Below are 70,631 nucleotides of genomic sequence, written 5' to 3' on the forward strand. Positions count from 1 at the left end.
AGACACAACTGAGCGACTTTCAATCAATCAGTTACCATCACGGCATGTGAAACCTTAGTTTCCCAAACAGGGATGGAACCCATACCTCCTGCATTGGAAATGAAAGTGAAAGTTGCTCAGTCATGTCTCTTTGCAAGCCCATGGACTGACTATACAGTCTATGGAATTCTCCAGTCCAGAATACTGGAGTGGGTAGCCTTTCCCTTCTCCAGGGGATCTTCTCAACCCAGGGATTGAACCCAGGTCTCCCACATTGAAGGCAGATTCTTCACCAGCTGAGCCACAGGGAAGCCCCTGCATTGGAAGGGCGGAGTCTTAACCACTGGACCCCAGGGAAATCCCAGGGGTTTGCATCCTAATGGGAAAAGAAGGGGGTGGGGACCAGGGAAGGAACAGATGATAACAAGTAGGAAATAAATGAATATGAGTGGTGCCAGGCCAATGTAAACAGGGTCCAGGTCGTGCAGGACATCGAATGCTGGGGGAAGTGAGTGCTGGGGGAAGTGAAGAGAAAGTTCTAATGCAGGGTGTGAGCTTGGTTTCAGGTTTCTAAAACACCACTCTAGTTTCTCAGTGGAAAATGGATTGCAGAGGACAAGAATAGAAGCAGGAAGACCAGCTAGATAATTACTGCAGAGGTCCCAATGAGAGGGACCGATGAGAGGTGACTTGGTTTAGGAAGGAGGCAGTGAAGGACGAGAGAAGTTTGGTCTGCCCTGTGGAGGCAAAGCCCACAGGATTGCTGGTGGATTAAGTGCAGGAGGGGGAGTTGAGAAGAGGGGTAAAAAAAAATCCAGGATTTACAAATATGTTAATAATTCTCATTTCAGACCACTGGTCCCATCGTTCCCAATGTATCCTCTTCAAATCTTCCCAGACCAGAGATCGAACTCACATCCCCTGCATTGGCAGATGGATTCTTAGCCACTGTTGTTTTAAGCCACAGTTTGTTATAGTTTGTCACAGCAGCCCTAGGAGGAGAAGCTGAGGGCTTCCGTTTGCCCAGCAGTTGAGGGCCTATTACCGAGTCCAAGCTCCTCACCATGTGATAGGCCGATAGATACGAGACGAGGTGTTGGGACTAGGAAGGGGCTTTGTTAGGAGCCAACTGACAGAGAAGATGGCAGGCTAACACCTCAAAATAACCATCTTGTCTGGGCCTGAATGCCAGGTTCTTTTATGGATCAGAGATGGGGAGAGGTGAAGAAACAAAAAGACCATTTAATTCTTGTAAATAGCTCTTAGAGGGGCAAGCCTCAGGCAGGGGGATGTGTTAGTTTCCCTTCCCTACAACATTTCACTGGTGGGCAGGGTCCCCCTGTCTCCCTGAGGCAGGCCATTATGTATGCCTACAGTATCAAAAGTGGCGAGATAAGGGATAAAGTCGCAGAAGCAGATCCAGTATGAATTCAAAGTTAACACTTCCTGGTTAGCAGTCCCTCATACAATCTGCTCTCCCCTCAGGGAGCACCATGGTCCAAAGGAACCGACACATTTAGGGTGTGGAATGGGCCTCCCTTGTGGCTCAGCTGGTAAAGAATCCGCCTGCAATGAGGGAGACCTGGGTTCGATCCCTGGGTTGGGAAGATCCCCTGGAGAAGGGAAAGGCTACCCACGCCAGTATTCTGGCCTGGAGAATTCCATGGACTATATAGTCCATGAGGTCGCAAAGAGTCAGAAATAACTGAGCAACTTTCACTTTTGGGGCTTCCCTTCAATACTTTCACCACCTAATGTGATGAACTGACTCGTTGGAAAAGACCCTGATGCTGAGAAAGATTGAAGGCAAAAGAAGGGGAAGACAGGGGATGAGATGGTTGGATGGCATCACCAACTCAATGGACATGAGTTTGAGCAAGCTCCAGGAGCTGGTGATGGACAGGGAAGCCTGGTGTGCTGCAGTCCATAGGGTTGCCAAGAGTCAGACACAACTGAGCAACTGAACTGAACTGAAGATGTGGAACTGTGTAGACTTGGTTTTAATGACAGCTTACTGTCTGTATTTACTTAAGAAACGTTTTAACTTCTCCAAGCCCTATTTCATCTAGAAAAACAAAAGGAGGAGGGGATAATGCCATCTAATTGAAAACCCTGCTGAAGCCCTTGATGTCGGTCTAATTGGTGATTTGGGAACATAAACATTAGTTTTAAGATATTATGATAAATTAGCAAACAAATCCACTTTTAATTGTAAAGGTAATTAGATTTTTGCTGTATCTTATATATTTAACTTGGAGACTATGGTAGACAGCCTCTAAGATGCCTTCAGTGATTTTTCACTTCTATTACTATAATCCTCCCTCTTCAGTGTGGGCTGAACTTATTGACTTGCTTCTGACAAATAAAAAAAAAACAGTAGGGGCTTCCCTGATGACTCAGTGGTAAAGAATCTGCCTGCCAATGCAGGAGACATGGGTTTGATCCCTGGTCTGGGAAGATCCCACGTGCCTCAGAGCAGCTAAGTCCATGTGCCGCAACTATTGAGCCTAGGAGCTTAGAGCCAAGAGCCGAGGAGCTTCAACTACTGAGCCTACATGCCATGTCTATTGAGGCCCAAACACTCTAGAGCCCGTGCTCTGAAAAAAGAGCAGCCACCACCATGAGAAGCCCATACTCTACAGCCAGAGAGTAGCCCCCACTTGCCACAATTAAAGGAAAGCCCACCAGCAACGAAGACCCAGCAAAGCCAAAAATAAATAAGTAAATAAAATTATTTATTAATTTTAATACATTATAAATAAAATAAGTAAATAAAAAAGTAAAACAGTAACAGTGATAAGCTACCTCTTCCAAGATTAGGCTATAAAGGACTGTGGCCTTCATCTTGAGGCTCTTTCTCTCTTGTCTCTCCTCACTCCCTGTGGAGGAAGTCAGTTGCCATGCTGTGAAAGCACCATGTGCAGGGTCAATCGTGGGACAGAGGCTTGACAGCAACCACATATAATCAGATTCCCTTCTGCCAGGAGAGCCTTCAGATGAGACCCTAGCCTTAGCATAAGACACCTCAAGCCAGAGGCATCCAGTTAAGCCAGAATCCTGACCCACAGAAACTGTGAGCTAATAAATATGTGTTTTAATCATAATTCAAAAAGGTACGTGCACCCCAATATTCATTGCCGCACTGTTTATAATAGCCAGGACACAGAGGCAGCCTAAATGTCCATCAACAGAGGGATGGATACAGAAGATGTGGTACACACACAACAGAACATTATAGCCATAAAAATGATGAAATAACACCACCCGCAGCAACATGGATGGACCTGGAGACTGTCACACTGAGGGAAACAAGTCAGACAGAGAAAGACAAATATCATATGACATGACTTACATGTGGAATCTTAACAATAAGGAGGGTGGCAAGGGAATTTATCTAAAAAGCAGAAATAGAGTTATATAAGTTTGTAGAGGTTCCCAGAGGGTAAGAGGGGGAGGGATAAATTGGGATGTTGGGATAGACATATACACACTGCTGCTGCTGCTGCTGCTGCTGCTAAGTTGCTTCAGTCATGCCCGACTCTGTGCGACCCCATAGACGGCAGGCCACCGCGCTCCCCCGTCCCTGGGATTCTCCAGGCAAGAACACTGGAGTGGGTTGCCATTTCCTTCTCCAGTGCATGAAAGTGGAAAGTGAAAGGGAAGTCGCTCAGTTGTGTCTGACTCTTAGAGACCCCATGGACTGCAGCCTACCAGGCTCCTCTGTCCATGGGATTTTCCAGGCAAGAGTACTGGAGTGGGTTGATACACACTACTATATATTAAATAGATAACTAATAAGGACCTGCTATATAGCACAGGGAACTCCATGTCGTACGCTGCAATGGCTTATTTGGGAAAAGAGTCTTAAAAAGAAGGGATATATGTATATGTATGAGCTTCCCCTGGTGGCTCAGATGAAAGATCCAGGTTCGATCCCCCATCCCATTACTCTTGCCTGGAGAATCCCATGGACAGAGGACTCTGACAGGCTATTTGTAACAAATTTACCCCCAGTGTCATGACTTAAAACACATATTTATTTATTTAAAGTTTTTATTAGAGTATAGTTGACTTACAGTGTTGTGTTAGCTTTGGGTGTACAGCAAAATGAAGCGTTTATACATATACATGTATCCTTAGTCACTCAGTCACGTCCAGCTCCTTGTGATCCCATGGACTGAAGCAAGCCAGGCTTCCCTGTCCCGCCACAACTGCTGAAGCCGGTTTGCCCTACAGCCCGCAAGCTGCAACAAGAGAAACGACCACAATGAGGAGCCCGTGTACTGCAACCAGAGTCGCCCACACTCTCCACAAATAGAGAAAGCCCACACACAGCAACGAAGACCCAGCGCAGCCAGAAACAGAACAAATAAATTTTTAAAAAGACAAGGAAACATATTTTTTAAAAGAGTAAATATTACTTTATATGACTAAAGATGTGATTGAGTTAAGGATTTTGAGAGGAAGGGCTTATCTGGGCTATCCAGGTGGGTCCTAAATTCATTGACAAGTGTCCTTAAAAAAGTGAGAGGGAGGGAAATTCCACTGGCAGACAAGGAGGAAGCAGAAATTGGAGTGAGGCAGCCACAAGTGAAAGAATGCCAGGAGGCTCCAAAAGCTGGAAGAGGGAAAGCATTCGTTTTCCCATACAGCCTCTGGAGGTAGTGCAGCCCTGCCAACACTTCGATTTCATACTTCTGGCCTCCAAAACTATAGGAGAATAAACTTCTACAGATGATTATCATACACAGATTATTACGCGAAGTGAAGTAAGTCAGAAAGAAAAAGACAAATACCATATGATATCACTTATATGTGGAATCTAAAATATGACACAAATTAACTTATCTGTGACACAGAAATACACTCACAGAGAGCAGACTTGTGGTTGCCAAGGGAAAGAGGGTTGGACTGGGAGTTTGGGATTAGCAGGTACAAACTATTTTATGTAGAATAGATAAATAAGTCCTACTGTATAGCACAGGGAGCTATATTCAGTATAATGGGATAAACCACAATGGAAAAGAATATGAAAAGGAATATACTTATGCATATATTACATATATATATATATATATAGTTGTTGTTTAGTTGCTAAGTCATGCCTGATTCTTTTGCAGCCCCATGGACTTGCAAATTCCCTGGACAGAGGAGCCTGGGGGGCAATAGTCCATGAGAGAGCAAAGAGTTGGACACAACTAAACACACACACACACACTTCCCTGATAGCTCAGCTGGTAAAGAATCCACCTGCAGTGCAGGAGACCCCAGTTCAATTCCTGTGTTGGGAAACTTCCCTGGAGAAGGGATAGGCTACTCACTCCAGTATTCTTGGGCTTCCCTGGTGGCTCAGATGGTAAAGAATCTGCCTGCAACATGGGAGACCCAGGTTCAGTTCCTGGGTTGGGAAGATCCCCTGGAGAAGGAAATGGCAACCCACTCCAGTTTTCTTTTCTTGTCTGAAGAATTCCACTGACAGAGGAGCCTGGAAAACTGCAGTCTATGGGGTCGCAAAGAGTCAGACACAACTGAGCAACTAACACACACACAAAGACTGCAGCCTGCCATGTTCCATGGGATTTCCCAGGCAAGAATCTCCCTCTACATACACACACAGAGGAAAGTCCACGTGAGCCCACAATGAGGACACAGCTGCCAGCAAGACAGAAGCAAACTCTTGTCAGACACCAAATCTCTTAGCACCTTGTCCTTGGGCTTCCCAGCCCCCAGAACTTGGAGAAATAAATTTCTCTTGTTTCAATGACCCCATCCAGGGAATTTCCCGGTAGTCCAGTAGTTAGGACTCTGTGTCTCCGTGGCAGGGGGCCCAGGTTTGATCCCAGGTCAGGTAACTAAGATCCCACAAGCCAAAAAAAAGGAAAAAACAAATACAATTTAAATGATGGAGTCTATGGTATTTTGTTACAGCAGTCCACACAAGCTAAGACCCTGTGGTTGACTGAGAATGGCCATAAACTCTTACACTACCCCCCTTTGCATCTATGCTCTTGTAATGTGACATGGTCCTCCCATCAAGAATTGGCTTGAATCCACCCTTTGGCTGTGACTTGCTTTGGTGAAGAAGATATTACCAATCATGACACAAGCAGAAGTTTGAAAGGTACTCATTCACAGGACTTTCCTCTTTTGCTGATATTTGGCAACCCAGCTAGCTTGCTTCCTTCAAGAATGAGAGGCCATCGGAGCAGAAGTGAACCAAACCAGCTGAGGAACCTCCCTTTAGACCAACAGGCCTGCCGACTGACCCGCCGGTTAACCATATACACGTGAGCAAACCATGCAGAGATCAGATTAGAAGGACCCACAAACTCATGAGTCAAATAAATGACTATGTTTTAAACCATTACAATTTGGAGATCTCATCCAGTAATAGTAACTGATACACTCCTAAGGTCACCTCCATTCTATAATTAATGTGGAATCCACAGTGGGTCAGGCTTTGAGTTCAGGGAGAGGATACTATCATGGACCACTTCCTGATTTTTTCCTCTTCTCCAGGGGGAAAAATAGATCTTCAGAGTCTTGCTTCAGATGGACCTATCACCAAGAGGACCTTTGTTCTGCTCTGCCATCCCTGTCTGGATAACCTCGGCCACACCCCCTCTCTCCTGGTCTTGGTTCCCTCACCTGTACAACTACGACAGTGGATTTAACAAGAGGCTTCCCAGGTGGTGCTAGTGGTAAAGGACCCGCCTGCCGATGCAGGTGAGACACGAGTTCAATCCCTGGGTTGGGAAAATCCCCTGGAGGAGAGCACTGCCACCCACTCCAGTATTCTTGCCTGGAAGATCCCATGGACAGAGAAGCCTGGCAGGCTGCAGTCCATAGCATCACACAGAGTCAGACACGACTGACACAACTTAGCAAGCATGCACATGATTTAACAAGTGGTTCTCAAACACTGATTTAAGACAAAGTTCATATTTGGATGCAGTAATATAAGAATGAGACATTTTAAAGTTCCTGTGCAATCTAGAATTATTTTATTAAAAAGACTGCTCTTTATTTTCAGATTATATCCTCTTTTCTGATTCTTGTTTTTAACTTGTCATTTAAGAAATGATGGACTTCCCAGGTGCCACAGTGGTAAGAAATCTGCCTGCAGTGCAGGAGATGCGGCTTCGATCCCTGGGTCAGGAAGATCCCCTGGAGGAGGAAATGGCAACATACTCCAGTATTCTTGCCTGGAAAATTCTATGGACAGAGGAGTTTGGCAGGCCACAGTCCATGGTGTTGCAAAGAATCAGGCACAACTGAGCACACAGATCTTTAAGAAATGATAAGGTATTGGGTGGGGGAAGGATATAAGTGAACTGAGATTTGAAAAATGTTGATAGCTGTTGAAGTTGGGTGATCTTTGTATATCCTTGAATATTTCCATCAAAAACATGTTAGTAAACAATGTTGAAGGTAAGTTATAATGGTGTTTGTATGTACATCCATGAGTGTGTTTTAACTCTAAACTGGATGGAAATGTAGTTCTAAAAATAAAATAGGAAGGAAGAAGGGCAGGAGAAGAATTGTGGAAATTAGATACAAGCAGACAGAGAGAGGGCTTCCCTGGTAGCTCAGCTGGTAAAGAACCCTCCTGCAATGTAGGAGACCCTGGTCCAGTTCCTGGATCTGGAAGATCCCCTGGAAAAGGGTTAGGCTACCCACTCCAGGATTCTTGGGCTTCCCTGGTGGCTCAGACAGTAAAGAATTCACCTGCAATGCGGGACACCCGGGTTCCATCCCTGGGTTGGGAAGATCCCCTGGAGGAGGGCATGGTAACCCACTGCAGTATTCTTGCCTGGAGAATCCCCATGGATAAAGGAGCCTGGCAAGCTACAGCCCATGGGCTTACAAAGAGTTGGACATGACTGAGCGACGAAGCACAGCACAGCACAGCACAGACAGAGAGAGCTTCCCTGCTCTCAGAAATGCCTTTCATAAACAGCAATACAACCTCTTCCACATCTCTCCACAACGTCCCCACCACCACCACCACCAGACTCCTTCCTTCCTCCCCTGGGTCCTAGAAGGGAAGCTTTTTCACCCTGACTTCTGAGTGAGCAAAAGCCATATTGATACCAAGTCCAAGCTTAAATACAAGGAGGTGTTGACTCAAGTAGTTCAACTTTATTCAGAAAGCCAGATGACCAAGAAGATGGCAGACTAACGTCTCAAAATAACCATCTTATGATGTCTGGATGCCAGGTTCTTTTACAGAACAGAGGTGGGGGAGGTGAAGAAATAAAGCAAAAAGGCCATCAATCTAGCAAATAGCTCCTAGAATGGCAAGCCTCAGGCAGGGAATTGTTAATGTCTTTCTTCCTGTAGCCACACACAGGTGACAGGGTTCTAAACAAAGGCACTTTGGTTTAACTTTCACAGGGCTCCCCAGGCAGGCTACTGTGTATAAAGAGTATTCTTTTAGTAAACAAAAGCAAGAGGAAGCAAAGGTTCAAGTAACAGATCCAAACTGGAGTCATAATGGGCTCTTCCATGTAACAATATCAGGGCTCTCAGTTTCCTAGGAGGTCCAAGGAGAATGTGGCTGTGAACAGGCTGAGGGAGGGGAAGGTGGTGTGCCCTTGGCTAGCCACCCACCTATTGAGCAAAGCAGGTGGATTGATTGCCCAGTGGCCCTGGCCACATGCCCCTCGTAGAGAAGGACAAGGACTCGCTATGCTATCACTACCCACTGCCCCCATACCTGTGATGGAGCAGCAGAGGCTGTCAGCTTCCAGACCACATCCCGTTGGCCTTTACCATTTCAGTGACTGACAACCAGACTTCCTTGAGAAGTGGAATATTTCCTGCCATATCAGTAAACAAGGATGCCATAGTCATCAGAGTTACAGCCCTCCAACGAGAGCCTGTGAGCCCCAAGGTAACACAGGAAAGAGAAGAATACCTGCTATCTAGCAGCCACCAGACTACAGCCACTCCCCATGGTCAGCCGGAAGGAAAGGAAGCTCAGAATGTGAAAACAGGATGGTGGCCCCAGAAAACTGAGGTGCCTATGAAAGAAATTATTTCAGTGAGCCCAAACTCTTGCATCTTCCCATATATAGAAGAGCACTAAATTCCTTCTACTTGGGATATCTGGTTTTCTTTAATTAACAATAATCTTTTGGTTTTCAGACTACCTGCCCTTCGTTGCAAAACTTCTCTACAACCTGGCTCCTCCCTTCACCTCCTCGGAGAAGTTCTCTCAAAGTTACTTGGGATGCTGCCTCCTGGGCTTGAAAAATTCCCACTGAATAAAAAACTTTTAGGTTGTGAATATTTTTTAAGTCGACATCCTAATGCCGAACACCTGCCTCTCTTTTTGCCAATGGTCTTCCCTGGTCACTAGATTCTGCTCTGCCCAAGTATATCAGGCTGGAAGTGCAGGAGAATTAACCACTGTACAACAGCCCTCAATCCATGGCTGCCCAGGTTCAAGTAAAAATCCTCCAGCTCCTCCAGCCAGGATGAGGGGTGTGCTCCATCCTGTCTCCCTCAGCTCCCCAGTGAGCTCCAGCTCCAGTTGTCCACAGGGGCATCTGGCTTGATGATGCGTCCTTTATCGTTTCCCTTTCACTTCCCTTTCCTTCCCTTCCCTATGCCTCTTCCCCACTGCCCTGCTGGGTGTCTTGGTATCACTTCCTGAATAAACCACTTGCACTCAAACCTTCGTCTTAGGATCAACATGCTTACTTAGGTGTGTGCATGCATGCTACATCCCAATCCCCAGAACCCGTGAATATGTTGCTGTAACTGTAACCAGGAAGGGTTAATTTTGAATTTACACTGGATCTGCTTATCTTGCCTTATCTTGCCACTTTTGTAGGCATACATAATGGCCTGCCTTTGATGCTTTAGAACTGTGATATTGGAGGAGACTCTTGAGAGTCCTTTGGACAGCAAGGAGATCAAACCAGTCAATCCTAAAGGAAATCAATCCTGAATATTCTTAGGAAGGATTGATGCTGAAGCTGAAGCTCCAATACTTTGGCCACCTGATGCAAAGAGCTGACTCATTAGAAAAGACCCTGATACTGGGAAAGATTGAAGGCAGGAGGAGAAGGGGACAAGAGAGGATGAAATGGTTGGATGGCATCACCGAATTGATGGATAAGAGTTTGAGCAAGCTTCAGGAGATGATGAAGGTCAGGGAAGCCTGGCGTTCTGCAGTCCAAGGGGTCACAAAGAGTCCAATGAGTCTGAGCAACTGAACAACAAGTAATGGCCTGCCTCAGGGAGATGACCACTTGTGAAGGACTGTGACGTTCTTGAACTCTGTCCCCCTCGTCTTCAGCTTACCTGAGCAGCCCAGAAATTCACATTTGGGGAGGCCTGAATCACAGATAGATGTGACATCTTTGTTTGTTGATATGACAAGAGATATTCCATTCCACACCCATGAAATGACTGTAAGGAAGTGAAACTAACACATCCCCCTACCTGAGGCTTGCCATTCTAGGAGAAATTTGCAGGAATTAAATGGTCTTTTTACTTTGTTTCCTCCCCTCCCCCCATCTCTGATCCATAAAAGAATCTGACATCCAGGCCCTGACAAGGTGGTCATTTTGAAGCACTAGCCTGCCACCTTCTCTGTCAGCCGGCTCCCGAATAAAGTCCCTTCCGGGTCCAACGCCTCGTCTCAGATTCACTGATTTATTGTGTGACCAGCAGAGCAAGTTTGGACTCGATAACATAACTGGAAGTGGGCTTCAGCTGCTTGACACTCAGAAGTTTATAAAGAGGCAAACCTGGTAGAAAGGAAAGTTTGCTTTACTTTGGATACAGGCAACCAGGGGTGGGAAGGGGGCAGACTTCTGCCCAAAGGCCAACTCCCCTCCTACCCACAACCAGTGGACATCAGCTCTTACAGGCAGAGCGAGGGAGCTAAATGCAGAAACAGCACAGTCAGCTCTGCCAGTCACGTTGAAACTGGTTATCGGTGGTATGACCAGGGTCATCTTGATTGATTGTTTCAAGTACAGTTAATTTTCAGTTCTGGGGTCAGTTTGTTCCCATGTCTTTGAGGCCAGTTCTCAGAATTTGAGGCAGTTCATGTCATGGCTACAATCTGGTCATGATTAACTTCTTCCACCTGATGGAGGTTTCAGTATCTACAAGACAGCTCACAGGATATGGCTCAGAATATTATCTGTAGCCCTTGAGAAGGAACTAAAGGTCCTTGATTAAACTATTTTTAGTTTTGGATGATTTTCCTTTGTTTCTTCATTTTCTCACTTCTCTGCTTAAATTTATTCTTTGGCTAAAGTTTTTCCACAGACGAAAGGCAGGCAGAGTACATGAAGGGGTTGGGAGGGAGGGCCACAGGGTCCTGCTCCGTTTCATGGCAAAAGAGAATTTTGCCAGTCTGGAGATGGGGAGATTATCCCTGATGAACTGTGTGGGCTCAGTGTAATCATAAGGGTCCTTATAAGAAGGTGGCATTTGAGTCAGAGAAGATGTTGTCATGGAAACAGGGGTCAGAGCAATGCAAGTGATGGAGAGGGGCCACAAGCAAGGGAATGTGGCAGCTTGGAGAAGATGGAAGAGGCAAGGAAACAGATTCTCCTCTAGACCTCCAAAAAGCATGCAGCTCTGCTGACACCTTGATTTAAGCCCAGTGAGACCCACTGTGGACTTCTGACCTCCAGATAATAAATTTGTGTTGCTCTAAGCCTCTAAGTTTGAGCAGTTTGTTGCAGCACAATAGGAAACACACAGTAATCAATCAGCCACTCTTGCCCTTATAACCCAAGCATCATGAGGGAATCCTTCCCAACATGCACTAATCAATAGGAACCGGTACCCAAGGTATTACCCAGGTGTCACCCCTGTGCCATGTACATCTGCTCTCTGGACCCAGAACCTTTGGACACATCAGAAGAACCCTCTCCCTTGGGAGGGTCCAACCCTCACTTGCCTGTGTCCCTAGGGTCCACCACATCACCCAGTCAGGGGCCCCACTTCCCTGACTCTCTGTGCACAAGGGGCTTCCTGGAAAAATGACAGAGAAAGAATCAGTTATGATGGAGGGGGAGTGGGGAAGAGGGTGAGCTGCCTGGGAAGCTCCTGGACTCATGATGCAGCCATCGGGTGTGAGATGCTGCCACATTTGTCTCAGGGACACTCTAACACAGCCTAAGAGACAAGCCACTAAACAGTCTACGTCTTTACTAGCAAGTAATGTGGGGACTTCCCTGGAGGTCCAATGGCTAAGACTCTGCACTCCCAGGGCAAGGGGCTTGGGTTCGATCCCTGGTCAGGGAACTAGATTTCACATGCTGCAACTAAAGATCTTGCATGCCACAACTAAGTCCCAGCACAGTTAAATAAATTAAAAAATAATAATAATAATAAATAGTTTTTAAAGACTCAAAGCCTTTTTTAATTTATTTATTTTAATTGGAAGCTAATTACTTTACAATATTGTAGTGGTTTTTGCCACACATTGACATGAATCAGCCATGGGTGTACATGTGTTCCCCATCCTGTATCCCGCTCCCACCTCCCTCCTATCCCATGGGAAACAAACACCCTGATGCCTTCTCTACCCCTGACCCATGCCCAGGTGGGGATTGGGGACGAAGAAGGGCTCAGGGATGCCTGCTGCATTATAACTCGTCGGTGTTGGGGAACTGTTAGACGATAACTTCTATTTTCCCCCAGTTGATTGACCAAGCCCCTGGTTGCCTTTCATCCTTTTCTCCCAAAGGCTGACGCTGTGCGAACGGAGGGCGGCGGTCAGACTGGCTTTCCTGAGCGGGCAGAAGCAGCATTCCCGCCTCGGTTCCCTCTCTCGGCCACATGGCGTCGCTGTGGAGCCAGCCCGGGGCGGTTCCGAATGCGGGCGGGGCTGCGGGCTCGGAGCTCAGGCTGGAGCAAAGCGCCCTCCCGAGCGAGCGCCCCAACGTAGGCTGCAAGGTTGCCGTTCTCCCCGCTGAGTCTCTGCGATTCCACAAGCAGGTGCTCTCCGGGGCCCCAAGGCCGGCCGAGGGTCAGCTGCGGTCTCTGTAAATCCTCAGACTCCGCCCCCTTTCCTTGGGCGAGGTGCCCCCATCCTCTCCAAGAGAGGTGCCTGCCTCCAGGATGGCTGACCCCAGGAGGCCCCAGTGGTCCAGGGGGCCCAGGCCGATTGGGAGACTTCCTGCCACCTCTGTCTGGAAAAGATGCACACGCATTGACCAAAAACTGGAGGGTGCCCAGACATCTGCTGGGGAAGTACAAACTTAGAGACAAGATCTGCCAACCCAGAAAAACCCCTCCGAAAAAGTGGGAGGGAAAGAAGTTTTGTATGGAATGAGCATTGGACCAGAACCTGCTACACATCACAGGCGATTCACTAAGAGGTTACAAAGAACTCTCACCCCTTCATACTGGTTCAGATCAGTCGCTCCTTCGTGTCCGAATCTTTGCGACCCCATGAAAGGCAGCACGCCAGGCTTCCTGTCCATCACCAACTCCCAGAGCTTGCTCAAACTCATGTCCATCGAATCGGTGATGCCATCCAACCATCCTTTCACATAGCCAGGCATATAACCACCCTCACACTCATCTTCTCAAGATCAACCACAGCTAAGCCTCCAGCAGGAGGTCTGGACAGCACCATTGTCATGTTCCTGCTACATTCGCCTGGCAATTACAGTGGCCACCTGTGTTTGCTATTAATAATTGCATTTATGCAGAGGAAAACTGCTTGCTCCTGTCTTGAGGACAGGAGGTAGGCTTGCAACCTGGAGCCAGGCAAGTTAGAATCTGCTCTCCCACAGAAAGTGGAAGCTGGCTGTGCTGAGTTCCTGGACAACTCCATTTCCAAAAGAGGGCATCCCTGGTGGCTCAGCTGCTAAAGAAACTGCCTGCAATGCAGGAGACCCTGGTTTGATTCCTGTGTTGGGAAGATCCCCTGGAGAAGGGATGGGCTACCCACTCCAGTATTCTTTGGCTTCCTTGATGGCTCAGATGGTAGAGACTTTGAAAGGAGACTTGGGTTCCATCCCTGGGTCAGAAAGATCCCCTAGAGAAGGAAATGGCAACCCACTTCAGGCTCCTTGCCTTGCCTGGGGAACTCCATGGACAGAGGAGCCTGGCCATGGGCTACAGTCCTTGAGGTCTCAAAGAGTAGTGACTAACACTTTCACTTTCCACTTCCCTGAAGAAACATTCCTGGGATGGTAAACTGGCAAGGGGCTTATTTAGCTTTTGAAAAGATTTACATACATTTCAAAGAGGCAGAGCTTACAATTATAAGGTTTCTAAACTGAATGTTCTAAGAAAAGGGAGGGGAAGTCTTTTCCCTTTTTTCCCTTCAGGGAGAATTAAGCTCTTTCTTATTTTTAATTTGTGTTTGCCCTTACACAGTCACAGCAAACATTCGCTACCCCTCAAACCACTTCCTCTGCCCAGCCCTGCCTCAGACCCTGCAAACCAGCCAACATGGACATACCGGCAGGACATATGCACACATGGGCACACGTCTGCACAAGCACCAGGCACACACACATGCACGCACACATTACACGTGTGCACAAACGTGTATGCACACGTGCTCTCACCCACTCTCTGCTTAGCCTTTGCTTTCTGGACCATCTTCCTTTCCAGGTTAACCCTCCAGGTTGAGCTGACTCAACTCAGCAAAAATTAAGACCAGGTCTGGCTGGTTCTGATGGGGTGGGAGGAGCAGGGAGTGAGGCTGAGTCCAGGCAGGACCAGGGACCTGAGCCGATCTGGCTTCTTTGCCATGAACTTTAATTTTTTTTTTTTTTTTTTTTACTGAAATATAATTCTTCCTTGGTGGCTCAGATGGCAAAGAATCTGCCTGCAATGTGGGAGACCTGGGTTCAATCCCTGGGTTGGGAAGATCTCCTGGAGAAGGAAATGGCAACCCACTCCAGTATTCTTGCTTGGAGAATTCCATGGACAGAGGAGCCTGGTGGTCTATAGTCCCTGGGGTGGCAAGAAGTTGGACACAACTGACCAACTAAAACTTTCACGTTCATAGTTGATTTACAAGATTGTGCCAATTTCTGGTCTATGGCAATCTGACTCGGTTATACATGCATTTATGTTGTTTTTTATATTCTTTTCCATCATGGTCTGTCACAGGATGTTGAATATAGTTCCCTGTGTCACACGTTAAGACCGTGTTGTTTACCCATTCTGAATGTAATAGCCTGCATCAACCAACCCCAAACTCCCAGTCCATGCCTTTCCCATGACCACAACAAGTCTGTTCTCTATCTTTGCCATGATTTTTTTTTTTTTTTTTTTTTGCCACACAGCACATGGTATCTTAGTTCTCTGACCAGGGATCAAACCCGAGGCCCCTGTATTGGAAGGGCGAGTCTTGCTTAACCCTCTAGACTGCCAAGGAAGTCCCTGCCATGAACTGCTTTGTGAATCCAGTCCCCTGCTGCCCTGCTGAACCCTGGTCACTGTTGGCTTGTTTTTTAACTCGGCAAAAACAGTTTCTTTTTAAACCAATTTTTGGTAGGAATTTTCAAACTCACAGAAAAGCCGGAAGAATAGAGCAATAAACCCATACACTCACCACTTGGATTCAAAAATCGCTGACATTATGTTGTGTGTTATATGACATGGTTTGACTGAACCCTTTGAAAGCAAGCCTCAGACATCACGACACGTCACTCCAAGATCATTCAATGTACATCTCCTAAACATCTGACTTTTTAAAGCCTGAAATTGAAATGGATCTGTTACCTGAAAGAAACTGGTAAAGCTCTATTTAGTTGAAATGCTTTCAAGGAGAGAGAAGAGAGGTGCAACAGAGCTGGCGCTAGGATGGTGGTGGGGGAAAAATTAAGCTGGTCCCTGCTTGTATTGTACAGAGTTACATGAAAAAACCGGTCACGTGAAGAAGATAAGACCATTTCAGACAGTGGCAGGTGCTATAAAGAGAAAAATAAAACAGGATAGAGGTGATGGCAAGGCAACATCAGGGTGGTAAGAAGTCAGGCTCTCAGGAAGAAAAAGTGGCTTTTGAGCTGAGACCCTAAGTAGCAACACCAGACAGCGGGGAAAATGGAGTCCAAGGCAGAGTAAAGAGCAAGGCCAAGGGCCTGGGAGCACAAAGGAGCAGGGGGTGACAGTGTGGGGAGAAGAAGGTATGGAAAGTACCGAGAGACGAGAAGTCAGGGCCCAGGTCTCTCAGCCAAGGGGAGCAATTTGGAGAGAATTGTAAGCAGGAGAATGACTTGCTTGGACTTACAGTTTTAGATACTCTGGCTGTTCAGGTGAAAAATACTTGAGGGGAGAGCTAAGGGTGAAGCCCAGAAGCCATCGAGGAGGCTGTTTGCAATCCTCCAGCCAAGGGAGAATGGTGGCTTGGACCAGATGGTACCCAGAGGCAGGCGTTATTGCCCCCATTCTAAAATGGGGAAACTGAGGCTCAGAGAAGTTTAAGTGACTTGACCAGGGTCAAGCTTTCTTTACGTGGCAGGTCCAGAATTTTTTTTTGGGGGGGGGCAGGGGAGGAGGAGGGGATGGAGGGTACTTTTAAAACTGTGGTAAAATATACATAACATAAAACTTACCATTTTAACCATTTTTAAATGTGCACTTCAGTGGCATTAAGTACGTTCACAATGTTATATGACCATCACTATTCATTTCAAGAACGTTTTATCTCAAACAGAAGCTCTGTGTCCATTCAACAATAGCTCCCCTGTCCCCCTACTCCAGCCCCTGGTAGCCCATAATAGAGGTCTTCTTTCTGTCTCTACGAATTTTCTCCTCTAAGTACTTCCTATAAGTGGAAACATTTGTGTTCTTTTGTGTCTGGCTTATTTCACTTGTTGTCGTTGTTGTTCAGTTCCTAAGTTGTGTCCAACTCTTTGTGACCCCATGGACTGCAGCACGCCACTCTCCTCTGTCCTCCACTATCTCTTGGAGTTTGCTCAAATTCGTGTGCTTTGAGTCAGTGATGCTATCTAACCATCCCATCTTCTGCCACCCCCTTCTCATTTTACCTTCAACCTTTCCCAGCATCTGAGTTTTTTCCAATGAGTCGGCTCTTCGCATCAGGTGGCCAAAGTTTTTGAGCTTCACCTTCAGCACCAGTCCTTCCAATGAATATTCAGGACTTATTTCCTTTAGGATTGACTGGTTGGATCTCCTTGCAGTCCAAGGGACTCTCAAGAGTCTTCTCCAGCACCACAATTCGAAAGCATCAATTCTTGGGTGCCCAGCCTTCTTTATGGTCCAGCTCTCACATCCGTACATGACTATTGGAAAAACCATAGCTTTGACTATACAGACCTTTGTCTGCAAAGAGATGTCTCTGCTTTTTAATATGCTGTCTAGGTTTGTCATAGCTTTCCTTCCAAGGAGCAAGCATCTTTTAATTTCATGGCTGCAGTCACCATCTTCAGTGATTTTGGAGCCCAAGAAAATAAAATCGGTCACTGCTTCTACTTTTTCTCCTTCTATTTGCCATGAAGTGATGGGACTGGATGCCATGATCTTAGTTTTTGAATGCTGAGTTTCAAGCCACCTTTTGTACTTTCCTCTCACTTAGTGCAACTTTTTTTCTTTTTGACCATACCACTGGGCTTGTAGGACCTTAGTTCCCCCATCAAGAATGGAACTTGCACCTTCGGCAGAGAAAGCAGGAGTTCTAACCACATGACCACCAGGAAATAGTCCCAGTACAATGTTTTCAAAGTTCACTTTGTAACATGTATCAGAATTTCCTCCTTTTTAAGGTTGAGTGATATTCTATCTGGTGTGTACATCACACTGTGTTTAACCATTCATCTGTGGGTGGAGGGCCAGGATTTCTATCAAGGTGTCTGATTCCAACTCCATTGTGGTCTGCGCTTAGTTCAGCGCAATGCCACCAGCGGACACCAGAGGGCGCACACAGAGCCTCCCAGGCGGGGGCGCTGCGCGGGCACTTGGCTGTTGCTGGGGGGTGGAAAAGCGGGTTGGATGGAGCTCCGCTTCTTGCAGGCACATCCCACACCCAGAAGAATGCGGAGGAGAGGGAAGCTGGCTGCGGGGAAAGCGATTCAACTATAGGACCGGCCTCAGATGGAGGACAGAGAGGAGGTCGGGGTGGGAGGTGTCGCCCCTGCCATCCTTCATCCAACCTGCAAAAGGAGACAGACGCCGGCCACGTGCAGCTTCCCAGCCAGCCGCCCTCCAGCAGGAACCACCGACAGAGGAGCCCAGTGAGGCAGGCGGGGCTCTGAGTCCGGAGAGGCTCGGGCTCCCAGTCCTGCTCTTCTCTAGGGGCCCAGTGGGCACCAGCCTGTGGCTTGCACGGTGTACAGATGAGAAAACTGAACCTGAGTCACTGCTTGTCCAGAGCCAGTGGAGGTGGAGAGGTCTGAACCCCTGCTGCCAGGTGGGCCTTCTCTCTCCAGGCTCAATGCCCTGGCCCTTCAACTACCTCTCAGTGTGGTTTGAGGCCTCATTCCCATTTGATCTTGTTGAGGTTGGCTGACCACCATGGCCTCCCTCTTTCTGAGCATTAGGCCTCTAATAATACCACCCAAGTTTCCCTGGGCTGATCTAGGCAGCCAGCTCACGTTAAATTTCCATTGGCTTAAACCCCTCAACTTTTCTCCCATGTGCTGTTGGTTGCTAAGCCTTTTCTCCTCCACTCCCCCACCCCACCCCCCACCCTTCACTGCGTCCATGTGCAGCTGGGTCTTTGGATCTGAGTCCAAGAACTGACATTTATCCCCCGTCAGATTTCATCTTGCTCATTCATCTGACAAACATTTGTTCGGTGCCCACGCCATCCCAGGCACTGAGGATACAGCACAGAAAGACAGATCCCCTGTCCTTGAGGAGCTCACACTATCATTAATCACAGCAGCTGCCACCAGCTCTCAGGGGCCTGCTGCGTGCCAGGCCCTGGGCTAGGGGGTGCACGTAGCTGGTCTCACTGACCCTCAGAGCAATGCAGGTAGCATTGTCCCATTTTGCAGATGGGGAAACCGAGTTCAAAAAGGTTTTTGTGACTTGTCTGAAGTGGCATACCTGGAAAGCAGCAGGCTCGGCATTCAGTCCTCCAGTCATTTAGATTCTGGTTCTGTCCTCCTTTGTAGATACCCTCTCTCCCAGCTTTAGGTTCTCTGCAGACCTGATAAACCTCTCTAAGTTTCATCCACAACAGTGATGAAACTAGACTAGGTCAGAGCCTTGGGGTGAGCCACCAATGTCCCTCTACTCCAGAGGGACAGCCATCCATGATTCTGCACCCTGTGGGCTCAGCAGATATAAATGAACTCAGCTGGAAGCCCCCTGACCCTTCTCCTCCCTCCACCCCCAGCCCTGGGTTCACTCCTCTGTCCAAGCAGCTGTGTACCTGGCTGTTGGCGTCTTTGCCATCAAACCAATCCTCGATGTCAAATCTCCTACAAGCAGGAGCCCCGCTGTGTCTAGCCCTTGTCTGCATCCTGGTAAAGCTCTGTTTGCCCATGTCCATCCCCAAGAGGGAGACCTGAAGCCCAAGACCAGGAGAGGGCAGTTAAGCTGGGGTTTCTCAGGCTCTGAGCAGCCCCTCTTGCCTCTGTGGTTTCTCTTCTCCCGCACCGTCTGCTCCAGGAGGCTCAGACCATCTTTTTTTTTTTGCTCAGCTCTTCTGCCAAATTGAGGGAGACCAACTGCAGAGCAGGCCTGTGTGAGGTTTGTGGGCAGGAAAGAAGGTGGGCAGAATAAAGTACTTCTCCATGGGGGAGGGGAGGTTTGAGATGGGCTCCAAGCTCCCAGCAGGACCAGGGGGCACCACGCCCTGTGACAAGGTTTATTTGGGCTTCCCACATCACAGTACTGCAGGCACCCACCCTCCTCAGTAGCCCGGATGGTAGGAAACATCATTGTGCCCATTTTGTAGACGATGAGACTGAGGCCCAGCAAGAGGGATCCAGGCCTGCACATGACCTCTGCTAAGACTGCTTCCCGAAAAGAGATCGGGGACTCATGGACAGAATGCATCTTCTGAACCAGAACTCAGTGAGCTCCTACGGTAAGCCCAGTCAGCAGAAAATATGTCTGAGTCAGGCTCTGCCCTCCTGGCCTCACGTTCGGGGTCAGGAGAGATAAATAATAAGCCAGCCCATGACTCAGCCAGTGATAAATGCTACAAAGAGCATAAAGCCAGGCAGAGCCAGGTGTCAGTAGAGTTAAGGATGCTACTTCAGGCAACATGGTCCTGGAAGGCCTCTTGAGGAGGTGACACTTGAGGAACTAAGGAGGAGCTAGCCTTGGGGACAGTGAGTATAAACTTGCTGAAGGAGGGCCTTTCCTGGCAGTCCAGTGGTTAGGAGTCTTGCGTTTCCCCTGCTGGAGCCACCGATTATAACCCCTGGTCAGGAAAAATGTTCCTGCATGGTGCAGCCAAAAACAAACGATGCTGAAGGAGAATGAGTGCAGTATGGCACCCAACCCACCCACGATGGCTGATTACAAAGAGGGAACCACATGGCTCTGACATGAGGCTCGGCTGGCAAGCCAGTGGTCTGTTGTCCTCAGGGTGCCTGAACCCTGGCATGGGCTCCATGGATGCCTCCACTCTCCCTCCAGAGGTCTGTGAGCCCTGCCCCCGGAATGTGGATCTGTGATGCTCTGTGTCATCTTCATTTCCTCTCATCTTCAACACCTTTGTGTACAAGACCCAGCCCAAAGCTGGCTCTAGGTAAACGTTTGTCAAGTGAACAAACTCCAGAAGGCCCTGCTCACCCAATCCCGAGGACCAGCAAGGAGGAGGTGCGAGGACAAACCCAAGGAAATCCTACCTTCTTCTCCAAGGCATCACTTGATGGGGTTTGTGGCTGCTATGGGTGGTAGAAGCAGAAAAGACAAAGGGATTCCAGAAGGTGGGAGGAGGGGTCGCCTACACAATTGGAAATTTTCGCACAGAAGTCCAGATTTCAAGCTATTTTTAAAATATCTGAGGATCTGGCAACCCCGAGCCTGCATATCCCCATGGCAACGCCAGCTGGTGCTGAGCGGCCCTGGTGACTGGACATGCGCTCTGCACTTCGCCGAAGACCGGAGCTCAGGGCTGCCGACATCTAGCCCACCCCACTCGTTCACATCACTGCCCTCGTGGGCATCTGAGTCGGCCAAACCTGGTCTAAGAGATTTGATGAGCAGAAAATCGTTCAAGGGACATGGGGACCGTAGCATCTGTCTCGTCAGCCTGCAGTTACAGCGAGTCAGACCGAGGTCCCCTCCCTCAAATTCTTACGGCTGTTGTCGGGTCTGCGGGGCTTCTCATGTCCACACAAATCGGTTCGCTGTGCCGGGTTCTGGGTTCAAGTGGCGGGAAGGTTCCAAAACTCCGCAGTTCGGTCAAGGCGAGAGAAGCAGTTTACGAGGTCCACCAGCAGGGGGCGACTCTCCTTGCTGTGCCTTTAGAGCTGCGGTGTCGAGGGCAGAGAGGGCAAGGGAGTCCCTCCGGATCTCGCCTGGGCCACCGGAACTCCAGCTGCTGGAAAACAACCCCTCAGTCCTCCTGGGTCCCGGAATGATCCTGTGTCCTCGCCATTTCTCACTTGGGTGACAGCTGAGGCCCAGCCTGCCTGGTATCGTGGGCTCAGCAGTGACTGGGGGGGCCCGGTTAGACTCCAGGTGCCCAAGGACAGCCTCAAAAGGTCCACCCGGCTGAAACCCTTCCAGCCTGCGACCAACGGCCAAAGGGCACGCCTCTGTCCTCCCTTCTCCCAGCAACCTCCTCTTCCTCCTGGGATTCCTCAGCCTTGCTGATCCCTCAGGGGTGACCCTCAAATTAAGTACTATGTGCTTGGTATTATGTTCAGGGTCTTATACACATTATTTAAAATCCCAACAGTCTTCCTCCAATTAAAAACAAACCCAACAATCGTATAAGTTATGTCGTCGAGCCGTCATTGTTGTTCGGGCACTAAGTCACGTCCAACTCTTTGTGACCCCGTGAACTGCAGCATGCCAGGCCTCCCGTCCCTCACTATCTCCCAGAGTTTGCCCAAGTTCATGTCCATGAAATCGGTGATGCTATCCAACCATCTCATCTCTTAATGTAGGTATTAATCCCCATTTTACAGGTGGGGAAACTGAGGCTTAAACGGGAACTATCACCGGCCCAAGGCCAAACAACTAGCAAGTGGTAGAGTCAAGACTCAGATTCAGGCCTTTGGGACTCCTCTTCCCTGGAATGCTTTCTTCCTGTGAAGGAAATTTTAGAATCAGGCGGGGGGAGTGGTTGGTTAAGCTTTGAGGGCAAAGGATGAGCCCTTGTTCAGGCCCAGCCTGAAACCACTCCATTCAGGCCACTGTTCTGTTGGAGCCACCCAAGGACAGGGGCAGAACCTGGAGTCCCAAACAGGGATGAAGGCTCAGGGCTCCAGCGTGGCCACCATGAAGGAACAACTCCTGGCCCTTGGGGATTTACTGAACCCCTCCCGATCTCCTACCTGGGGCCGTAGACGGAGCCACGGGACTGGGCCCCACACATGCTGTAGCTTCTGCCTTGAACCCATGAGAAGGTGGTGAACAGGCAGCAGCCAGGCACAGAGACACCAGGAAGGCTCGAGTGACCAGCCCAGCTTCAGTGGAACCTTGATAGGGGGCGAGAGACCCAGATTCTGTACAAGGTGAGCTTGGGCACCGCTGAGCACGACTCAGTCAGCAAGCCCCAGCCTCGGGAGCTTCCTCTCCCACCCACAGAAAGAGAAGGGCTATCCAGGGATCACAAGCACCCCGGGGACTATCACGGTGATGTGACCACCACCCCCCTCCTGGGTAGGAAGAGAGTGTCCATCCACGCTGCTTCATCCGTCTGCCTCCCGTTTTCCCACCATGCCCTGAATTCACACCGCTGCGTCTGTAGCCCCCTCTCCAGTTCTGCCTGTGTAAACACCACCTTCTATGGGCCACACACCCCCATCCGATCCCTCGGTCATCTTCTCCCTCTCCTAAGACCACGGGAACTCTGTAGACCTCTCCTGTGGCACTGAGGTCAGCCTCCTTTGTGCTGTGATTGTTTCTGGGATGCTGTCTTCTCTGACAAGCCTACGGGAAGTTTCATCAGGCACGGTAGCTCTGAGTACAGGACCTCATACACACAAAGCCTAAGACACATTGGATGGATGGAAGGAAAGATTGATGGATGGATGGAAGGAGGGAAAGATCGATGGCTGGAAGAAAGAAAGGATGGATAGAGAGATGAACAAATGTGTGGGCAGGAGTTTGGATGGTCCACGGAAAGTTCAGTGTGGCCTCTGTAATTGGCCAGAACAACCAGATGCCCCTTCCAAGGAAGTAAGATTTCCCTGTCTCACTTGTCATAGCCCCTCCCGTGCCTCCACGAATTGAAGATTTAAAGACTGTGCTGTATGGAGCTGCAAGAGACCCTGGGAGTCAGATCTGTCTGCCTGCCCTCACCGAACTTCAGTCTCCCTTATATAAGATGAGGACGTGGAGCTAGATGAGTCCTTGTGCCTTTCCAGAGCAAAACATGTCAGCCGCTTTCCCTGAAAAGAAGAGGGAAACTGACTGAACCTAGTTCCGGTTTGAGACTCTGAAAAAGTTTAGACAAAGATGAATGGAAGAAACAGGAAAAAAAGAAAGAAGGGGGAAGGAAGACAGGGAGGAAGGAAAGAAGAAAATCGATTCCCATGCCCCAAATTAAAAATGCATTTTTTTAAAAATGCAGCTAATATGTAAAATTTCCCAAATGCATCATTTCTTTTTTAAAAAAAGTTAATTTCAGCATATTGAATTAAGGATCACAGCATGTAAGAAGTGATGGATCCTCTGATATAATGAAGCTGCCTCAGGCAGGGATAGCCTGGGACAGAGGAGGCCAAAAGGAAGGATGGGCTGGGGAGCTGAACTGTAGAGGGGGCTTCTCGCCACCCCTTTCACCACTTTAGCCTGACCACCCCCTTTAGGATATGCTTTATATGTTGATCTTATGAACCCGATATATTGTTTGAGTAAAAGGTTTCTGGTGTACCCGTGGGTGTGTGTGTGTTTTAAGCCACTCAATTAATGAAGAGAAACAAGAGGCCCAGAGGGAGGTGCTTTGCCCAAGGTTCTACATCAAGTGCATGAACACAACCCCTCAGTTCAGCTTCAGGAATCCAAGCACATCCTAGGGGGCCGGGGGCACTGCCCCTGACCGGGCCATGCTCTGGGTCAGCTCCAGCAGTCACAGTGGGACGTCACTGGGCCCCTTTAAACAACATTCCGCGAGGAGAGGAACAGACGGATAACCCAGGCCCAATTAGGAACTGGAAAATCTCACGGAGGGAGAATGCCCGGAACAGGGGGGCTCAGGGTGGGGGCTCAGGGTGGAGGCCCAGTTCTCTGCAAGCTTCACAGTCTAAAAACCTTCCTAAAACAACCCCTTGGCTGCCTTGGAGCATAATTTAATCTTCCTTTGATGACTCCGGATCTTGCCCTGCCTCCGGCCACTCTAAGAACATCAATTACTGCTGGGTCCAGGTGGAGAGCAGAGAGGAGGGGCTGAACCCGGGTTACCCAATGACCTTGCCCTTCGGGAGGCTGGTGGGAGAGGAAATTTCAGGGGACAGAGCCCCAACCTGAGCCCTGGGAGCCGGATGCCACCTTGATGGATGAGGGGGCCAAGGAAGAGAATAAGAAGCCCCCTCCCCAACCGAGAAGGGGGGTCCTAGGTGGGCCCCTCCTTAGCCCCCAGAGCGGACAGGAGGGATAGCTCCTAGGGTCCCTGGAAGAAGAACCCAAGAGCGAAAGGCAGGCAGGAGTGAAGCTGAAGGCCAGGCTAGGCGGCCGTGCTGAGGACATGCAGACTTTGCAGAAATGTTGGCTCCGAGAGACAGAAGTGGGCTTAGAGTCACACTGCCCCTGCCCTGCCCCTTCCTGGCTGGGGAACCCAGAACGAGTTACTTAACCTTTCTGTGCCTCCGTTTCCTAGAATAATGCTAGAATAGTAGTAGCAACAGGGCTGTCAGGAGGGTTAAATGAACTTCATGTTGAATACGAGAAAACGGGGGCTTGGATCAGGGTTTCTGATGAGGAAAGAGCTGGAAGAAGATACATCAGATCAGCCACGGGGCTGGCTCTCGGGTGATTCTGGGCATTTTGGCTTGTTTGATTTCCTATAGTTTTTGCAAGAAACAGATGATTTTCTACATAATTATTTTAGTCACTCAATCAGGTCCGACTCTTTGCAACCCCATGGACTGTAGCCCGCCGGGCTCTGTCCATGGGGATTCTCCAGGCAAGAAGACTGGAGTGGATTACCATGCCCCCCTCCAGGGGATCTTCCCAACCCAGGTATCGAACCCACGTCTCCCGCGTTACAGGCAGATTCTTTACTGTCTGAGCCACCAGGGAAGCCCAATTAAAATCATATTCAGGGGAAAAAAGAAAAAAAAAACCAGAACCCTAGGGACTGCAATTTGTCTTTAAAGGGAAACAGTTGATCAGAAGAAAACCCCATCCAATGAGCATGGGGGTAGAAGGGGGGTAAGTGTTCCCCAGGGTCTGAGATGCAGAATGGGCAGCCCTGACCACCCCAGGAGCCCTGGGGGTGACAGCCCTGAGCCCTCGGGGCAGACACAGGTGACATTTCCTGCCCGGATGTACCCTGCCAAGAGGCACCAGGGAAGGGGAGCCAGTGCCCAGCGGCGTACTGTCCACTCACGGGCAGTAACACTTCTCTCATTGGCTCTTCTCAGTTCTGATTCTTCAGACCATCAGCTCAGAGAAGACCCTAGGCCCTCAGGACTCAAGCCGGACCCTGCAACCCCAGCCCCCAACCCCTCCCGCCCAGACCACCCAGCCTTCTGTCCTGCCAGCAGTCCCACTTGGCTCAGCCATGCCACCACCCCAGCCGCTACCGGGGCAGCCCTCTGAGGAAAGCTGGGCTTAGTGGGTCCACAGCACCCCCCTGCCGGTGTCATTAATCCCCAAAGAAAGTCAAACATTAGCCTGGGCAAACAGCTTACGCCTTATATAATCCCCCCCGGGGGAAGGCGCAAACACAGCTTGTTGGAGCTGAACTGCCAAACCATAGCAGCTGCCAGATCTGGGACAGAGCAGGGCTCCAGCCACAGCGACCACCAGCCCCACCCGAGGGAGCAGCCAGGCTCAGCTACCAGGTGAGAAGGGACAGAGGCCCACCATGCCCCGGCCCCCAGGGACCCCGGAAAGACCAGGCCCTGCTTCCTCAGTGCATCTGGCCAAGTCCCTTCAGCCCTTGGGACCTGCTCGGGTCCTTTCAGCTGCTCGGCTATGTGTGCCAGCCCCAGGAGACAGGCAAAAGCAAGAGGCACTGGGCTTGGGGAGACCTTCTCAACAGGCAACCTGGGTTCTGCCAACCCTGTGTGTCTGCTCAGGGCCATCAGGAACCCTTCCACTTACTCCTGACCTCCATCCTGGGTGGCCCACATCCAAGACCGAACCCCTTGGTCCCCATGGTGTAGCCTGCACTGCCCCATGCCTGCAGCAGGTGTGACCAGGCTGGCTGGACACACACTCCCACCCACAATTCCCACATGCACATCCGAGCTCACACAGTCATGCCCTGACACTCCAGCCTCCCTGTGCCCATCTCTGCAGACACCACTCTGGACACACCCCACACCTGCGACCCCATGTCTGTACATGCAGTCGGGGACATCTTCACCCACACATAACTCCCTGGGTGCACACAGCTGAGCCCCATGTCCTTACAGACGTCCACATACATGAGCTCACACATGCAACTGGGCTCACCTTCCCACCTGTGCTTCCACACCCATCCACCTGCCCCCGACCCCCCCATCACCTCACATGCACACATCCCTCTCTCCGGCCTGGTGCCCCCCGCCCACAGCCCTGGCTCATCCTGCCCAGCACCATGACTTTTGCCGAGCTTGTGGACCGCGTGGCCAGCAACGGGCCGTTCCAGTTCCTGCACACTGTCCTGCTGGGCCTCCCCATCCTCGGCATGGCCAACCACAACCTGCTGCAGATCTTCACAGCCGTCACCCCCACCCACCACTGCCGCCCACCACCCAACGCCTCTGCGGGGCCCTGGGTGCTCCCCATGGGCCGGAACGGGAAGCCTGAGACATGCCTCCGTTTCGCATATCCATCCAACGCCAGCCTGCCCAATGACACCCAGGGGCCCACCGAGCCCTGCCTGGATGGCTGGACCTATGACGTCAGCTCCAGGGACTCCATCGTGGCTGAGGTATGACCGGAGGCCTGGCCTCTCCCTCCGCTGAGAGTCACCACCACACACTCATGGACAGGAGGGCAGGTGGGGGCCCCAGTCTCCCTAGGACCCAGGGATAGAGCTCTGGGCAGGCAGGGAGGAAGGACCTGGGTGCGGAGGACCAAAAGGTCCTATCTCTTCACATTCAGAGTATAAACAGCCCATTCTGTGCCAAGCATGGTGCCAAGCTCTGGGGACTCAAAAATGCACCGTCCCTGTTCCCACGGGGTCCACAGTCTAGCAGGGCTAACATCAATTAATGAGAGTACCACACAGGAAATGTCAGATTACCACTTCAAAGTACTTAAGGCTGTGACCTGAGACTACAGCCTAGCCCTAGGCTGGGGGCAGGGACCGGGGGTAGGGGGAGCACTTCCCTACAGAAGGGACCCCGGGCTGAGATAAGAGAATCCAGCAAGAGTTAGCCAGGCAATGGGGGAAAGGAGGAAAATTCCGTCTTGGGCCAAGGCCTCAAGGTGGAACAGTGTGTGGAGCAGGGGGTGGATGGAGGGGAGGGTTGGAACATACCTGAGCAGACCCAGAAAACATGCCCTCCACTCTCGCAGTCACTCGTGTGTGCACCTCCATTCATTCACAGCTCATTTATCCACAGACTCTTTTACCTGCCATCTCTGGGAATTACAGAGTTAAATCAGGCTCTTCAGTGAACTGGAAACTACGGTCAGATAAAGAGAGGGGAATGGAAACTGGCATTTATTGAGGGTCTACAGCTAACCTGGCATATCTTAGTGTTTGCCTGACACTGTCTCCCACAATCTGATCCCTGCAATGATATTCTGTTGAAGGTGATTCTATCTCCTTTTTCAGATTAAAAAAAAAACAAAAAACAAGGCTCAGAGAAAGGAAGGGAAACTTCAGTGCCATAGAGGTGGTCAGCTTCAGAACTGGAATTTTAAAATGAAAAATGCATACTAGGCACAGGGAGGCAAGCATTTGTGGCAGCACAAAAGATAGAGGAACCACAGGATTCTAGGGAGGCTTCCTGGAGGAGGTGGCACCTGAAGAGTGAGCAGAGGCCAATGTTTTCATTCTCCCCTTGGGGACCATGAGACCCTTGAGGGCAAGAGCTCTCTTTTGTCCCATTAGAAGAGATGCATTTCCAAGTATTTACCCGGTGTTCATCCTGTGTTGGGCACATTATGAGCACAGGCTCCTGGAATCCCAGGAGGTGACATCTTAGTGAGAGAAGTATTGTTAGTTCCTTCAGTTCATAGACCAAGGATCTGAGGCTCAGCCAGGTTCAATGACTTTCCCAGGATCACATATGATTAGGACCTGGCAGAGAAGAGATTTGAACCCAGGGCCATCTTTGTTCAGAATCTATGATTGCTATTCATTTGTTTAGTGAATGTTTATTTCTAAATAAAGCACTGACTGCGTGCAAGGCATTGTCCTAAGTGCGTCATAAATATTAACCCTTCTAACCTTCCTGTTAATGATAAGCCCATTGTTGCAATGGGGAAACCGAAGCACAGTTTAAGTAGCTTGTTCAAGGTCGTAGCACTAGTAAGAGGCAGCTGCAGGGTCTGAAGCCCCCAGCTTCAGACCCTTCAGTGCAAGGCCCCTGACCCCAGGGCCGTGCTCCCAGCCACCACTTCTGCTGACTGTCATAGTCCCAGATACTTCCTCCCTGTCACAGGCACTTTTCTCCCTGGAACCAAGCACAGTGCCTGAAATACATCCAACCAACATGTATGGATAGCTACACGCATCAGACTGAGGACACAAAGTCAAAGAACTCATGAGCCAGCCTGCCCTCCTTTAGCTCACCTCCAGTGGGGAGGCAGACCCATCCTTCAGGGTGACCAGAAGCCAGGTAGGGTTAGGCAAGCTTCTCAGGGCAGAGGTTTTCAGCTGCTTTTCTGTATCCCCAGGAGCTGGAACAGTGCCTGGCACAGAGAGGTCCTCTGTGAAACAAATATTTGTGTAATGAATGGATACAAGCTTTTATAAACTCAGGGTACTCCGGGAGCCCGGAGGAGGGCACGGAATCTGCCTGGAGGGGGAACCCAGGAGGGCTTGCTGGAGTCTGCAGCACCTGAGTGTGAAGGAGGGGTAGGGATTAGGGGGCAGGCTGAAGCAGGCAAGTGCATCCCAGGCAAAAGGAGCAATGTGCTTGGTGTCAAACACACAGTTACAGAGGCATAAAGAGAGCAAGACAGTCAGGACCACAAGAGACAAAGAAGGCTGGAGAGACAGGCAGTGGGGTGTGGAGGCCATGGAAGGAGGAGGGCCTGGCTTGGATGCTGAGGCGAAGGTGCGGCCTCTGTCCTGAAGATAATGGGAACCACTGAATGGTGTTAAGCAGGAGCGTGACCTGCTCAGATCACCTTCTAAGGCAGTCACTCTGACCGCAGGGTGGACAGCAGCTTAGGGAGCGTTTTAGTCCAGCAGCTGGGAGACGCATGAGCCGGTTGCCTTTGGGACCCAGGACCATGATGACAGACATCAGGGACAGTTGGAATAAACACCAGGCAGGGTAGGGAGTCAGAATCTCTGGGACTTGGAACCTGAATGGCTATGAGGGTGAGGGACAAGTGTGGGCAGTGCACAGCAGTCGAAGATATTCCGACACCTGTAAGTTAAGTTTCCGGGTGTATGGGCAGCTTGCTGTACCTCAAGCCAGAGCACAGAGCCTAGCTGAGGAAACAAAAAATCCTCCAGGGAGCAATGAAGTAATAGCCATGAAATAATACCCCTTACTCTTCGCCCCATGCCAGAAGGCGCTAAGCACTTTGGTCATATGGACTCATTCAATCCTCACAACAACCCTCTGAGGTTATGTCATTTTGGGGGCTTCCCTTGGGGCTCAGCTGGTAAAGAATCTGCCTGCAATGCTCGAGACCTGGGTTTGATCCCTGGGTGGGGACGATCCCCTGGAGGAGGGAAAGGCTACCCACTCGAATATTCTGGCCTGGAGAATTCCATGGTCTATATAGTCCATGGGGTCGCACAGAGTTGGACACGACTGAGCAACTTTCACTTCACTATGCCATTTTTGCAGAGGAGGAAAGCAAGGCACAGGTTACTGGCCCAAGGCACTACATCTGATAAATGCTGGAGGTGAGAGTCAAACGCAGGCAGCAGGACTCCAGAGCCCCCTCTCCCCCTCCCCTACACCCTGCTCCTGGGGACTGCACCCCCCAACCACTGCACCCTGGGCTAGGTGCTAGGCAGCGCTCACTGAGTGCTGGGTGAAGGCCATACCGGCAGGAGGGACTTAGACAGTGCTGACTGTTGGGAAGCCGCTTCCCCTCCAGGGGGCACACCTCGAGCTTCAGGGAGCCCAGCCAAGAGCAGACCTTGCAGGTCTTGTATTTAGTCAAGCATCAACTCTCATCCATGCCAGCTGAGTTCCCAGTCACCCTTCCGGCAGTCAGAGCCATGTGAATCTACATCCCAACCCAGCGCAGGGTTTCACCAGGGCTCACGGGTCTGCCCCTCTTCTCCTGGTCAGGCCCAGGCTCCCTGAGGATGCTCAGCCAGGAGACCCCACAATCGGGATCCCTGCCCAGTCAGTGGCCAGACCCAACCAAGTGCTGGTAGCAGCCCAGCGTGGTCAGACCCCTCTGACTTTTCTGTCTGTGGCTCAAGCCCATGGCAAATCCATGCTCCACCTACTTGCGGTGGGATGGGGTTCTGGGCCCCCGCTGTGCGGAGGCACCTAGGGTTCACCCAGGGGTAGGTCTCTAGGGTGGGGGCCAGGCCTGGAGGTGCCAGCCCTGGGGGGAGGGCGGTCATGAGCAGTGTCTGCAGCCAGCTCGGTCCAAGTGACCCTGTTTAGAAGCACGGGGCCATCTCCCAGGTGGACAGCGCTTGACTGAGAGCCAGCGCCAAGCAACAGAGTTCATGTCCTGACTCTGCCGTTCACTGGGGATGTTACAACCCCAGAAGTCTTGGTTTCTTCATCCGTAAAATGGGGTAAGAGAGCAATTGAACTTTAAAAGAGATAATGCAAGATCAGCATTAGCACAGGGCCCGGCGCCTGCCAGGCGTTTGACTAATGTTCACGCCGCTGTTGCTGTGATAGTCGTTAATAGAGATGTCCTTAGAAGGAGGGGGTTAGTCCCCTTCGAAGAGCAAAATGGGAATCAGCTGTCACAGCTCTTCCAGGCTCACCCAGGCCCCCACCCAGCACAAACCTCCACGCAGGGCCCCTCTCCACACCCACAGCTGGGGCCCTGGTAAGTCATCTCCCTCCCCATCTCAGTCCCCTCATCCGAAGACTGGGACCATAAGGAGCTTCCCTATGGAGGGGGTGAGGGTGGGAGGACCACGCTGGGTCCAGTCAGGAGCACGGAGACTTTCCCTCCCCCACTCTGATCCCATAAGCTCCCCTGGCAGAGGTGACCGCACATTCCTTTCTCTGGGTTCAGCAGAGACCAGGTTGGAATTTTTCAGAAGGAGCTTTACTAGCACATTAAGAGGAAACAAAGGCCTTTCTTTGAAGTCTGGAGAGTGTGGGGCGTGTGGGTTGTGGTTTCTGGGTTCCCTGGACAGGAGCCATAGGCCACAGCTTTCACACCACAGAACCCAGACCTGTGGGTGCCCAGCTCAGCCTGGGGGCTCCTGAAGGCCTGGGTCTGGCCTTGGATGGCCAGGCCCTCCCCTTTGAGGCCCCTGTGATTGCTCTCTGGGCCTGGAGTTTTCCTGTCCTCTCTCCGGGGCCACAGAAATTCTGTCGCCCACACAGGTCCCTGGAGGCCCCAAGTCAGCAGCTGGAGAAGCAGAGAAGCTGCTCAGTGGTCCCCCAGAAGTGGGTCTCCCTCTGTGAGGTTACCCTGCTGAGTCTCTGGTCTTCCTCCATCTCAACCTCCGAATCCCCAGGCTGCCCACAGCCCAGGCCACCTGTCCATCTCTTGTCTCCAGCTGAGCTCCTGCTTCACCCCTACTTGCTCACCCCAGACCCTGCCCTGGGCACCCCTCCTATCATCTCCCCTGTCCTAGCCTCCAATCTGACTCCCGGGTAAAGATCAGGGGGCCCCACCCCAGCCACATGTCTGAGCCAGTGTGACACCCTCCATGGCAGCCCTCACCTAGGAAACTTTGATCCTAGGCAGGAGGAGTTCTGGAGCCATCCCATGGGCTCTCCAGGGTCACTGAGTGCTCCACGAGCACCTACTTTGTGCAGGGCCCTGGGCTGGTACTTTGCATTTCTTCTTTTGCAACCCTTCAAATCTTCTTTTGTGGCCACTGTGAATGTCAGGCGTCCCAGGTGACGCAGTGGTAAAGAATCTGTCTGCCAAGGCAGGAGGCGCAAGAGACTTGGGATCCCTGGGTCAGGAAATGGCAACCCACTGCAGTACTGCCTGGAGAATTCCATGGACAGAGGAACCTGGTGGGCTACAGTCCATGGGGTTGCAAAGAGTCGGACACGACTGAGCGACTGAGCGCTGTGGCTGTCACCCCTTTTTACAGAAGAATACACTGGGCTCAGATCAAAAAGGTGATTCTCACAGCCATGAGGGTGAAGTCAAGCCTTCACAGCAAGAGGGTTGGGGGTCCTGACTCCAGAATCCATGCCCTTTCTGTTGCATTGCATGTCCCTGTGAGCACAGGCTTTACAATGACCTGTGACAATAATAATAAAACAGCTATTCCATACAGGGCCAACTGTTTGCCCCAGTATAGTGCCGGGTGCTCTTCCTTCTTTATTTTCATTACAAGTCTGAGAAGTAAGTATTAGTATTACGCCCATTGGCTCAGACGGTAAAGAATCTGCCCGCAATGAGGGAGACTCAGGTTCGATCCCTGGGTCAAGAAGTTCCCCTGGAGAAGGGAATGGCAACACACTCCAGTATTCTTGCCTGGAGAATCCCATGGACAGAGGACCCTGGCAGGGTACAGTTCACGGGGTCACAAAGAGTCGGACACGACTGAAGTGACTTAGCACACACACAGATAAGGGGACTGAGACAGAGAGGTTAAGTAACTGGCCCAGGAGCACACAGCTACTAAGGAACAGGGCTGAAGACCCAAACCCTTCAGAGTCTTACCAGGTACCTGGCCCTCTGGCCCTTGTGTCCCAGGGTTGGTTCTATTAGAGGCCCAAGAGTAGATAGAGCCATAGCAATTCTCCCCAGCTCTGGACTGGGTCTAAAGGGCCCCCAGTCTAGGGAAGTGTGTTCCCCCTGTCTTTTCTCTGGGGTAAGTATGGACCAATGGCACCCCACTCCAATACTCTTGCCTGGAAAATCCCATGGACAGAGGAGCCTGGAAAGCTGCAGTCCATGGGGTCGCTGAGGGTCGGACACAACTGAGCGACTTCACCTTCACTTTTCACTTCACACATTGGAGGAGGAAATGGCAACCCACTCCAGTGTTCTTGCCTGGAGAATCCCAGGGCCGGGGGAGCCTGGTGGGCTGCCGTCTATGGGGTCGCACAGAGTTGGACACGACTGAAGCGACTTAGCAGCAGCAGCAAGTATGGACCATGTGTGCGGTCCCCTGGCAGAGTCAGTCCATACAGACCCAGCAGGAGCCCCATCCTTCCTTGATCGCCCATGGCTTGCCCTGACTTTTTTTTTTCCCCCGAAACCAACACACAGATATTATCTCACGGTTTCCAAGGGTCAAAATCTGGGTCCCGCGTAACTGGATGCTCTGCGTGGGTCTCACAGGCTGCAGTCAAGACGTCATTCAGACTGCATTTCTCCCCGAGTTTGGCCTCTTCTGAGGTCGCCCTGACCACGGTTGTTTGCCCTGACCTTTTATGATACGCCTCCTACTCTGTCCTCTGAGGGGCCTCCTGGCCCGTGATTTTGCTGCCACTCCAGCTCCTGAGCCTGTCCCTCACCCTTTGAGCCTGAAGTCAGACCAGCGCACTTGGCTCTGGCCTCAGCCACCTCCCCAGCGAAGACTCTGACCCATCCCACGCTAGTGTCTTACGGTGGCCCACGGCCACAGCTCCCTGCACTGAGCCTTCCTCTGGCAGCTCGGGACTCAGAGCAAAGCACACATCAGGGAGCGGCGGTCAAGGGCACTAGCTAGGGGTCCACAGACCTGAGTGTGGGTCTCTGCCTTGAAATGAACCGAGCTGTACTTGGGCAAGTTGCTTACCCTCTGAGCCTCAGGTTCTTTGTCGATATACTGGAGATAAGGATAATACCCACTTCATAGGATTCGTATGGCATCATTTGAAAAGCTTGCTTCTGAGCATAGTAGGCCCTCTGTTTTCCTTCCACCACCTTTCTGGTTATACATCACTCAGGAAGACATGGCAGTGGGCTTCCTGTTCTTCCCTTCCTAAACTCAGCTCCCTAAGGAGTAATCATTCCAAGAAAGGAAAAAGAAGGCCAAGAACGGTGGATATGATATTGGGAGCAAAATCTCTATGTGGAGCTGCCAAAAGCTGATAGGCAAGAGGCCAGCCCAGGCCATGCCAAGGGCTAGATAGAAGCTGGGTGTCAGCCCCCTCCAATTGCAGGTTACTGTTTGTGCTCTGGGTCTCATCAGTAAAATAAGTATGTTGTTGTTGTTGTTTAGTCACGTAGTCATGTCCGACTCTTTTGTGACCCCGTGAACTGGAGCCCCTCCATGGGATTTCCCAGACAGGAATTCTGGAGTGAGTTGCCGTTCCCTTCTCTAAGAGGTCTTCCCAACCCAGGGATCGAACCCACCTCTCCTACATTGCAGGCAGATGCTTTAACCACTGAGGCACCAGGGCAGTCCCCACTGATTATTCCTTGGACAAATATTGACATTTTCTGTGCACCAACTACTCTGCTAGCTGCTAGGGATAAAGAGTCCTCCAACAAGACACCTCTGCCCTCGGCAAAGTTATGGCAGTACATAGGCAGGCATCACGCTGTGTGACCTGTGTCCTCTTAGAGGAGGGGACAGAAGCATGGAAGAAGGAATGAGGACACTGGGAGTCTGGATGTGCTTCTCAGACATTTGTCTGTTTCACAAATATTTGCCGACTCTCTGCTTGTGTCAGGCACCCAGAAAAACATGTTCCCAGCACTCGGAGTTAGATGATCTTGACGTGTTTCAAAGGGCTGACAACCTTGCTAGAATAAGGGAAGATAAGCACAAAAGCAGAGAGGAACACCAGAGCCTGAAGCTCCTACAGAATCACTAGTGTAACCCGGTTAAAACCGCAGAGCCCACACAGTACCAGAACCCGCTCTAGACACCCATTGGCCTACTCCTTGCACACCCCCTCACTTCCTCTTTACTCTTTTCCCTCTTCCACACTCCCATACACACACCTTGCAGGCTCTCTTTCCAGCCAGAATGAGCCCACTGGGTTTGCGGGCCAGTGCCAGCCACTCAGAGTCAGCTGGAGGATCTGGAGGCTTCGCCCTTCCCCAAACTCCCTCGCTTCCTGCGAAGAAAGTGAAAAGAGTTCCCTGGGGTGCGTGGTCCTTTCCCCACACTGTTTCACATCCAAAACATTTTCATGCAGCATTTCCAGCAAATGAGATTCTTCGCTTCATTACACAAGTAATTCGGGATGACTGGACCAAGGGTGCGTGTCGGGGATTAGCAGGAGATTAGGCCAGACAGGTGGGCAGGAGTCAGAGCTGGAGGGCTACATAAATCTGTGTTAATAGAGCTTTCTGTTTAACCAGAGAGCAGGAGAAAGCCAGAGAGTACTCTGGACAAGGCAGCAACCTGATTTGAGTGGTGTTTCAGAAAGCCACCCTGGAAAGAATGAATAGGAAGGACTGAGGCCAAAGGCCATCAGAGGGTTGTCCTGATAACCCTCTCTGGGCTCAGGTTCCTCAACTGTCAGATGAAGATGACAGCAACTCTACACCATAAGGTTCTTGTGACGACTGAAAAAACTAAGGCATGAAAAGACAGTACCCAGTGTGGAGCAAGCCCTCAATACATGCTATTCTTTTTAAAATTTATTTTATTGAAATATAGTTGATTTACAATGTTGTGTTACCCATGGACAGAGGAGCCTCGTGGGCTTCAATCCATAAAGTTGCAAAGAGTCCCACACGACTGAAGCGACTTAGCACACACAGCATGCACGTTAATTTCTGCTGTGCAGCAAAATGGCTCATTTCTCCATATATACATTCTTTTTCATATTTTTCCATGTGGTTTACCCCAAGATATTGAATATACAGTGCTTTACCGTAGGACCTTGCTGTTTATCCCTTCTTTATATAATAATTTGCATCTGCTAATCACAAACTCCCGATCCATCTCTTCCCCACCCATCTCTTCCCCACCTCCCTCCACAACCACAAGTCTGTTCTCTCTGTCTATGAGTCTGCTTCTGTTTCGTAGACAACTTCATTTGTGTCAGATTTTAGATTCCACATATAAGTGATATCATATGGTATCTGTCTTTCTCTTTCTGATTTTTCACTGAGTGTGATCATCTCTAAGTCCATCTGTATTACTGCAAATGGCGTTGTTTCGTTCTTTTTTACGGCTGAGTAGTATTCCTTGTATATGTATACTATGTCTTCTTTATCCATCCATCAATGGCCATTTAGGTTGCTTCCATGTTTTGGCTACTATGAATAGTGCTGCTATGAAGGGGTACATGTATCTTTTTGAATTACAGTTTTGTCCAGATAAATGCCCAGGAGTGGGATTGTTGAATCATGTGGCAACTCTATTTTTAGCTTTTTGAGGAATCCTCATACTGTTTTCCATAGTGGCTGCACCAATTTAATTTCCCACCAATGAGGTAGGAGGTTTCCCTTTTCTCCACACGCTTTCCAGCATTTGTTATTTGTAGACCTTTTAATGATGCATACCTCGTTGCAGTTTTGGTTTGCATTTCTCAATAATTAGCAATGTTGGAGCATCTTTTCATGTGCCTGTTGGCCAACTGGATGTCTTCTTTGGATCTTGTGCCCATTTTTCGATTGGGTTGTTTGTGTTTTGTTATTGAGTTGTATGAGCTGTTCATATATTTTGAAAATGAAGTCCTTGTCAGTCTCATCATTTGCAAAATTTTATTCTAGTCCATAACCTATCTTTTAATTTCATGGCTGCAATCACGATCTGCAGTGATTTTGGAGCCCCCCAAAATAAAGTCTGACACTGTTTCCACTGTTTCCCCATCTATTTCCCATGAAGTGATGGGACCAGATGCCATGATCTTCGTTTTCTGAATGTTGAGCTTTAAGCCAACTTTTTCACTCTCCTCTTTCACTTTCATCAAGAGGCTTTTTAGTTCCTCCTCACTTTCTGCCATAAGGGTGGTCTCATCTGCTTATCCGGTTATTGATATTTCTCCTGGCAATCTTGATTCCAGCTTGTGTTTCTTCCAGTCCACCGTTTCTCATGACATACTCTGCATACAAATTAAATAAGCAGGGTGACAATATACAGCCTTGACGTACTCCTTTTCCTATTTGGAACCAGTCTGTTGTTCCATGTCCAGTTCTAACGGTTGCTTCCTGACGGTGCATACAGGTTTCTAAATCCAAAATCACTGCAGATGGTGATTGCAGCCTTGAAATTAAAAGATGCTTGCTCCTTGGAAGGAAAGTTATGACCAACCTAGATAGCATATTCAAAAGCACAGACATTACTTTGCCAACAAAGGTCCGTCTAGTCAAGACTATGGTTTTTCCTGTGGTCATGTATGGATGTGAGAGTTGGGCTGTGAAGAAGGCTGAGTGCCGAAGAATTGATGCTTTTGAACTGTGGTGTTGGAGAAGACTCTTGAGAGTCCCTTGGACTGCAAGGAGATCCAACCAGTCCATTCTGAAGGAGATCAACCCTGGGATTTCTTTGGAAGGAATGATGCTAAAGCTGAAGCTCCAGTACTCTGGCCACCTCATGCAAGAGTTGACTCACTGGAAAAGACTCTGATGCTGGGAGGGATTAGGGGCAGGAGGAAAAGGGGACGACAGAGGATGAGATGGCTGGATGGCATCACTGACTCCATGGACGTGAGTCTGAGTGAACTCCAGGAGTTGGTGATGGAGAGGGAGGCCTGGCGTGCTGCAATTCATGGGGTCAAAAAGAGTCAGACACCACTGAGCGACTGAACTGACCTGATAAGCTATTTTTGCATTTTGTTTATGGTTTCCTTTGTCGTCCCTGGTGGCTCAGAAGTTAAAGCGTCTGCCTGGAATGCGGGAGACCTGGGTTCAATCCCTGGGTTGGGAAGATCCCCTGGAGAAGGAAAAGGCAACCCACTCCAGTACTCTTGCCTGGAGAATCCCATGGAGGGAGGAGCCTGATAGGCTACAGTCCATGGGGTCGCAAAGAGTCGGACACGACTGAGCGACTTCACTTTGCTGTGCGAAAGCTTGTAAATTACATTAGGTCCCATTACTTTTATTTCTATTAAATATTGACTTTTGTTCTTAATCCAAGCATAAGAGGGTGGTGTCTGCACTGAGACAGCAGTAGTGGAAATAGAAGAATCCAGATTCAAGAACTATTAAGGGATTTCCCTAGTGATCCAGTGGAAAAGACTGTGCTTCCACTGCAGGGGCACAGGTTTGATTCCATTCAGGGAACTAAGATCCCACATGCTGCTGGGGCAGACAGAAAAAAAAGAAGGAAACATTAAAAAGTTAGAAACTGAAGGATCAAGCAATTGTAACATGGGAGAAAGTGAAGTCACTCAGTCATGTCCGACTCTTAGTGACCCCATGGACTAAGCAGCCTACCAGGCTCCTCTGTCCATGGGATTTTCCAGGCAACAGTACTGGAGTGGGTTGCCATTTAGGAAGGAGTCAAAAAAGGCTACCAATCACTGTGGTTCCCACCTTACAGGGAGCGGGTAACAAGTGTCATTGATGCTACCTTCCAGATAGAGATTTCAAGTAGACAGCTAAATGTTGGGTCTCAAGGGCAGAAGAAAGGTTGGGCTAAAGAGAGGGATTTGGAGTCTTCACCATAAAATAGTCATTGAAATCACAGAAGCAGATGATACTTCCTCGGAAAGTGAATAAAAAGAGGAAGATCCAAGAGGAGCCCTGGGGAACCCTCGAGGGATAGAGAGAAAGGAGAGCACAGAGGAGATAAAGAAGGGAGACCAGAGGGAGGGAGAGGTCAGCGGGGTCAGGGGCTGCCAAAGGGAAGTCAGGTTGGGACCCAGAAGGTTCCACTGGGTTTGGGGAGCAGAGTTTCAGTGGCATGGTGGGGACAGACTTGGGAAATGAGTGGGACATGAGGACGGGTAACAGCAAGGGGGGTTCCTTGTCCCTGAGATTTGGCTTTGAAGAGAACAGAGAAATGGAGTGAACGTGGAAGGGAAGAGTGCTCTAAGATGGAGAGACTGGAGCACATGCAAACGCAGGTGGGGAGGAGTCTGGAGAGGCAGAGAGAGAAGGAGAGATGAAGGTGTGGGCTGGAGGAACGTCCCCTGAAGGAGAGACGGTGCAGGCAGAGGGACCCGCCTTGAGTGTGAGAGGCTGGGGAGCAGACACACAGGGAGCCACTGGACTCAGCTGAGGCTGCAGAGCTTGAGAACAGACCTGGGTGTATGACAGCCGAACTGAGCGGAAGGGCCGTTCTCCTTTCACAGCCACAGGGCAGGGACCCAAGGAGCCCCGGGCCAGGCTGAAGGGGATTAAGCTAGGGGAAGCCAAGCAAGGGCGCTGGGACAGCAAGCACACATGCGGGGCCCAGGCTGAGTGGGCTGGACTGAGCTGCCTGGCCCTCTCTCTCTCCCGTGTAGTGGGACTTGGTGTGCAACTCCAACAAACTGAAGGAGCTGGCCCAGTCTATCTTCATGGCGGGCATACTGATTGGTGGGCTCATGCTGGGAGCCCTGTCTGACAGGTGAGATGCGGGGGCCCTGCAGTGGGGTCCCAACGCATGGAGACCCACTCACCCCCTCTCTGTACCACCCATGCACTCCCAAAGAGGCAAAGAGCTGGGGGAGGTGGGTGAGAGGGCCCCTGCTGTGCAGCCAGCCCCTTCCAGGGCCACTGCCTACCCTCTGCCCTCAAACCTCTACAACTTGAGTCTTCCAGCCTCCCCAGAGCTGGGGCCCCAGCCTCAAGGTGTCCAGATACAGTAGCCACTGTGTGGCCATGGAGGTGGACAGATGAATGGCTTGGAGAGGAGTGGTCCTTTGAACCCTGTTCAGGCAACTAAGCTGGGGGTAAAGGAGATCACTCATTAACTCAAACATCTAACTGCAAACTTGTCAACAAAAATAGCAATTACCAGCAAGGCTCTGTCCCAGGAGGGAGTTACATGCCCTGCCTGGCCCTTTGGGAGGTGGAGGGGTGGGGTCCAGCCCTTTGCCCTGAGGCCTGCAGAGTCACTCTCCTTGGCTGGCTCACAGCCACTAACATCCCTCTTCTTCTTCGAGCTGCAGGTTTGGCCGCAAGCCCATCCTGACCTGCAGCTACCTGCTGCTGGCGGCCAGCGGCTCAGGCGCAGCCTTCAGCCCCACCTTCCCCACCTACGCAGTCTTCCGCTTCCTGTGTGGCTTCGGCATCTCAGGCATTACCCTGAGCACCGCCATCTTGAGTGAGCCACAGGGGGAAGGGGCAGGGAACAAGAATTTGGGAAGCAGCCAGCCTGAAGCTGAGAGTGGGGTCTGGGTGCGGCTCAGCCACAGGCACCGGGTGGCCTTGGTCAAGCCAGGCACTACCCCTCTCAGGACCCCAGAGGCCCACTCTGAACAAAACAAGCATAATGGCAGCAGCTTCAATACACAGGACTTACCCTGGCCTGGCACCTGCCAGGTACATGGTCTCGTTCAGTCCACACACACAAGTAGATTAAAAACAAGGGAACTCATCTGCCGCTGGAGAGGCAGTCAAGAACGTGGCTTAGGGGGACTTCCCTGGTGGTCCAGTGGTTAGGAAGCCACCTTGCCATGCAGGGGACATGGGTTCCATCCCTGCTCAGGGAACTAAGATCCCGCATGCCTTGGAACTGCTGAGCCCAGTGCTCTGGAGCCCAAGCACAACAACTAGAGAGCCTGCGCGCCTCAAGGAAGATCCCATGTGCTGCCACCAAGACCTAACACAGTCAAATTAAAAAAAAAAAATGTGGGCTTGGAAATCAGACAAACCTACATTTGAGTCCTGCCTCTTGAGCCTCAGTCATAGCATCTCTAAAATGGGGGTGATGAAACTTTAGGGTCAGGGTCAGATCAAGCGGCCAGTAGGGGACAGGAACTGATACCCCTTCTCTGGAGGTGCCCAGGACCCACAAGGGTCTTAACCAGGTCCTTGGGCTCCTCCTGCAGATGTCGAGTGGGTGTCCACCCGGATGCGGGCCGTCAAGTCGATTCTGGTCGGTTACTTCTACACCTTTGGACAGTTCATTCTGCCTGGCCTGGCCTATGCCATTCCCCAGTGGCGCTGGCTCCAGCTAACCGTGTCCATTCCCTTCTTCGCCTTCTTCCTGTTGTCCTGGTATGTGGCCCCTCTTCTTCAGCGCCCCTCCTTGAGCCTGCTGGGATCAAATAGGAGGAGCTCATGCCTGACCAGGCTGGCTGATTCTGTCTGTCCTGAGACACCCTGAGACGGTCAGGAAGGGGGTTCCTTGGAGGAGGAACTGCTCACAGAGGTGTGCCTCTGGAGGGAGCGCCCGGGGTCGGTGGGGGGCGGACACAGGGCAGTAGAAAACGAGGGTAAGTTGATGTGGTTGGAAGGGGGGCAGGCCAGAAAGCAGAGAGGCCTCAGCTTCACATGGAGGAACAGAGAATGCCTCTGAAGATGCCTAGGGTGCTGAAAGGCCTGACCAAACTTTTGTCTGTGACACAGTCACACAGAAGGACACACCCACCCGGCGAGGGAGGGGGGATGAGAGACAGGGGGAGGTGACTTGGGGAAAGTGGGGCTTGGGGCATTTTGAAGGAAAAAGTCCGTAGAGTTTGGGGACTCCTGGATTTGAGGTATAAAGGAAAGCTGGAACTTCCCTGGTGGGAAGTGCTTCCACTGCAGGGGGCACGGGTTCCATCCCTGGTTGGGGAAGTTCCACATGCTGAACAGTGTGGCCAAAAAAAAGGAAAAGAAAGCTCCAACTTGAGAACCTGGGAAGATCAAGGTGTCTGATTCAATGATGAAGATAGGAAACCAAATTGTGGGTGGTAGTTGATAGCAGGACCCAAAGCATAGGAAATATTGAACAAACTCAGGAGCAGAAATGAAGTCTTGGAGAACCCTTTATCCAGAGTTTACTATATGCGAGGCCCTGTTCTGGACATCAGTCCACATCATCCTGATGCTTACAGCATCTATGTGTGACGGGTGCATCAGTATTCCCATTTTACAGATGAGTAAACAGAGGCTCAATGAGGTGAAGCAATCTCCGAAGGTTGCACAAAAAGACACAGGACTGGAATGGGGCCTCCATTTGAAAATGAAAATAAGCTCGCAGGCAGATGGACAATCTTGCAGTGAGAGAGACAGTTGGAGGGTCTGGGGTGAAGCTGGGCATGTCCACAGCCTAGGATGGGAGCTGAGAGTCAGGAGGCAAAATAAGGGTCAGCAGGCCCCTTCATTGTGTGACTTGAGACAAGCTTCACCCATTCTAAGCCTCAAGATTTTCCTAGGCAAAGTGGAGATACTAATGCCTCTCACCCAGAGCCTGGTCCACAGAAAGGTTCACTAATTGTCATTATTTTCCAGAAGAGGAGGATGGAATCTAGACCCTGGCTATGGGGTTTGGGAGGAAGTCATGGATCATTCTGGTAGGTGCAGGCTGAGAAGACTCTCAGGGCAGAAACAAGACCACACGACCAGAAGGGCAGGTAGCAATGGGCCCAGTAGGCTGCCACTACCAGCTGGACCAAAGGTCTGAGGCCAGGAGACCAGTGTCCACTCCCCAGAGGGTCTCACTGGAGCCAGGTCCTGGGTGCCTGTGGGGGCCACAGCCAGAGCAGACCCCACCTGGGATGAGACTTTTCCAAGCATCCCTCCCGTCTCCCCACACCTCTGCCTCCTGCATTTCTCTTCATCTTAGTGATCCTCGGGGATGCTTCAGAATGAACTCACCCCAAAAGGACACCCCAGGGGTGGGGGAGAGTGAGGTTGGCCACACACTTGCCAACCCCAAGCTCCCCTGCTGCTCTTGCAAACCCCCTGCACCCAGCAGAGTTGGCCTTTTGCAGGGAGAATCAAAGAGTACTTGGACTCACTCCCTGGACCACAACCCTGAGCTTAGCACTTAACCCCCTTCCTAAGATGTCCTGGGGCTGTAGCTCTGCCCCAACCTTCTCCTAGGACCTGGAATTTGGCCCAAGGAAGGCTGGGTGCATGAACGTGCAAGACCCTCTAGCCGTCCAGTCTCGAAAGTGCCGTCCCTTCCCCAGGCCCCACCTGCCTTGGCCTAGGACTCAAGGGTCCTAGCTCAGAAAGACACCCAAGGACAACAAACAACCCAAGTTGCAAGGGGGGTGGGAGGGTGTGTAGGGGAAAGGCTCTTCTGGAAAGGGAAGAAGAGATCTCTGGAATTTGTGTTGGCTACAGGCAGCCCAGGTGCAAAGCTTGGCCAAGTTTAAATTCCATGAAATCTGTAGTAAGGCAACTCAGGTTTCTGGGCCTCCTTCCTTGCCCTTGACTCTGGCGCATAATCTCTTTCCAGCCTCTCAAGAGAGCTTCTGGCGTTGGGAGGTTGGGGGCGGGGAGACACTGTGACTTGCTTCTGGCCCTCAGGTGGCAGCCAGAGTCCATCCGCTGGATGGTCCTGTCTGGAAGATCCTCCAAGGCCCTGAAGACACTCCGGCAGGTGGCAGCCTTCAATGGGAAGAAGGAGGAAGGACAGAAGCTCAGCCTGGAGGTAGAGGCTGAGGGGGAACCCAGGCTCTGCTACTGAGCTATCCTCTTCCTCTTGCCTCCATTTCCTCCGCCCACCAGCCTACTTCTGATGAGCTAAGCAAGCTTCTTTAAAGCCACCAGGCCTGCACTGCCCTTTCTTCTTCCTGCTGCCCACCAGCTGGTCACTAATGGCACCCCTCCCCTTCCTCTGCCCCCAAGGAGATCAAACTCAACACGCAGAAAGAAGTGGCCTTGGCCAAGGCCAAGCGCAGCGTAGCTGACCTGTTCCGGACACCCATCCTGCGCCGAATGACCTTCTGTCTTTCCCTGGCCTGGTAACCCACCACCCCTCCCTGCCCACACCCCAGCACCTCTGCCGAGTAGGCATCATGAACAAGGCCTCTGACAGGCTCACCTACAGACAAGGCCTGAATACCTGCAAGAAGAGTAGAGGTATCCCCTCCTTGGGGCTGCCCCAGCCCAGCCTCAGCCCCAGAAATCTCTCTCATCCCTGCCCCACAGACAGGTCCAGCCATCAGGGTCTGCTTTCCTCTGGAGTCACACCCACCTCACCCACAAGGCAGGTGCTTCAAACCCCTTCACCAGCTCATATCTCACAATGTGAGCTGTGCCCCTGTGTTCTTGCCCCCCACCCCCAACTGGTGCAGCTCTGCTCTCTGGGACCCCACAGAACAAGGCTGGCGCTCAGGGCTGCAAGATTTAGCAACAGAAATCATATTTCTCCTGAATCTTCTCTTTTGCCCGCCATCCCACCACGCCTTCAAAGCCCTTTCCGCAGCCTCGTTCTGAGTCCCTTCTCCATCCTGGCCATCACCACGTGGAAAGGATTCACTGTGTCCAGGAATGCTTCCCCTCAAAGAGGACTCCCACAGCTCTGAGAGGGAGACAGGAGGCATCTCACTCATGAGCACAGCCCTGGGGACGTTCTCCTCCCCCATTCGGAGTGCTAGACCATTACCCAACCAAAACAGATCATTTGCTGCCTCCTTTGGTCTCCAAGAGTCCCCCCTCCCCCCTCCCCCGCACTCCCCCCCCACCCCCCGCCAGGATCAATATTCTCTGGAGTCAATTATATGGCCGTTGTCGCCCTACTGTAACCCACGCCCATGTCAGACATAACCAATCAATCCCAGCACGTTCTCACTGAGCCCAGACGGATCTCAGAAGCCTCAAAATGGCACTGAAGCAGACCCTACCAATTCACTGGGCAGAGTACGGTGGTGTCTGCACTGCTGGAACAAGAAAGGAAACTCTTCATCATCCTGTTGACCCAATGAGCGGTATGGGGAGAGGCCTCCAGCTGGCTGTGGGTCATAACCGATCACTCTCTGCCCCTCAGGTTTTCCACCGGCTTTGCCTACTACAGTTTGGCTATGGGCGTGGAGGAATTTGGAGTTAACCTCTACATCCTCCAGCTCATCTTTGGGGGGGTCGACGTCCCAGCCAAGTTCATCACCATGCTGGCCATAAGCTATCTGGGCCGGCACACCACTGAGGCTGCTCTTCTGCTCCTGGCAGGAGGGTGCATCCTGTCTCTCATCTTTGTGCCTGCAGGTGAGACGCTGGCACTACCCCCAGAACCCTCTGAGAGAGGCTGGCCTACATCTGTGGGCCTCACAGGCTGGGAGTAAGGTTCCAGGGACTCCAGTTCTGTGGGATCTGCCTCTCTCTTACCTTCCGCAGCGCCCTGTGCTCTCTGGGGCCCAGGTTTCTCATCTAGAAAGTAACTCAGGTGGGCTAGATGCTATCGAAGGTCCTTTCCAGACCTGACTCAGACAGGGCAGAGTACGGTGGTGTCTGCACTGCATGAGGAGTTGCATGGCCTGAGTGACTTGGTTGCAGAAAACGAGCTTGGATGGGGAAATGTCAGAGCCCAGTGACCAAGAAACACTCTGCAGCCTACTTCACTATGACCTTGGAAAAGCCAATTTTACTTTATATTGATGTTTATGTGTGGTGGGGGTGGGGAGGGGGTTCCCAGGCGGAGCTTGTGGTAAAGAATCTGTCTGCCGTTGTAGGAGACGTAAGAGACACAGGTTCGATCCCTGGGTCGGGAAGATCCCCTGGAGGAGAGCATGGTAACTCACTCCAGTATTCTTGCTTGGAGAATCCCAGGGACAGAGGAGCCTGATGGGCTACAGTCTATGGGGTTACAAAGAGTCAAAGATGACTGAAGCTACTTAGCACAGATGCACACACGGGTTAATACACCAACATCTTCCCAAAGGAACTGGACTAAAAAGATACAATAAACTATGAAAACAGGGAATCAGAGTCAGGGAAAGACCCAAAGGCAACAGGACAGAAGCCCACACAGCCCTGGGAATAGCAGAGGGGCTATTAGCTGGATTTAAGTTTGAGCTTCCCAGCAACCAAAACTAAAAGAGAGAGGAGGTCTCCGAGGAGTGAGAACACCTGGGGACTCCTGAGCCCAAAGATTCACCTTGTTTTCTTTCCTCTGCAGACTTGATGACCCTGAGGACAGTGCTGGCTGTGTTTGGGAAGGGATGCTTATCAGGCTCCTTCAGCTGCCTCTTCCTCTTCACGAGCGAGCTATACCCCACAGTCACTCGGTAGGTGCTGGGCATGGGGCCGGCCCACCCAAAGGATACAGGGGCAGGTGGAATCGTGGACCTGATCCAGGGGTCCCAGAGCCGCTCTCTGAGAATGCATGCACAGGCTGCCAACCTCTGCTCTGAACTCTCCCAGGCAAACAGGTATGGGCATAAGTAATATGTGGGCCCGTGTGGGAAGCATGACAGCCCCCCTGGTGAAAATCACGGCGGAGCTGAAACCCTTCATCCCCAACGTCATCTTTGGGAGCATCGCCCTCCTGGGAGGCAGCGCAGCCCTTTTCCTGCCTGAGACACTCAATCGGCCCTTGCCAGAGACTATTGAGGACGTGGAAAACTGGTCAGTCCCCTGCCTCTGGCGCCAGCAGTCCTCCTCCACAGGGAAGCCCAGGGCTTTGCCTGAGTTCTCTTTCCCTAGGTCCCTGCGGGCAAAGGAATCAAAGCAGGAGCCAGAAGCAGAAAAGGCATCCCAGAGGATCCCTCTGCAGCCTCATGAGCCGGGCCTGGGCTCCAGCTGAAGGCAACAGACCCTCGTTTCCCTGCCCTCCACAAACAAATCCCAGCCAGGTCCTTGCCTGTCTCTGGGCTCTGAGGACACCTTGGGGAGAGCCTGGGCACATCCATGCTCTTAGGACATAGTCCTTTGAGACCTTGCAGGAGTCACCTCCACCACCGCCAGAGCCCCCTCCCCAGCCCGGGCCAGTTCAAAGGTTTGGCCACAGGCCTTTGCACACCCCACCTTGCCCTCACCCTCTCCGCAGCCCAGACCCTGCCATTCTGTCCAGCCCTTCTCCACTGGCCACTTCCCTCATTGTTTCCACCCCCTTCCCCTTCTTGTGCCCACCCCTTTCTTCAACAAGAGGTTTCAATAAATGGCAATGAAGAATTCAAGCCCTGCTGCTCAGGAACGGGGGTGAAAAGGGGGAAGGCCCCAGTGTAGACATGTGAGCATGCAATTCTGTTCATCCACACTGGCATGTACATGCCAGATACATGCGGGTGCGGGTATATATGTGTGTGTGAGCTGGGCTGATGTGAACACGTGCGTGTAGTTTGAGCATACCGAGGTGTGTATACACCAAGCCTGTATTAGTCTATTCTGATGGCTGTAACAACATGCCACAGACCAGATCCTTGAGACAATTTCTTCCTCACAGTCCTGGAGGCTGGAAATTCCAAGATCAAGGTGCTGGCAGGCTCAGTTCCTGGTGTCCATGCCAGTGTGATGGACAGAGGCACATGCCTCCTGGTGGGGGCCTCTTCTTGACTTGCGGATAAGCAGATACCTTCTCACTGTATCTTCACATGGCAGAACAAGGAGAGATAAAGCAAGCTTTCTGGTTTCTCTCCTTCTAAGGGCACTAATCCCATCATGAGGGTCCCAGCCCCATGACCTCATCTAAACCTAATTACCTCTCAAAGATCCCACCTCCTAGTACAGCCGCCTTGTTGTTCAGTCACTAAGTCATGTCTGATTATTTGCAACACCATGGACTGCAGCACACAAGGCTTCCCTGTCCTTCACTATCTCCCAAACTCATGCCATGGAGTCAATGATGCCATCCAACCATCTCATTTTCTGTCACCCCTTTCTCCTCCTGCCCTCAATCTTTCCCAGCTTCAGTGTCTTTCCCATTGAGTCAGCTCTTCCCACCAGGTTGACAAAGGATTGGAGCTTCACCTTCAGCATCAGTCCTTCCAATGATTATTCAGTGTTGATTTCCTTTAGGATTGACTGGTTTGTTCTCCTTGCTGTCCAAGGGACTCTCAAAAGTCTTCTCCAGCACCACAGTTCAAAAGCATCAGTTCTTTGGAGTTCAGCCTTCTTCATGGTCCAACACTCACATCCGTACATGACTACTGGAAAAAAACATAGCTTTGACTATATGGACCTTTGTCAGCACCACCACATTAGGGGTCACAAAACAGTCTATGGCAAAGCTTGTCCTTGGAAATACCACGTGTGTGTCTACATGTCCCATTAGGCAGGTGATCACTCGAGTGAACAAGCCCAGAGTGCCTGCAGACAGAAGCCAGGGCTCCCACAGTCATGACCTTCAGCCCGATCACTCCAAGTCTCTGATCCAAGTCCCAGCCCTGCACACACCAGGTGTCTTTGTCGCCTATTTAACCAAGAAAACTGCAGCCATAACAATACGCTTGATGTCTTCCACCACGTTTCCCAAGTTTGTCCCAATCACAGCAGAAAATCCAGTCTTCTCATTGGGGCCCTGTGTCCAGCCTCTCCCACCAGCAGCCATCTGCTTTCCCTTGGGTCTCTGCCCTTTCTCTCTTTCCTGGCTCCTTCCCATCACGCTAAATAAACCAAGCCTCTCCTATCTAAAAACAAGCCAACCCACCAACCTTCCTTGGATGCCGTTTCTCCCTCCACAGCCACACTGTCTCTTTCTCCCCTTCAAAGCCAAACTCCACAATGTTCCTGTCTGCCTCCCCTGCCTCCACTTTCTAACCTCATCCAAACTGTGCTCTGGCTTCCCCACTTCTCTGAAAATGTTTTCACCCAGGATAGTCATCACCCCCTGTGCCAAATCCATAGGTCATTTGTTATCCCTCATCTTACTTGATCTCACAGACGATTTCATTCTATTGGTTATGCCTTCCTCTTTGGATTCTGAGATGCCATGTGGTTGCAACCCCCTCCCACACTCTGGCTGCTCCTTCTGTCTCTTTTGTTTTTTTTTCCTGTAAAGGCTACAGAAATCACTTTGTCTGTCCTTCATCCACCCCTTCCTCAAGGGTCTACATTCCGCAGAACCTGTTAACTTAATGGTTAACGTGACCCTGCACCTCTGATCATGATTGGTTGGACCAGAAAGCACTCTGGATCCAAATCTCATTAATCACATGTTCCCTCCTGGGCTGCGATTTGGGTCATGGAGGTTCTAGTTCATCTCTGTGTCTTATCCTAGGAAAGCAAGTTAGCATGAGGGTGGGCTGGCTCAGATAGAAGCAGAACAGAAAAAATCAGTTGCAGAGCAGGAATAAGGCAGCTGCACAGAGAGAAAAAGACAACATGAGCCCAGAGAAGCAAATAAGCAAACGGTGAGACCATTTGCATTGATCTTAATGGATTCCAGGTCCCAATTCCTCTCAACCCTGGATGCACTTTCAGCCCCTGGTTTCTATCAAATATTTTGAATTCTCTGAATAAAGTCCTTTCTTTTTTAAGCTCAACTCAAGAGTTTCTGTTCCTTATAACCAAACAATTCCAAAAGCAATTCCTTTATCATCTCTTAGTGCTACATTTTCCAAAAGCCTTTAAATGGACCTCTTCCTCTAGGATTCTTAGTCAGCCCAGTCCAATGAAAATATAATGCAAGCCACCTGTGTAAGTTTAAAATTCCTAGTAACTGTATTTTAAGTTAAAAAGATGAGATTAATCTTAATACTATAATATTTTTGTTTAATGCAAATAAATCTATATATCACCATTTTATCATGTTAAATATAAAAGTTAACAGTGAGATATTTTATAGCTTTAATTCATACTAGTCCTCAGAATCTATATCCATTTTACCCTAATAGCATATCCCATTCAGATCAGCTCAATACTAGCACTCAGAGTAGCTAACAGCTACCATTCTAGACAGCTCAGACGCATATGTTCAGTTGCTCAGTTGTGTCTGACTCTTTGCAACGCAAGACTGCAGCACTCCAGGCTTCCCTATCCGTCACTCTCTCCCAGCATATTTTGTTCAGACTCATGTCCATTGCATCGATGATGTCATCAACCATCTCATCCTCTGTTGTCCCCTTCTCCTCCTGCCATCAATCTTTCCCAGTATCAGGGTCTTTTCCAATGAGACAGCTCTTCACATCAGATGGCCAAAGCATTGGAGCTTCAGCTTCAGTATCAGTCCTTCCAATGAATATGCAGGGGTTGATTTCCTTTGGGATTGACTGCTTTGATCTCCTTGCTGTCCAAGGGACTCTCAAGACACACTGCAGGGCTTCAGCTGTCAGCCACAGAGCTAATTACTCTCCAGTCTGTATTTAGATATACTCTCAAATCTGGAAAACTTAATAAACATAAACTAGATCATATTACACCCCTACCTCAGTTTTTTGGTGACATCCCATTGGGATAATGGAGAAGGCAATGGCACCCCACTCCAGTACTCTTGCCTGGAAAATCCTATGGGTGGAGGAGCCTAGTAGGCTGCAGTCCATGGGGTCGCGAAGAGTCGGACACAACTGAGCAACTTGACTTCCACTTTTCACTTTCATGCATTGAAGAAGGAAATGGCAACCCACCTCAGTGTTCTTGCCTGGAGAGTCCCAGGGATGGGGAGCCTGGTTGGCTGCCATCTATGGGGTCGCACAGAGTCGGACACGACGGAAGTGACTTAGCAGCAGCAGCATTGGGATAAAGTTTAAACTCTGTTATAAGGCCAGTCATGATCAGGCCCCAACCTGATCAAGCCAACAAAGGCTTCAGTTATTAACACTTTTCACTTTGCATCCTGAAGTCGAGCCTCATCTCACTTCTTTCAGTTCCTAGACTGCACCAACTTCTCTCTTGTCTGCCCTTCATACTGCCTAGCACTTGACTCCTCCCTATCCAATCCCCACCACAATTTGACTTAGGATCAGCTGACAATAAGATCATCAATGTCTCCTCTTGGTTTGAGTGGGTCTCAATCTACAGAGAAAAGAATTAGGCTCAGAGAAAAGAACAAAGACCCTCTCAACCCACTCCCATCTTTCAGTTGTCCAGAATTCAGGGTGGCTCCCGGGACATCCTAGCCATGACCATTCTTATGCTGTATCTAGGTATTTATTGAAAAGACACACAGGAACTTAAGGGAAGATACTCCAGCTCCGCCCACTTTCCCTGCTCCCTTCTCTCTGCCCCTGAACCGAGCCTCCAACTGGCTCAGTGAATTGCTATCCAATATGGAGCAGCTCACTTGGGCAGCATCATTCTGAGCTAGTTACTCAGAACCTCATTGGTTACTACACTCACATCCAGACTTTTGGATGAATTCCTAATTTCTGTACCACCCACTGGCTAGGGTAACCAGGCCACAAAGCACAAAGCTCACAATTTGGCTCCTTGTTCAGAATGCTGCTGTGAGCCTAGCAAGTACTTGGAGTCTGCCAGGCTTCTCTCCAGGTCAGTCATTTCAAACTCACACTTAGGGCATGTGATCTGAGCAAAAATGCTTTCGTTATCTGTAAATCATTTATTTGAAAAGTCTCACAAAATAATCAAAATCAAAGTCATGGGTAGAATGACTTCCCTGGAAGTCCAGTGGCTAAGGCTCTGGGCTCCCAATGCAGGAGATCCAGGTTCAATCCCTGGTCAGGGAACTAGATCCCACGTGCCTCAGTGAAGACTGAAGATCCCATGTGATGCAACTGAGACCCAGCACAGCCAAATAAATTTTAAAAATTTTAATCACAGGTAGTCGTACCTTAAGGGCTTTCCAGGTGGAACTAGTGGTAAAGAACCCGCCTGCCAATGCAGGAGACATAAAAGACACAGGTTCAATCCCTGGGTTGGGAAAATCCCCTGGAGGAGGGCATGGCAACCCACTCCAGTATTCTTGCCTAAAAAATCCCCATGGACAGAGGAGCCTGACAGGCTATGTCCAAAGGGTCACAAAGAGTCAGACACTACTAAAGCAACTTTGCACGCGCACACACCGTAAATTCCACTTATTTAATAGAATAAAACTGTACAAAATCTAGATGTCTCAGACAATCTGGGATATGTGATGGCTGCTAACATGGTAGAAAGAGCGATGGAATCAGGAGGTCTGAGATTTGCTTGCTGTGTGATCATAAATCCCTTGACTACTCTGGGCCTTGGTGGGAAGTTGTCACCTGTGTGCTGGCATTCATTGCTAACGGCATGTGGTTCTTAGGCTCTTGGCCAATCAGAAGTCCACAGATTTGACCCCTACTTGGTGAGCGTGGCCAGAACTTAAGTCCACATTCCAGTCAGCACAGAGGAGTCCAACTCTGGGTGTTTAATGACCCTGAATGTCCCTAAAGGATAGTTCCTGGCACTACCAATCATTTGCCATGGGAGCAATTCCAACCAGAAGCTCACTGTGAACTGGGAGGCTGATGGGTAATCTCCTCACTAACCTTATGATCCCAGGAGCCAACCACAGTCCAGTCGCTGGAGCGTCCATCTGAGCCTCTTCCAGACTTAGCCTGGCTTAAGGCTGGCCAGGCACTAAGGAAGGAGCTCTTCTCCCTGGGCAGGCTTGGACACAGGCTCAGAGAAGGAGGGTGCTTGTAGGGGCCCATCATCCCCCGACCCACTGCCCTTGGCACTCCACCCTCTCCCCCATGAGGGCACCAAGTCCTGGCAGGAGACTGGCCCAAGAACTCCCAAGCTGTTTGTCCAGCTGTCTTCACATCCCCCGGCCACAGGGCTCTTATATACCTTGGCCTGGAAAATGTTGTCAGGCATCTGGATACCCACTGGGTCCCAGCCCAGAACCAACACTGAATGGGGAGGAGGGAAGCTGGGAGAGTCCTGTCTCTCTCTGGGCCTCCCCTATTCTATTCTGTACATAGGAGGCCAGATGGTCTCCAAGAGCTCTTTAGCTGGACAGTCCACTCCTCTAGAGTAGCATTTTAAGAACTTGGCTTTGAAGTTAGAATAGGTTTGAACCAGTTTAAGATTTCATGTACCCCAGGACGTCAATAGACAATAAACACTCTTCCGACTTTATACACAGAAGCGTAGTTTGTGGAAACTGTGAGCTGATACGGAGCATCTTGATTTCTTACAAGAGAAGTCAGAAATCAAACTCAGCAAGACTCAGAGATCTGTCCCCAGAAGAACTGAAAAATGCCCTTTCCCTTCTTGACCCCTCGCATCGGCTAATGGGTACAGGGCCTGGTGTATCTCCCATAAAACTATGGGACCCTAGAAATCCATGTGTTCAGACACACGCCAAAATCTCTGAAGTGGGAAAAGGAGCAATCAATAGGCAGCAGATTACAGGGAGGGACAGTTGGAGACCCCAAAGGGATACACATTACGAAGGGCAAAAAAGTCTCTCGTGGTAACCCGAGCCCAGTAATCGAGCTAAAACACGGTGGGAAAGGGTGTTGGCCTGGACACAGGAGGACCAGAGTCCTGATTCAGCCACTCCAGTGGCAAAACTGGCTGTGTAGGCAAAAGCAGGGGAAGACTTGCAACACTCTGGGGCCCGAGCTACTCAGCGGAGGAAGAGGAGGTCTCATTTTCAGCTCGCAAAAATTTCCCCATTCGAATAAGCCCATGGGGATTCTTAGAAATAGTTGATAGGAGTCATGCGTCTGACTGCACTGTCCTTTGCCAAGCAGGTATGGGATTGATCACTATACAAAAGAAGTCTGAGAGCATCTTCTAAGGTAGGGTTTCTGATCATTATGGACATTTTTGCTCCAAAAAAATTACTGGTTATGGGGAGCTGTACTGCAGGATGTTCAGTACCATCCCCAGACTCTCCCCACCAGGTGCCAGTAGTACCATCACTCCCACTGGTGACAACCAAAAATATCTCCAGACAGGGCCAAATGGCCCCTGGGAAGCAAATGTGTGTGTTAGTCGCTCACTCATGTCCGACTCTTTGCAACCCCATGGACTATAGCCCGCCAGGCTCCTCTGCCCATGGGATTCTCCAGACAAGAATACTGGAGTGAGTTGCCACTCCCTTCTCCTGGGGATCTTCCCGACCCGGGGATCTTCCTGACTCAGGGATCAAACCTGTGTCTCCTACATTGCAGGCAGATTCTTTACAGTCTGAGCCACCAGCGAAGCCTCCCTGGGGGGCAAAAATCTCCCCCAGTGGGGAATTCACTGTTCTGGGGGTAAGGTGTCCCAGGCACATTTTCTCTCTAAATTCAGCATGATAGTCTCACCTTTGGACCAGAAACAAATAATAAGAACAGCTTATGAGCATTGAGCCACAGGGCAGGGATCTTTACCTGTATGTGCTCATTTAACCCTCCGGTGAGGCAGACACAACTAGTATCCTCACCTTGCAAACGAGGACTCTGAGACAGAGAGGAATTTAGCAACTTGCCCATGGCCAGTAAGTGTGAAGTGAGGACTTGGATCCAAGTAATCTGACTCTAGAGTCCATGTTTTATATAATATACACTGTGCAAAGTAAAGGCAAGAACCTGTAAACCCAAAATCTATATGTATTTGTGTCTCAGCTGGTAAAGAATCTGCCTGCAATGTGGGAGACCTGGGTTCTCTCCCTGGGTTGGGAAGATCCCCTGGAGAAGGGAAAGGTTGCCCACTCCAGTATTCTGGCCTGGAGAATTCCATGGACTGTATAGTCCATGGGGTCACAAAGAGTCGGACACAACTGAGCGACTTTCATATATGTGTTTTACCCTAACAGCACATCTCAATTTCAGTTCAGTCGCTCAGTCATGTCCAGCTCTTTGCAGCCTTATGGACTGCAGCACACCAGGCTTCCCTGTCCATCATCAACTCTCAGAGCTTGCTCAAACTCCTGTCCATCAAGTGTCCATCAAGGAGGCCATGCAACCATCTCATCCTCTGTTGTCCCCTTCTCCTCCTGCCTTCAGTCTTTCCCAGCCTTAGGGTCTTTTCCAGTGAGTCAGTTCTTTGCATCAGATGACCAAAATATTGGAGTTTCAGCTTCAACATCAGTCCTTCCAATGAATATTCAGGACTGATTGCCTTTAGGATGGACTGGTTTTATCTCCTTGCAGTGCAAGGGACTCTCAAGAGTCTTCTCCAACACCACAGTTCAAAAGCATCAATTCTTTGGCACTCAGCTTTCTTTATAGTCCAACTCTCACATCCATACATGACTACTGGAAAAACAGTAGCTTTGACTAGACGGACCTTTGTTGACAAAGTAATGTCTCTCGTTTTTAATATGTTATCTAGGTCTGTCATAGCTTTTCTTCCAAGAAGCAAGCATCTTTTAATTTCATGGCTGCAATCACCATCTGCAGTGATTTTGGAGCCCAAAAAAATAAAGCTGATATCAATTTGGATCAGCTCAAGTCAAACACTCAGTAGTAGCTAGCAGCTACCATACTGAATGCTCTCTTGACAACCCCAAGTCAAGATCCAACCGGTAGGATCCCATAGAAACCTACCCAATCAGAGCTCGGCAGTGCCCTGAGCACGAGAGAACTGGACTGGGGAGCCAAACTATTGGAGGAAATCAAGTGAATGTCTTTGAGTTGTGGCTAAAAGTAAAATAAGTTCATGCTTATTGTGGAGGAGGAGGAGATGAAGGAGAAAAAAAAGAAGGAAAAGAAGAAGCTATAGATGGGAGACAAGACACAGGAAAATTTTGAATCAGGATGAACAAGAAAATAGAAACTGAGATACTGAAAGACTCAATCTACATATATGATGTTAGTCTGAGATCCCCCTGCTTCGAAAGCAGTCCTTGGCCTCTTTTGTGTCTTCCAGTTGAACAAAGCTATGGTCCTGTATGATGTAAGCAGTCAGGACTTCCCTGGTGGTCCAGTGGTTAAGAATTCACCTTGCAATACAGGGGACATGGGTTTGATTCCTGGCCAGGGAACTAAGATCCCACATGTTGCGGGGCAGCTAAACCCACGTGCCACAACTATTGAGCCCATGCATCACAACTAGAGAGTCCGTGTGCCAAAACTAAGACTCGACCCACCCAAATAAATAAAAATAATTTAAGTTACTTAAAAAAAAAAATATGTAAGCTGTCCCCAGAAGACCAAAGGCCAGGGTTGCCAATTTTAGCAAGTAAGAATATAAGATGTCCAGTTAAATTTGAATTTCAGATCAAGGAATACCTTTCTAGTATAAGTACAGCCCACATAATGTTTAGGGACATACTTATACGGAAAAATATATATATATTTGCTGATCTAAAATCCAAATTAACTGGGCATCCTGTATTTCCTCTGGCAACTTCTCCCAAAAATGGTCCATTTGGATCCTTCCCACTAAAAAGGACAGAAGCCCCACAAGAGGCCAACACGCTTCCTAGAATCCAGTCTTCCTACTAAAAGGAAGACAACAAGGTCCCACCCTATCCCCTCTTGCCCCCACATGCCCAGGTGAGTCCTCCCAGGGCATCCACTCCCACCACCCCCACTTGAGTCCACCCTCTCCTGCCCTTTATACCCACTTGGAGAAATTCCACTGATACCAGGATACTCAGAGGGTTAATCCTTCTGATACCAAGTCACACTTTAACTCATTCCCTCCAGGCCAAGGATTAAATACTGCCCATGTAGGGGTCAGGGCTACAGCAGACCCTGAAAGTGGAGCGACACCTCCCCCACCAAGTGAGGAGAGGCCGCAAAAGAAAGGGAGGGACAAAACTAGGAGAGAGGAGGAAGGAGGGGCCGCCTGGCCAGGCTGCTGTCCCCCCACAGAGCCGGCTCAGATTCAGTTCCAGGAGCGACTTGGCTGCAGAAGCAACAGCGCTCCGTCTCCTCCAGTGTAGGGCAGCGGGCGGAGGGCCACAGAGACGGAGGGCCTGGGACCGGACGTCCTCAGCCCCCAGCCCACTTGGCCAGGCCTGGCCCCATGGCCTTCAATGACCTCCTGCTGCAGTTGGGGGGCGTCGGCCGCTTCCAGAAGATCCAGGTCACCCTGGTGATCCTCCCTGTGATCCTGATGGCCTCCCACAACACCCTGCAGAACTTCACCGCCGCCGTCCCCACACACCACTGCCGCCCACCTGCCGACACCAACCTCAGCGAGGACGGGGACCTGGAGGCCTGGCTGCCCCGGGATGGGCAGGGGCGGCCCGAGTCCTGCCTCCTCTTCACCTCCCCCCAGCGGGGACCGCCCTTTCCCAATGGCACAGAGACCAACGGCACAGGGGCCACAGAGCCCTGCCCCCACGGCTGGGTCTACGACAACAGCACCTTCCCTTCCACCATCGTCACTGAGGTGAGGAGCCCTGGGCCCCCACACACACACATACACACACACAGAGTCTCCATGGAGAAAGGGTTCCAGATGGGGGCCTTTGTAGAAAAGGGAATGTGGGGTTGCAGGGTCAAGAAAAGTCTCAGCTCCCGGGACCAAAGAGAAGTGTCGGGAAGAGGGTGATACCGCCCTTGGAGAGCCAGCCGGAAGGAGGGTAGGGGGCTTCCCTGCAGCCCAGGCTCACCTTGGCCTGACCTTTGCTCCCTCTCCCCACAGTGGGACCTCGTGTGCTCTCACAGGGCCTTACGCCAGCTGGCTCAGTCCTTATACATGATGGGAGTGCTTTTCGGAGCCATGATATTCGGGTGCCTAGCAGACAGGTCAGTCCTGGGCAGGGCCAAGGAGCCGGGCCGGGGCCGGGGACTCCTTGGCTGGATTCGGGAGGGCCGAGGTGGGTGGTTGGCACCCCCAACTGGGGCTGGACTGAAGGTCGACAGCATCAGCCTCAGGATACGTCACGGGTCCCAGGCCAGCACCTCTCCCAGTTTGGCCTGGCCCCTGCTGGTCCTCAAAACCCCTGCTGCAGGCCTCCCCTCCCCTGACAGGCTGGGCCGCCGGAGGGTGCTGATCTTCAACTACCTGCAGACGGCTGTATCAGGAACCTGCGCCGCCTTCGCTCCCAACTTCCCTGTCTACTGCGCCTTCCGGCTCCTCTCGGGCATGTCACTAGCTGGCATTGTCCTCAACTGCATGACACTGAGTGAGGGCCCTGGAGGGCAGGGCGGGCCCCACCTTCTCCCTCCAACCACCCAGCCCCACAGCCCCCTTCCAGCCTCCTCTCCCAGCCTACCCTTCTGGCACTCAGCCTGTTCTGCCCTTGCAGCCAACATAACAGCCTTCTTCCTGGAGCTCACACTAGCCTGACATCTTCTTTAGATATGCAACTACAAACTCCATTGTTAGGGCCAGGCAGTTCCCATAAATGACCGCGGAGCTGAGAGGCATTAGAGAGTGTGAAGACAGTCTCCAAAAGAGACACACACCCATCCAAAGCGGTTGCAGCCACTCAGCTACTCCAGACAAGAAGCATCGGGGCTATCAGATCTGCCTCCGCCCCTCTTTTATTACTGTCAAATATCCCAACTTTTTAACATTTGCAATTAATTCTCATATTTTAATATAAGTCAAGCCAGCATCATGTAGACCAAACACACTTATGGATGGAGCATGGCCTGTCCATGAGTCATCGAAGTGCATCCTCAGATAGGTCACCCCCATCACTGTTTCTCAGATGGAGAACCTGAGGCTAGGGGGAAGGGACAGGATTCATCCAAGGTCATTCCTCAACCCCAGAAGAGAATCTAAGGATTTGGGATTCTCTGAACTAAAGTAGGGCTTCCCAGGTGGCCAGACCAGTGTCAGTGAAAGTCACTCGGTCGTGTCCAATTCCTTGCAACCCCATCAACTATACAGTTCCATTCCCTTCTCCAGGGTATCTTCCCAACCCGTGGATTGAACCCAGGTCTCCTGCATTGCAGGCGGATTCTTTACCAGCTAAGCCACAAGGGAAGCCCAAGAATACTGGAGTGGGTAGCCTATCCCTTCTCCAGAGGATCTTCCCAATCCAGGAGTCGAACCAGGGTCTCCTGCATTGCAGGTAGATTCTTTACCAACTGAGATATCAGGGAAGCCCCTTCCCAGGTGGTGCTAGTGGTAAAGAACCCACCTGCCAGTGCAGGTAGATGTAAGAGACACAGGTTTGATCCCTGGGTTGGGAAGATCCTCTGGAGGAGAGCACAACAACCTACTCCAGTATTCTTGCCTGGAGAATCCCAAGGTCGGGGAACCTGGTGGGCTGCAGTCCACAGGGTCACACATAGTCGGACATGACTGAAGCAATTTAGTGTGCATGCACAGACTAAAGAAATTAACCAGGACAGGGCTCAGACTGGGCCAGACACCTAGAGAATCCAGTCCAAAGGTGCAAGCTAAGTGTTGAAGCCATTGCCCCAGCTGCCACATCAGGAGCCCACAAGGAACGAAGCTGGACCCCTTCAGACCTCAGCAGAGAGGTGCTCCACTCCCACCTCAACTCTCCAGGATGGCAGAAAGTCACTGTCTCCTCTGAGCTGCTCTGGTCACTGAGGCTTAAATCCAGCCCAGGCTAAGAAGGACCAGAGGAGTGACTGCTGTTGAGGATGGACTGAGTGGTCAGAGGTGCTCCAAAGGGAAACAGGACCCTGGCCAGGACAGTAGGTTGGAGAGGAGCGAAAACACACAGCAGGGAAGTGGAGGGGCAACTCCTGGGGATTCCAAACCTACCTCCCCATCCCTACCTCCACCACAAGCCTCCCCCCACCAAGTCTCCCTTCCACGGGCCCCAGCCTCATCTGATGTATCTTCCACTGAGCTTTGGGACAAACCAAGGTTTGGATAGACAATGGGCATCTCGGCAGGCCCCAGGGGTCTCCACCCACCTGGCACGCAGTAAGTTGCACCACTCTGTTCTAACCCTCTTTCCAGATGTGGAGTGGATGCCCATCCACACACGGGCCTACGTGGGCACCCTGACCGGCTACACCTACAGCCTGGGCCAGTTTCTCCTGGCCGGTGTGGCCTATGCTGTGCCCCACTGGCGTTACCTACAGCTGTTGGTCTCTGTGCCCTTTTTTGCCTTCTTCATCTACTCCTGGTACGTAGGGACCAGACAGAGGCTAGGGGATGAGACTTCCTCAGATCTTGCTGTACACTCCACCCACAGAGTCAAAAAGGTCAAACCCAGGCCAGGGATTCCATGTAACCGATGGGGAAACTGAGGCTGTGGGTGGAAGGACTTGCCCCAAGGTATCCAGTTCTCCAGCCTCCCCAGCTCTCCAGCCTGTCTGCCCTGCTCCTTTTACCCAGCACCCAAGAACCAAGACCCCGTGTTGAGGAATAAGTCATTATCAAGCTGAACACCGTTTTGTGGCCCTAGAGAGAGGGATCTGGTAAAGTCCTCAGTTCCCAGCCTTGGAGGAAATCCCACTGCAGCCCTCTGGAAAGCCCAGGCCCTACCTCCAGCCCACATGACTTGGAACTGCAGCCACGCCAACACCTATGCTCACTCCTGCCCCCAGGTTCTTCATCGAGTCAGCCCGCTGGTATGCTTCCTCCGGGAGGCTGGACCTCACCCTGAGAAATCTGCAGAGAGTGGCCTGGATCAATGGGAAGCAGGAAGAGGGGGCCAATCTAAGTATGGAGGTAAGACCCCCGTGATCTCCTGCAACATCCCACCCATTGGTAAACCCAGGATTCAGAGGGCTTCTCTGAGTAAGGGGCTAGGCTGGGAGGAGCTCCTGGGGGAGTCCAAGCCCTGAGCCCCGTCCATCCCGGCAGGCGCTCCAGGCCAGTCTGCAGAAGGAGCTGACCACAGGCAAGAGCCAGGCCTCGGCCCTGGAGCTGCTGCGCTGCCCTGCCCTTCGCCACCTCTTCCTCTGCCTCTCCATGCTGTGGTAGGCCCAGACAGACAGACTGATGGACAGACAGACAGACCAAGAGACAAGAGGCTGGTTGGAGAAGGAGTGGACACAGTGGGTAGAAGGCAGACAAGAGGGAGGAAGTCAGCAGACCAGCTATGAGAGGCAGAAAGACTCTTAAGGAATCAAACAACCTCCAGCCTCAATTTTCCTCTGGCCCCCAACTAGGCATCAATCTCTCCATAGTCTCCTCCTTTCATCAGTTCTATTCCAATATGGAGACACCTCATCAAGATTGATGGCCCCTAGAGTCTGCAGAATTATATCACTAAGGTTGGCTTGTAAAACTTCTGGAGCATTTACTACCCTTGTGGCGTCTGCCAGAAACACTGGCACAGCAATAAGATGCCCAAAGCTCATCTCTGAAAGTAGACTCTAGCCAAGGTTGATACCAACCAAAAATCTTCCTTTCACATTGCAAGATTGCCTGTTACCCTTCTTTCATGCCACCCTCCTAACCCCATCGTCTAGCAATCTCATGACAATTAAGAGAAGCATGGTCAGAAGCCTGCCAGCGAATTCTTTGTTTCCAATTTGGAGTTTGCTCCAGGTTGGGGTTCTATCCCAATAACCTGACCTTTATTTTCTGGGCTCTTGGCATCTTAAGAAACACAGCACCCATCCCAGGACTACAGACGGGTCCTGGAACACTCTGGCCTCTCCCAGCACCTTTCCACTAAAGATATTGCTTGGATATCCAAGATGAAATAAAGACTAAAACTATATAAATCCTACATGGCAACTAGGTGAAAATTCCCTAATACACTAGAGACACAGGTTAAGAAGTCTGGGGGATTAGAGGATTTTGTTGTTCAGTCACTCGGTCATGTCTGACTCTTTGCAACCCCATGAACATCAGCATGCCAGGCTTCCCTGTCCTTCATTATCTCCCAGAGTTTGCTCAAACTCATGTCCACTGAGTCAGTGATGCCATCCAACCATCTCATCGTCTGTTGTCTCCTCCTCCTCCTACCCTCAATCTTTCCCAGCATCAGGGTCTTTTCCAATGAGTCAGCTCTTCGCATCAGGTGGCCAAAGTATTAGAGGACTGCCTCAATATCTAAAGTGCATGTTAAATGTCAGAAGAAATATTAGCCAAGGTAGATTCCAGATTTTTAAGCAAGGTACCCTGTGCAGCTCACCCGTTTTGGATGAGCACCCCCTCCTTAACCTTCCTAACAAACTCCATACCCCTCATCCCTCCCCACTAGGTTTGCCACTAGCTTTGCCTACTACGGGCTGGTCATGGACCTGCAGGGTTTTGGGGTCAGCATCTACCTAATCCAGGTGATCTTTGGTGCTGTGGACCTGCCTGCCAAGCTTGTGAGCTTCCTTGTCATCAACAATGTGGGCCGCCGGCCTGCCCAGATGGCCTCACTGCTGCTGGCAGGCATCTGCATCCTCATCAATGGGGTGGTACCCCAGGGTGAGCACCCGTGAGCATCTTGGTCCCTCGTCCTTGGCCACATCCCCAGACATGACCCAACTTCTTAACGCCCTCTCCCAAGATCCCGCTGACCTCCTCCTTTCTCTCTAGATAAGTCCATTGTCCGAACCTCTCTTGCTGTGCTGGGGAAGGGCTGTCTGGCTTCCTCCTTCAACTGTGTCTTCCTGTACACTGGGGAGGTGTACCCCACAATGATCCGGTGAGTGGGAGCTTAATAGGAGGAACTTTGGGGAAAAACATTCCCCCTGCATACAGGGGCACATGTCAAAGGGGGCCACCAACTGGGACACCGTGGGGAGCCAAGAAGACACATCTCAGAGGCAATTAACTGAAGTCCCCCTCGATCTCCAAGGCACAAGTTAGAAGATCTAAATGGCATTAGAAGATCTAATCTGCCACCAAATCTAAATGTCATCTTTAAACCAAATGGTATGTCTGAAACCGAAGACCACAACCATGAAAAGGAATTTTCTATCACAAGAGCCACACTTAATAGTGGCGGTTCTGGTAGTTGTACAGATAAATATAGCACTACTTTTTTGAGTGCCAAGGTTGGGAGGAGGGGATAGTTTTGCATTAAGACATAAAAAACACGTCTGTTTGAAGAATAGGATGCAAAACAACAGCAACAAATACAGAATGGGATGCAAAATTCACATGAGATATCAAAGAAATGCCAAGCTTCCCTAGGCAACTTGGAATGAGAACCCCGAGAGGTCATGGTTATTGTCCTATACCCTCAAGGGATTTCAGCAAAAAGAACAATAGTATAAAGGCACTGTCAAACTTTTTACAAATATCAACTCTTTTGGTCCTCATAACAATCTTATGAGGTGGGTACTATGAGAATTCTCATTTTCCACACAAGAAAACTGAGCCACGGAGAGGTTAAGTGACTTGTCCCAGGTCACACAGCTTCTAAGTCAGGAAGCTTGGATTCAAATCCAAGCAGTTTATCTCCCTATTATCAATGCTTTTAACCTCTGCTCTCATAGAGAGTGTTCTTAACATATTAATATGAAGATTCCAGGTCCCTTCACCCTAGGAATTCTAATCCAACAGGTCTGTGTGGGGTTGCTGTTGTTTAGTTGCTAAGTCACGTCCAACTCTTGCAACCCCATGGACTGTAGCCAAACAGGCGCTTCTGTCCATGGGATTTCCCAGGCAAGAATACTGCAGTGGGTTACCTACCATTCCTTTCTCCAGGGGCTCTTCCTGATCCAGGGAGTGAACTCATGTTTGCTGAATTGCAGGGGGATTCTTTACCACTAAACCCACCTCCTCTGTGTGGGGTTAGGGCAACTGTAAATCAAGTCCCCCAACTGATCTGAGAACAACTGACCCAGCTCAGCTAATTTGACACCGAGGTTCAGGGAGGAAAAGAAACTTGCCCAAGGTTACATAGTAAGTTAAGGGCAGAGGCAAAAATCAATCTCCTGATTCTCTGGCCAGAGATCTTCCCAACTTATTCTTTTTATTGTTATTATTATCTCCAAAACAAATGCCAAATTGGTTAGCTGATCAAATGGGGAACAGAGCAAGCACCAGGGGGTCTCCTGGGGCTGGGCCTAAGCTGCCCTGACCCCAAATTCAGGCGGGACCTCAGCATTTGTGCCAGAACACTAACCAACACCCAACCCCCTGGATCCCGCAGGCAGACGGGCTTGGGAATGGGCAGCACCCTGGCGCGAGTGGGCAGCATTGTGAGCCCGCTGGTGAGCATGACCGCCGAGCTCTACCCCTCCGTGCCTCTCTTCATCTACGGTGCTGTCCCGGTGGCTGCCAGCGCTGCCGTTGCCCTCCTGCCGGAGACCCTGGGCCAGCCACTGCCAGACACGGTGCAAGACGTGGAAAACAGGTGGGCCCCCATCCAGTGAAAAGCAGGGACTCTCCCCAAGTCACATCCAGACTGGGGTAGCACTGAGACTCAAACCTAGGCCTCCTCTTCCCAGTGGGGCGGGGGGGTCCTTGTCCCTGTGTCCCACCGCCCCTCCCCAATCAGCTGAGAGTCTCCTGGGGTTCCTCCTAGCTCTGGAGAGTGGTAGCTGTTTGGGGCAGAGAGCTGGTAGCTGGGCACAGCTGCATGGAGAGCCCTCTGGAAGCCCCCAGCTGGTCTGGAGGCTTCTACCCAGGGCACCACTCTCACTCCCCACCACCACAGGAGGAGAGGGAAAACGAGGAAGCAGCAAGAGGAGCTGCAGAAGCAGATGGTCCCGCTCCAGGCTTCGGCACAAGTGAAGAACTGACTCTGAGCACTGAAAGGGAGCCTTATAGAGCCTTAAAGGAAGAGAGGGTTCCACAGGCAGCTCACATGAGAACGGGGAGGGGGATTCGTGGCCCAAGTGTCGGGGCTGTGGTTCAGGGAAGCAGCCCCTCAGCTCTCCCCCCGCTCCTTTAATACGAAGACCACATATTAAAAGGTTTGTTCGCGGCATCTCCCTTTGTCTCTCTTCTCTCAAACGAAGCAGCCACTCCACTTCAGCGGGCACCGTCCAGTCCCCGCCCTCAGCCCCCAGGACTTGACAAACCACTCCAGACAACTGGCGAAGGATCTATTACCTCGGCTCCCTCCCTTGTCCCTCCTTTGCCCCGTCTTCCCTCCTTCCTTTTCTAACCTAAGTATTTCTGAGTTTTAAATCCTTTACACGCCTGCCCTGTCTGGCTGGAAACTGACAAGGCACGAAAATGAAAGCAGCCAATCAGAGGCTTCGTTTCAGGCTCCGCCCCCTCTGTGAAAGCTCCTGGGAACCTCTGGCCGCAAAAGGAGGAGAAAAACACCGAACAGCTGTGAACTCAGGACGCTGGTCGCTGCTCCTCTGCATTCCAGCAGGGTCCGGACTCAAAACCAGTTCGCCACTTCCAGCTCTGCAGCTGGACGTTCAGCCCGCTGGCTACCCTAATCCTCCGGCACGGCATTTCCTGGGCTTTCTTGGCCGCTCTCCCGCCTGCTGGCCCTGAGCTGGTGGAGAGGAGGGAGGAGAGGAAGGGGAAGGTGAAACCCAGCCAGAGAGCCGGAGCTGAGTGCTAATTTGGTGCCAGGCACTGTTCTAAGTACTTTGCATGTATTAACGCAGTCAGTTCACCCAGTAACTTTCTCAGAGATACGCGCAGTTATCGTCCGGCATTTTACCTGATGCAACCTCATTGGAAAAGACCCTGATGCTGGGAAAGACTGAGGGCAAGAGGAGAAGGGGATGACAGAGGATGAAATGGTTGGATGGCATCACAACTCAATGGACAGGAGTTTGAGCAAACTCCAGGAGATAGTGAAGGACAGGGAAGACCTGCGTGCTGCAGTCCCTAGGGTCACCAAGAGTCAGACACGACTTAGCGACTGAACAACAACAAAATTTTACAGATAAGGAAGTCAAGGCGCTGGAGTGCTTAAGTAACTTGCCCAGATTCACACAGCTATTAAGCTGCAGAGTCAGAGTTAGAAGCAGCCCATCCGGAAAGTGTGTGCTTGGACCCACCCCCTCTCCCCTACCCACCCCTTCCCCTCCCAACTGCCTGGGCTGTGAGGTCCTGAGACTTTGGCCTCTTCCACCCCTTGAAGCTGTGTTTCTTTTCCCTCCTGGGCTGGAAAAAGACCAAGAAACGTAAGAGGAGTGATGAGGTCACAGGGTAGGAACCACGTGAATGAGGGATAGAGGGAATTTAGGGATCACAGTCAGAAAAAGAGGGATGTCCAATCACCTGCCTCAGCCAGGGAGCTCCCTTCAGGGAAGCTGGGAGTGGGGGCAGAGGTGAGGGCTAGTGTGGGGAGGCCATGGGAAAAGATAAACCTGTTAATGCCCACAGGTGGCAGGAAGGAGGGACCAGCAGTGCCCTCTGGTACATGTGCTTGCTTAGTCATGCTTGCTTGCTGGCACACTGCCCCAACACTTTCCCCTGCAGCTGACCCAGCCCCCCAGACCCTTGTCCCCCGGGGAAAGTCCACACTTTCAAGTCATAGGCATTGCCTTCCAGGTGGGGTCAGAGTTCTTGCTGAGTCAGGGCAACCTGGACAGGGGAGTTGGCTTGGAGTTCTCCTGAAAAAGCCACAAAGTCCTGGGAGAGCTCACAGCAGCTTAGCCAGCCAGATGACAGCCTGGGCAGAGCCCAAGCAGAGCTGAAATCACTATAACCCACCCCCCCCATCCTGAAACACCTGCAGCCTTGATGTTCCCCAATGGTGTGGACAATCCACGGTTGTTGTTTAGTTACTAAGTCATGTCCGACTCTTTTGCAACCCCATGGACTGTAGCCCGCCAGGCTCCTCTGTCCACGGGGTTCCCCAGGCAAGAATACTACTAGAGTGGGTTACCATTCTCCATGCTCCTCAATAATTTCTTGACAATCATAGGACCCAGTAGATGCCAGACTGTCAGCAACCCCACCCCTGCTGCTATTTCTCAGGCAGTGTTGCCCTCATGAGGGATGAGGGGCAGCTAGGATGGCATACTCTGCATCTGCAGATCCAGGGGTCTTGGGACCAGTGGCTTTCCCTACCCTTGCCTCCAAACCCTACTAGCAACTCTGACAAGTTCTGACTCCCGTGCGCCTGTCACCTCTCTTCTTAGATCATTTAATATCTACGTCTGCCTCAATCAGAGGCAGTCCCTGGCCTGCCCCAGCCACATACATCCCCAACTGGGAAAGTCCTGGTGCTGATTTCGACAGCTTACACCACCTGCACAGACTCCCTATCCCCAGCTTCTGGCCTGAGACTTCCTGCACTCACCCCATTCAGTTCCGTTCAGTACAGTTCAGTCGCTCAGTCGTGTCCGACTCTTTGCAACCCCATGAATCACAGCACGCCAGGCCTCCCTGTCCATCACCAACTCCCGGAGTTCACTCACACTCACGTCCATCGAGTCGGTGATGCCATCCAGCCATCTCATCCTCTGTTGTCCCCTTCTCCTCCTGTCCCCAATCCCTCCCAGCATCAGGGTCTTTTCCAATGAGTCAACTCTTCACATGAGGTGGCCAAAGTATTGGAGTTTCAGCTTTAGCATCAGTCCTTCCAATGAACACCCAGGGCTGATCTCCTTCAGAATAGACTGGTTGGATCTCCTTGCAGTCCAAGGGACTCTCAAGAGTCTTCTCCAACACCACAGTTCAAAAGCATCAGTTCTTCGGCACTCAGCTTTCTTCACAGTCCAACTCTCACATCCATACATGACCACAGGAAAAACCATAGCCTTGACTAGACGGACCTTTGTTGGCAAAGTGATGTCTCTGCTTTTGAATATGCTATCTAAGTTGGTCATAACTTTCCTTCCAAGGAGTAAGCGTCTTTTAATTTCAAGGCTGCAATCACCATCTGCAGTGATTTTGGAGCCCAGAAGAATACACTGTTTCCACTGTTTTGACACTATTTCCACTGTTTCCCCATCTATTTCCCATGAAGTGATGGGACCAGATCCCATGATCTTCGTTTTCTGAATGTTGAGCTTTAAGCCAACTTTTTCACTCTCCTCTTTCACTTTCATCAAGAGGCTTTTTAGTTCCTCTTTCAGTTCAGTTCAGTCACTCAGTCGTGTCTGACTCTTTGCAACCCCATAAATCGCAGCACTCCAGGCCTCCCTGTGCATCACCAACTCCCGGAGTTCACTCAGATTCACGTCCATCGAGTCCGTGATGCCATCCAGCCATCTCATCCTCTGTCATCCCCTTCTCCTCCTGCCCCCAATCCCTCCCAGCATCAGGGTCTTTTCCAATGAGTCAACTCTTCACATGAGGTGGCCAAAGTACTGGAGTTTCAGCTTTAGCATCAGTCCTTCCAAAGAAATCCCAGGGTTGATCTCCTTCAGAATGGACTGGTTGGATATCCTTGCAGTCCAAGGGACTCTCAAGAGTCTTCTCCAACACCACAGTTCAAAAGCATCAATTCTTCTGCACTCAGCCTTCTTCACAGTCCAACTCTCACATCCATACATGACCACACGAAAAACAATAGCCTTGACTAGACGGACCTTAGTTGGCAAAGTAATGTCTCTGCTTTTGAATATACTATCTAGGTTGGTTGTAACTTATCTTCCAAGGAGTAAGTGTCTTTTAATTTCATGGCTGCAGTCATCATCTGCAGTTTCTCTTTACTTTCTGCCATAAGGGTGGTGTCATCTGCATATCTGAGGTTATTGATATTTCTCCTGGCAATCTTGATTCCAGCTTGTGCTTCTTCCAGCCCAGCGTTTCTCACGATGTACTCTGCATATAAGTTAAATAAGCAAGGTGACAATATACAGCCTTGATGTACTCCTTATCCTAATTGGAACCAGTCTGTTGTTCCAGGTCCAGTTCTAACTGTTCTTTCCTGATTTGTATATAGGTTTCTCAGGAGGCAGGTCAGGTGGTCTGGTATTCCCATCTCTCTCAGAATTTTCCACAGTTTATTGTGATCTACACAGTCAAAGGCTTTGGCATAGTCAATAAAGAAAAATAGATGTTTTTCTGGAACTCTCCTGCTTTTTCAATGATCCAGCAGACGGCCATTTGATCTCTGGTTCCTCTGCCTTTTCTAAAACCAGCTTGAACATCTGGAAGTTCATGGTTCATGTATTGCTGAAGCCTGGCTTGGAGAATTTTGAGCATTACTTTGCTAGCGTGTGAGACGAGTGCTATTGTGGGGTAGTTTGAGCATTCTTTGGCATTGTCTTTCTTTGGGATTGGAATGAAAACTGACCTTTTCCAGTCCTGTGGCCACTGCTGAGTTTTCCAAATTTGCTGGCATATTGAATGCAGCACTTTCACAGCATCATCTTCTAGGACTTGAAGTAGCTCAACTGGGATTCCATCATGTGCACTAGCTTTGTTCATAGTGATGCTTTCTAAGGCCCACTTGACTTCATATTCCAGGATGTCTGGCTCTAGGTAAGTGATCACACCATCGTGATTATCTGGGTCATGAAGCTCTTTTTTGTACAGTTCTTCTGTGTATTCTTGCCACCTCTTCTTAATATCTTCTGCTTTTGTTAGGTCCATACCATTTTGGTCGTTTATAAAGCCCATCTTTGCATGAAATGTTCCCTTGGTATCTCTAATTTTCTTAAAGAGATCTCTAGTCTTTCCCATTCTGTTCTTTTCCTCTATTTCTTTGCACTGATCATTGAGGAAGGCTTTCTTATCTCTCCTTGCTGTTCTTTGGAACTCTGCATTCAGATGCTTATATCTTTCCTTTTCTCCTTTGCTTTTCACTTCTCTTCTTTTCACAGCTATTTGTAAGACCTCCTCAGATAGCCATTTTGCTTTTTTGCATTTCCTTTTCTTGGGGATGGTCTTGATCACTGTCTCCTGTACAATGTCATGAACCTCATTCCATAGTTCATCAGGCACTCTATCTATCAGATCTAGTCCCTTAAATCTATTCCTCACTTCCACTGTATAATCATAAGGAATTTGATTTAGGTCATGCCTGAATGGTCTAGTGGTTTTCCCTACTTTCTTCAATTTAAGTCTGAATTTGGCAATAAGGAGTTCATGATCTGAGCCACAGTCAGCTCTTGGTCTTATTTTTGCTGACTGTATAGAGCTTCTCTATCTTTGGCTGCAGAGAATATAATCAATCTGATTTCGGTGTTGACCATCTGGTGATGTCCATGTGTAGACTCTTCCCTTGTGTTGTTGGAAGAGGGTGTTTGCTATGACGTTCTCTTTGGCAAAATTCTATTAGCCTTTGCCCTGCTTCATTCTGTATTCCAAGGCCAAATTTGACTGTTACCCCAGGTGTTTCTTGACTTCCTACTTTTGCATTCCAGTACCCTATAATGAAAAGGGCATCTTTTGGGGGAGTTAGTTTTAAAAGGTCTTGTAGGTCTTCATAGAACTGTTCAACTTCAGCTTCTTCAGTGTTATTCGCTGGGGCATAGGCTTGGATTACTGTGATATTGAATGGTTTGCCTTGGAAAGAAACAGGGATCATTCTGTTGTTTTTGAGATTGCATTCAAGTACTGCATTTCAGACTCTTTTGTTGACCATGATGGCTACTCCATTTCTTCTAAGGGATTCCTGCCCACAGTAGTAGATATAATGGTCATCTGAGTTAAATTCACCCATTCCAGTCCATTTTAGTTCACTGATTCCTAGAACTTCGACGTTCACTCTTGCCATCTCCTGTTTGACTACTTCCAATTTGCCTTGATTCATTCCAGGTTCCTATGCAATATTGCTCTTTACAGCATCGGACCTTGCTTCTATCACCAATCACATCCACAACTGGGTATTGTTTTTGCTTTGGCTCCATCCCTTCATTCTTTCTGGAATTCTCTCTCCACTGATCTCCAGTAGCATATTGGGCACCTACCAGCCTGGGGAGTTCCTCTGTCAGTATCCTGTCATT

The 70,631-nt window shown here is 50.4% G+C and overlaps 2 protein-coding genes across 3 annotated transcripts; both read left to right on the plus strand.

Annotated features, from left to right (window-relative positions):
* The first annotated feature begins 26,824 nt into the window (after nt 1-26,824).
* Nucleotides 26,825-46,978, plus strand: SLC22A8 (solute carrier family 22 member 8). The gene is made up of 10 exons (XM_068978401.1): nt 26,825-27,160; nt 39,822-39,925; nt 40,470-40,624; nt 41,352-41,520; nt 43,765-43,888; nt 44,086-44,201; nt 45,227-45,441; nt 46,352-46,460; nt 46,597-46,800; nt 46,879-46,978. Exons 1-10 carry the CDS (start codon nt 26,825-26,827, stop codon nt 46,976-46,978), a joined length of 1,632 nt encoding a protein of 543 aa, XP_068834502.1.
* A 10,022-nt stretch (nt 46,979-57,000) lies between these two features.
* SLC22A6 (solute carrier family 22 member 6) lies at nt 57,001-64,556 on the plus strand. 2 transcript variants are annotated; one of them, XM_068977426.1, is made up of 10 exons: nt 57,001-57,369; nt 57,625-57,728; nt 57,954-58,108; nt 59,872-60,040; nt 60,465-60,588; nt 60,724-60,839; nt 62,075-62,289; nt 62,401-62,509; nt 63,965-64,168; nt 64,475-64,556. In XM_068977426.1, the coding sequence occupies exons 1-10, from the start codon at nt 57,001-57,003 to the stop codon at nt 64,554-64,556; spliced, it is 1,647 nt and encodes a 548-aa protein (XP_068833527.1). The 2 variants fall into 2 exon arrangements, with proteins under 2 accessions (XP_068833527.1, XP_068833528.1); XM_068977427.1 differs by having other exon boundaries at nt 64,097-64,168.
* The last annotated feature ends 6,075 nt before the right edge of the window (nt 64,557-70,631 follow it).

This window comes from Capricornis sumatraensis, chromosome 8 (genome assembly GCF_032405125.1).
Source record: "Capricornis sumatraensis isolate serow.1 chromosome 8, serow.2, whole genome shotgun sequence".
Taxonomy (NCBI): Eukaryota; Metazoa; Chordata; class Mammalia; order Artiodactyla; family Bovidae; genus Capricornis; species Capricornis sumatraensis.

Coding starts and splice junctions, on each gene's coding strand:
- SLC22A8 (XM_068978401.1), top strand. CDS start 26,825: ATGACTTTTGCCGAGCTTGTGGACCGCGTGGCCAGCAACGGGCCGTTC. Junction 43,889..44,085: donor GACAGAAGCTCAGCCTGGAG/GTAGAGGCTGAG, acceptor TCTGCCCCCAAG/GAGATCAAACTCAACACGCA. Junction 46,801..46,878: donor ATTGAGGACGTGGAAAACTG/GTCAGTCCCCTG, acceptor CTCTTTCCCTAG/GTCCCTGCGGGCAAAGGAAT.
- SLC22A6 (XM_068977426.1), top strand. CDS start 57,001: ATGGCCTTCAATGACCTCCTGCTGCAGTTGGGGGGCGTCGGCCGCTTC. Junction 57,370..57,624: donor CTTCCACCATCGTCACTGAG/GTGAGGAGCCCT, acceptor CTCTCCCCACAG/TGGGACCTCGTGTGCTCTCA. Junction 62,510..63,964: donor GTGTACCCCACAATGATCCG/GTGAGTGGGAGC, acceptor TGGATCCCGCAG/GCAGACGGGCTTGGGAATGG.